Raw genomic sequence first — 72089 nt, 5'->3', positions numbered from 1 at the left:
CGAAAGAAGGATCGACCAATGGAGGGACGGGGGTACAGTCGCAGGGAGAATGCGTCAAGCCAGTAGTGATATTGGGAAAGAGCCCGTCCGCCATAACAAGCAAACTCGAGCCAAACAAGTTGGTAATATCAGGGACTCCACCCACGCCTGCAGTTGTGTTGAAAGGGGTGTACAGGGAACTGGTCACTATAAAGCCTGTAGTCCAGCTGCCGATGATTGATAGCAAGGCTGTGCCTTGGAAATACGAGAAGGCAGTGGTGATGTACAAAGGAAAACAAGTGGAGGAAGTTAGTTGTGAAGCGCAAGGGCTGACTCGATCAGGTCAGTGTTTTGCTCTGGTGGAACTGAGAAGAACCAACCCCGCTACAACCAAGAAACCTGTGTCCGAAGAAGAGGCTGAGGAGTTCTTGAGGAAGATGAAAGTGCAGGACTACTCCGTAGTCGAACAGCTGAGGAAAACACCAGCCCAGATCCATTCTGAGGAGCATCGTCGGGCCCTGATGAAGATATTGAACGAAGCTCATGTGCCCAACGAGATTTCTGTAAACCACCTGGAAACCATTGCCAACAAGATTTTCGAGGTGAACAGGGTAACATTCTCAGATGATGACCTGCCGATGGAAGGTACAGAGCATAATAAAGCTCTCTACCTAACTGTCAAATGTGAAAACTCGGTAGTTACTCGGGTATTGGTGGACAACGGTTCAAGCGCCAATATTTGTCCATTATCCACCCTAAACCAGTTAAAGATCGACCACGGAAGAATCCGCAAGAATAACATCCACGTCCGAGGGTTTGACGGAAACGGAACAGCCACTGTGGGGGATGTTGTGCTTGAATTGACCATCGGTCCAGTCCTGTTCACCATGGAGTTCCAGGTGTTGGATGCCACAGTATCTTATAACCTTCTATTGGGACGACCGTGGATTCATGCAGCCAAAGCAGTGCCCTCCACCCTACATCAGATGGTTAAGTTCGAGTGGGATAGACAAGAGGTCATGTTGCACGGCGAGGACACAACGTGCACCATGGGTGGCGCCATTGTGCCCTTCATAGAGACCGATGATGACAAAGGTCCTTGGGTCTACCAGATTTTCGATACAATGTCGGCAAATAAGATTTCTGAGGGTGAGATCCTTCAGTACCCTAGGGTAGCTTCCGCAACAATCATGATGGTCTCGGAGATGCTGGGCAACGGGTTCGTGACGGGAAAAAGCTTGGGGGTTGAGCTTCAGGGGATTGACCAACCCGTCTCCCTGCCAACAACCTGGAAAACTTCGGTTTGGGGTTCAAACCAACCGCGGCAGATAGGAAGCAAGCGCGAAAAATGAAGAAGAGGGTTTGGTTTTTGCCCAAGCCGGTGCCACGTCTCTCAAGGTCTTTTGTCAGAGCAAGTTCCAAGGGGCCGCCAGTCCCAAAGATTCTAGGACCATTAATTAGTATGGATGGGGACCTGAATTAGAGTTTCAAGAGGCTATTCGCTGATGTCAGTATGGTAGAAGCTGGAGAAGGTTCTAGCAGAGCAGAGATACAGTTCGTGGGGCCTAAGGCCAAAACCAACAATTGGACAGTTACTCCTCTTCCTGTCCGAGGGGAGTCTTGGTAGTAGGCTTCAATTTATGTTTTTGTTTGTTTTGTTTTGTTCGGATTATTCCAGGGTGTAATCCAAATTTTACTTTTGTTTTGTAAAAGTGTGAACCCTTTTATCCCGCAAGTTTAATAAAGTTCTCTTCTTTTGTCTCATTTTAATTTTGTTTTGTTCTTTTTCTTTCTGAACAGTTCTTTTTTACTGGTTCTAATGACATGGCATGCACAACAGATCTTCGACCTAGTCTAATAAATCAATCTGAATCCGACTTAATGATACAAGAGGTCGTTTGTGACGATGACTCTGAATATGACGAAGATGAAGCCTTCGAAGAGATAAACCGAGAACTGTGCCAATTTGAAGAAAAACCCAAACCTAACCTAAATGACATTGAGGCTGTGAATCTAGGAGACGCTGATAATGTCCGAGAAACCAAGATCAGCATCCATATTGAGCCGAATGTCAGGGAAAAATTGATCAAAACCCTCATGGAATTCAAAGATGTTTTTGCATGGTCATATGACGATATGCTGGGATTAAGCACCAATTTAGTGGTTCACAAATTACCCACTGACCCGGCATACCCTCCGGTCAAGCAAAAGTTAAGGAAATTTAAAACAGAAATGAGTGTAAAGATCAAAGAAGAGGTGATTAAACAGTTGCAGGCGAAGGTCATTCGGGTCACTCGATATCCCGAGTGGTTGGCCAATGTGGTACTAGTTCCAAAGAAGGATGGGAAAATCAGGGTGTGCGTCGACTACCGCAACCTCAACAAAGCAAGTCCCAAGGACAATTTTCCATTGCCCAACATCCATATCTTGATCGATAATTGCGTCGGGCGCGAGATTGGATCCTTCGTGGATTGCTATGCGGGTTATCATCAGATCCTAATGGACGAGGAAGATGCGGAAAAGATAGCTTTTATTACGCCATGGGGAACTTACTGCTATCGGGTAATGCCGTTCGGATTGAAGAATGCCGAGGCAACGTACATGTGAGCAATGACTACTGTGTTTCACGACATGATACACAAAGAAATTGAGGTGTACGTAGATGATGTGATCATAAAATCTTGGCATCAGGAAGACCATGTAGCAGACCTAAGGAGATTTTTCCAAAGACTCTGAAGGTATGATATCAAGCTCAACCCGGCCAAATGCGCATTCGGGGTCCCATCAGGAAAGCTGTTAGGATTCATCGTCAGTCGACGGGGGATTGAGTTAGACCCATCCAAGATCGAATCCATCCGAGATTTGCCACCGCCAAAGAACAAAACAGAGGTAATGAGTTTGCTGGGTAGACTCAATTACATCAGCAGGTTCATCGCTCAACTCACAACAACTTGTGATCCCATATTTCGGCTGCTGAAAAAGGATGCTGCGGTAAGTTGGACGGCAGAGTGTCAAGAGGCTTTCGACCAGATCAAAGGGTATCTGTCTAATCCACCCGTGTTGGCCCCGCCTAAGCCAGGGAAGCCCTTAATTCTTTATCTGGCGGTCCTGGAAAATTTGTTTGGTTGTGTACTGGGGCAACATGATGACACAGGAAGGAAGAAGCAGGCCATCTACTATCTTAGCAAGAAATTCACAGTATATGAGGTCAAGTACACTTAACTCGAGAAAACATGCTGCTCCCTAACTTGGGTAGCTCAGAAGTTGAAGCACTACCTGTCCTCGTATACTACTTATCTCATATCTCGTTTGGACCCATTGAAGTATATCTTTCAGAAACCTATGCCCATAGGAAGGTTGGCCAAATGGCAAATTCTGCTCACAGAGTTTGATATCGTCTATGTGACGAGGACAGCCATGAAAGCCCAGGAGTTGGCCGACCATTTGGCAGAGAATCCCGTTGATGAAAAATACGAGCCTTTAAGAACGTATTTTCCCGATGAAGAGGTGATGCATACAAACGAGCTGGAGTTAACCGAGGAACCGGGTTGGAAGCTTTTCTTCGATGGAGCTGCGAACCCGAAAGGGGTTGGAATAGGAGCAGTACTCATTTCTGAAACAGGACGCCATTATCCGTTACGGCTCAGCTGCGCTTCTATTGCACCAATAATATGGCCGAGTATGAAGCTTGCATTTTGGGTCTGCGATTAGCGGCGGACATGGATGTCCAAGACGTTTTGGTCTTGGGAGACTCGGACCTTTTGGTACATCAAATTCAGGGTGAATGGGAAACACGGGATTTGAAACTCATACCATATCGACAATGCTTGCACGATCTGAGCAAGCAATTTCGATCGGTGAAGTTTAAACACATCCCGAGAGTTCATAACGAGGTTGCGGATGCATTGGACACCTTAGCATCAATGTTGTACCACCCTAACAAAATGTACGTTGACCCTCTGCACATCCAGGTTCGTGATCAGCACGCTTATTGCAACGCGGTGGAAGAGGAAGTAGATGGCAAGCCCTGGTTTCATGATATCAAGGAATACCTCAGAATGGGAATATATCCAGAACAGGTCACTGGAGACCAGAAAAGAGCTCTTCGGCGATTGTCGAATGGTTTCTTCCTCAGCGGTAGAGTGTTATACAAAAGAACCCCGGATTTGGGATTGTTGAGATATATAGATGCCAGTCAGTCCACGACGGTTATGGCAGAAGTACATGCTGGAGTTTGTGGGACACATATGAGCTGATACGTGTTGGCAAGGAAGATCCTTAGGGCAGGGTATTACTGGCTCACCATGGAACATGACTGTATCAGTTTCGTGAGGAAATGCCATCAGTGTCAGATACATGGAGATCTGATTCATTCTCCGCCAACAGAGTTACATACGATGTCAGCACTCTGGCCGTTTGTTGCATGGGGCATGGATGTCATTGGGCCTATCGAGCCGGCAGCATCCAACGGCCATAGGTTCATTCTGGTGACCATCGACTACTTCACCAAATGGGTCAAAGCTAAAACCTTCAAATCGGTGACTAAAAAGTCAGTTGTGGATTTTGTTCACTCCCATATCATCTGCAGATTTAGGATCCCAAAAGTGATCATTACGGACAATGGTGCGAATCTTAACAGCAGCTTGATGAAAGAGGTATGCCAACAATTCAAGATTACACACCGCAATTCTACCCCATATCGCCCCAAGGCGAATGGAGCGGTCGAAGCAGCCAATAAGAACATCAAGAAGATACTGCGGAAGATGGTGGAAGGATCTAGACAATGGCACGAGAGATTACCCTTTGCTTTGTTGGGTTATCTCACTACCGTCCGGACTTCCATAGGTGCAACTCCTTATTTGTTGGTGTACGGAACTGAGCCGTAATACCAGCAGAGGTCGAAATTCCGTCCCTCCGGATTGTCGCTGAAGCCGAGATTGATGATAATGAATGGGTCAGAGCTCGATTAGAACAGTTGAGCTTGATAGACGAGAAAAGATTGGCAGCAGTGTGCCATGGTCAGCTGTATCAGAAGAGAATGGCAAGAACATATAATAAGAAGGTACGCCCCAGGATGTTTGAAGTAGGGCAGCAGGTATTAAAGAGGATCCTCCCGCATCAGGTCAAAGCAAAAGGCAAGTTCGCCCCAAATTGGAAAGGGCCTTATATCGTGACCAGAGTGTTGTCCAACGGTGCTTTGTGTTTGACGGATATCGAGGGGAGATGTGTTGACATGGCTATCAATTCAGATGCAGTCAAGAGATATTATGCGTAAATTCTTTGATTATGGCAATAATTGGTTCGTTTGTTTGTACTTGGTACTTATTGGATAATGAAATGACGGAGGCAGTTCTTTCTTCTATCCAAACACTTTTTACCCTTGTTTCCCCCTTTTGAGCCTTAAGTTATTCTTTCATACCCCTCTTTTGGAATCACTAATGGGAAAGATATGAAAAAGAGAAAGAAAAGAAAGGAAATTTTTTTTAAGAGAAAATGAAAAAAAAGAGAAAAAAAGAGAGAGATAAAAATCACAAGAAATACAAAACAGTGGGAACTACGTTTGACCTGATTCCTCAAAGAGGATACGTAGGCGCCTCACGGCTCGGTCATAGTGTGCATAATGTCCATAAGTGTGCATAATAGGCACAGTGTGCGTAACGCACATAGCTCAACATAGAGTAAAAAATAATAAAATCCCCCAAGCAAGAAAACTGGGGGCAGAGGTTATGTTTTAAAAATTCCAACAAAGGTTTGATTCCAAAAGTTGTAGCGGATCACCCATCAAAGTTATTTCATTTTTTGATAGCCTTTCTTTTAGCCCCACACCAAAACCAACATCGACGTCCAAAAGACCTCCCGATCAATATCCAAGAGGTGCCAAGTCAGGCAAATAAAGCCGAGAATAATACGCTGATCCCCGGCAAAGAAGAGGATCATAAAACTGGAAATGAATTGATAGTCCAAAGGAATCTCCAAAGAGAGGGTCATATCGACAGCACTCCGATTCTCCGTTGAAGAAATAAAATGAGAGAGTCTTGGCGGTGAAAACCTTCGCGGGCACCACAAGGCGACAAAAGATGAGAGATATAAAACGAGAGAGTCTTATCGGTGAAAACCTTCACAGGCACTATAAGGCGCCGGGAGCTGAGAGAAAAGAGAGAGTCTCATTAGTGAAAACCCCTCAAGGGCACTATGAGGCGACAGGACAGATCAGCAAAAGGATCCACGTTCACAAAAGAAATGGACGCCCATTTATCCCCATGCAAGTAAGGTCATCAGGCAAGTTGATTGATACAAATAGACTGGGTCGGGAATCTATGGTGCACGTCATGATCACAAGGACCAGTCATGTTATCCAGATAAGTTCTTATCTTTTCCTTTTTCCACCAAGTATTGGTTCAGAAAGATTTTCCTCCTTTTCTATCTTTTTCATTTTTTCTTTCTAAGAATTCGTTTTGGAAAAGATTTTTCAAAGTTTACTACTAGAGGCCGAAGGGGTACGAAAGCAAAATACGAAAAGGGTAGGCCAAGAGTCGAGGCAATAAGACAAAAGGCATCGGCTGCGAAACCAAAGGACGAATTGTGTAGAAAGAAGGGTGACGTAAAGAGAGCGGAAAATGACGGGTGAAGGACTTGTGGACCAAGTTCCGAGAAGGTTTCCCCACAGAACGTTGATAAATCCCGGACCCGAATCCAAAGTGGTCAGACGCCACAAGAAAGGGAAATCAATCCGGTACAAGATATCCCCGGGCAATGCAATTCTATGCCTTACAATTCCGGGAGGAAGTAAACTCCTGAAGGGAGTAGTTTCGGGATTAAAAGCAGACTCCCACAGCATGTCCTGAAAAGAGAAAGCAGAAAGGAGGATAAATGGAAAACCACCCCCAGCAAGCAGCGTCGTCCACCAACCAGTTGTTGGAGCATAGAGCAAGGAGAAGAAAAGGGAAAAATCATCCCCCATCGGAAAGGTCACCGTTGCCCCACCATGATTAAAACTAGCTAAATCCTTTTGTCTGCTGCAGGAAAATAAAGGTTGATGATGGCAGAAGGACGCGATACCAGAAAGATCACCAAAACCGGGGCAGAAAATTTTCTGCCATTGCCAAATATTTTCTCGGAGGAACGAGAAAACAAAATCAAATATGTCTTAGTTTAAATAGGCGCCCACCTGTATAACGAGAGGAATACTTTTCAGTCTTAGTTTAAATAGGCGCCCACCTGTATAACGAGAGGAATAATTTTCAGTCTTAGTTTAAATAGGCGCCCACCTGTATAACGAGAGGAATAATTTTCAGTCTTACTTTAAATAGGCGCCCACCTGTATAACGAGAGGAATAAATTTTCATGTCTTAGTTTAAATAGGCGCCCACCTGTATAAGGAGAGGAATAATTTTCATGTCTTAGTTCAAATAGGCACCCACCTGTATAACGAGAGGAATAAATTTTCATGTCTTAGTTTAAATAGGCGCCCACCTGTATAACGAGAGGAATACTTTTCAGTCTTAGTTTAAATAGGCGCCCACCTGTATAACGAGAGGAATAATTTTCAGTCTTAGTTTAAATAGGCGCCCACCTGTATAACGAGAGGAATAATTTTCAGTCTTAGTTTAAATAGGCGCCCACCTGTATAACGAGAGGAATAATTTTCAGTCTTAGTTTAAATAGGCGCCCACCTGTATAACGAGAGGAATAATTTTCAGTCTTAGTTTAAATAGGCGCCCACCTGTATAACGAGAGGAATAATTTTCATGTCTTAGTTTAAATAGGCGCCCACCTGTATAACGAGAGGAATAATTTTCAGTCTTAGTTTAAATAGGCGCCCACCTGTATAACGAGAGGAATAATTTTCATGTCTTAGTTTAAATAGGCGCCCACCTGTATAACGAGAGGAATAATTTTCAGTCTTAGTTTAAATAGGCGCCCACCTGTATAACGAGAGGAATAATTTTCATGTCTTAGTTTAAATAGGCGCCCACCTGTATAACGAGAGGAATAATTTTCAGTCTTAGTTTAAATAGGCGCCCACCTGTATAACGAGAGGAATAATTTTCATGTCTTAGTTTAAATAGGCGCCCACCTGTATAACGAGAGGAATAATTTTCAGTCTTAGTTTAAATAGGCGCCCACCTGTATAACGAGAGGAATAATTTTCATGTCTTAGTTTAAATAGGCGCCCACCTGTATAACGAGAGGAATAATTTTCAGTCTTAGTTTAAATAGGCGCCCACCTGTATAACGAGAGGAATAATTTTCATGTCTTAGTTTAAATAGGCGCCCACCTGTATAACGAGAGGAATAATTTTCAGTCTTAGTTTAAATAGGCGCCCACCTGTATAACGAGAGGAATAATTTTCATGTCTTAGTTTAAATAGGCGCCCACCTGTATAACGAGAGGAATAATTTTCAGTCTTAGTTTAAATAGGCGCCCACCTGTATAACGAGAGGAATAATTTTCATGTCTTAGTTTAAATAGGCGCCCACCTGTATAACGAGAGGAATAATTTTCAGTCTTAGTTTAAATAGGCGCCCACCTGTATAACGAGAGGAATAATTTTCATGTCTTAGTTTAAATAGGCGCCCACCTGTATAACGAGAGGAATAATTTTCAGTCTTAGTTTAAATAGGCGCCCACCTGTATAACGAGAGGAATAATTTTCATGTCTTAGTTTAAATAGGCGCCCACCTGTATAACGAGAGGAATAATTTTCAGTCTTAGTTTAAATAGGCGCCCACCTGTATAACGAGAGGAATAATTTTCATGTCTTAGTTTAAATAGGCGCCCACCTGTATAACGAGAGGAATAATTTTCAGTCTTAGTTTAAATAGGCGCCCACCTGTATAACGAGAGGAATAATTTTCATGTCTTAGTTTAAATAGGCGCCCACCTGTATAACGAGAGGAATAATTTTCAGTCTTAGTTTAAATAGGCGCCCACCTGTATAACGAGAGGAATAATTTTCATGTCTTAGTTTAAATAGGCGCCCACCTGTATAACGAGAGGAATAATTTTCAGTCTTAGTTTAAATAGGCGCCCACCTGTATAACGAGAGGAATAATTTTCATGTCTTAGTTTAAATAGGCGCCCACCTGTATAACGAGAGGAATAATTTTCAGTCTTAGTTTAAATAGGCGCCCACCTGTATAACGAGAGGAATAATTTTCATGTCTTAGTTTAAATAGGCGCCCACCTGTATAACGAGAGGAATAATTTTCAGTCTTAGTTTAAATAGGCGCCCACCTGTATAACGAGAGGAATAATTTTCATGTCTTAGTTTAAATAGGCGCCCACCTGTATAACGAGAGGAATAATTTTCAGTCTTAGTTTAAATAGGCGCCCACCTGTATAACGAGAGGAATAATTTTCATGTCTTAGTTTAAATAGGCGCCCACCTGTATAACGAGAGGAATAATTTTCAGTCTTAGTTTAAATAGGCGCCCACCTGTATAACGAGAGGAATAATTTTCATGTCTTAGTTTAAATAGGCGCCCACCTGTATAACGAGAGGAATAATTTTCAGTCTTAGTTTAAATAGGCGCCCACCTGTATAACGAGAGGAATAATTTTCATGTCTTAGTTTAAATAGGCGCCCACCTGTATAACGAGAGGAATAATTTTCAGTCTTAGTTTAAATAGGCGCCCACCTGTATAACGAGAGGAATAATTTTCATGTCTTAGTTTAAATAGGCGCCCACCTGTATAACGAGAGGAATAATTTTCAGTCTTAGTTTAAATAGGCGCCCACCTGTATAACGAGAGGAATAATTTTCATGTCTTAGTTTAAATAGGCGCCCACCTGTATAACGAGAGGAATAATTTTCAGTCTTAGTTTAAATAGGCGCCCACCTGTATAACGAGAGGAATAATTTTCATGTCTTAGTTTAAATAGGCGCCCACCTGTATAACGAGAGGAATAATTTTCAGTCTTAGTTTAAATAGGCGCCCACCTGTATAACGAGAGGAATAATTTTCATGTCTTAGTTTCATTCGAAGACCCGAGACCAAACCTAGATCTACACCAAACCACCCCATATTCACCCTAGTCACTCCCCTAACGTCCCTCAGGCCTTAATCAGCTTTGGTTCCGGTCAGATGCAAGCAGAACTTGTCGAATCCCAAACCTGAGTTCAAGAACCCTAAAAAACCAAACCTGTTTCGTTTGAGGTAAGTGTCTGATGTAATCGTCTTTTCTTTCCTCTTGTTTAGGTTTATGCATATGTTTGTGGATTTGTTCTAGATTATTTTTGATTATATTCTATCCATCTTCAAAGACCCTTTTGTTTGGTTGATTTCTTTTCTCAAATGTTAGTTAAGTGTTATAAGATGTTTAGTCACCTCGATTGATGTTGTCGACAAGTTAAGTTTCATAAACTCCATGTTAAATGCCCCGAGTTTGGAAATAAATTGGTGCTTTGTTTAGTCTGTGATGTTTGTCGATTAATTGTTACGTATATTAGTTCGTATAGTCGACCTGAGTAACGTCGTCAAATAATTAAGTGTTGTAAAGTTCCATTGTTGTCCAAAAAGGCCTGAAACACTCAGTTTGTTTCTGTTTTAAGTTTAGTCGATTAGCGACTAATTAGTATACGTTATAACTTGCAAAGTCGACTCGACACATGTTTGATGTTAGTCTCGCAGTATTAAATAACAAACGACCTAACTCTTACTGGCTGATTTTTGTTGAATGGTTGTGTTGGACTGATTATAGGTTGGTTTGTTAGCTGTGGGGGGGGTTCGAACTAGTTCTCAAAGGGTCATAACTGACAGATTCAATAGAATGAAAGGATGGGGCAAAGCAGCAATGATCCAGGGTCTGTTAGGTAACTTTGGGTTGGGGAAAAACTGATTAAATGTGCAGGATTAATGGGCTGTCAATTGTTTAATCAGAAATACTATTAAACTAGTATTAGTGGGGACAAAACATAGGAGCATGGGAATAAAATGAATACTTAAAACCCATGACTCTTGATTAGAGCAATAAGGCCAAGCATGAGGAACCAAATAACTGGCATCAAAAAGATGTTTAGGCAGGGGAAGTGAAGGGTATGGGCAGACCTGGGGGCTGTGAAATTCTAGGCAGACCTTAGGGGTTCTTTTTCAGATTATAAATAGAGGTATTCTTAGCTAAGAAGGGGCTGGACATTTTTTAGTCTTCAGAGAGGTTTTAAGTTGGGAAAAATGAAAGAAAGAAAGATAAAGAAAAATTTCAGAATATTGTAACCAAACATTGTCTGAAAACTACATAAGAGTTCAAGTTGGTCAAGCTGTCTTTGCCAATTGCTGTTGGTTACCTGCCGAGCTGTTTGTGATTGTTGAACTGTTGGTGCTGTTACATTGAATACTCTGTTTTTCTGCTGGATTCACTGTTCTGTTTCTGGGATTGTTTGTTTGTTGCTCGACCACTTGTGAGCTTCATCATTGTTGGTTGGTTGTTGTTGCTGTGTTGTTGCTGTGTATCTGCTGTTGCTGTGTTTGTGGCATACTATTCAACTGATCATTCTCCTTTTTCTTTTGCTTTGCTATTACCAGGTACACGATTAATACACTGTCAATGTAACTTGAAAGTTGAGCATGAATACAGAGGAGAAGAGTTGAAGATGTTTATTTCATACATAGACTGTTATATGGAACATCATTGTAATGCATAATAGTTTACCTTTCTGTTTGGATACTGGCATTAGCCCTCATACTTAGCAAAGATGACAATTGTAGGGTAACTTGATATTTTAGTATGTGTGTAGGTTGATAGATGAAAGGTTTGACAGTATACTAGGTTATAGCTCAGAAACTAGTTATGTCTGTGATTAACATGACCATGAATGCATGAGAGCTGTCAACCATTAGTTAATCTTCTTCCCCTTTGATCAGCTGCCTTGTTATAACTGATAAACTACATCTTAGAACAAAGAACCAGTTCAGGGCCTCAACCTCACGAAGGTCGAGCCCAAGTCGAAACGGGCTAAGCAGGCTTTCACCGGAAATCACTGGCTCAGGCCTGGCGAATCCCGCATAAGCTGGGTTTGGGCCCATGAGGTCTGATTGCTCGCCCATGGGTGTGGCCCTGTTTCTGATTTTTGTTTGAAAAAGCATTTGGAATCCTGCTGTAAATAACTGTAAGCATGCAATTAACTAGGGCTATTTCTGCTTTCAACTGGTAGAGACAAATGCGACAAGAAACATAGCCGCTATAGGATATCCTTTAAAATAAAAAGACGAGATGAGCCTCGACAAATAAAAACGCACAAGCTACGGGGCCCTCGTTAAAGGTACATACCAAAGCACCTAGCTTCCAGGGCGGGCCGTTTAGCAAATCTCACGTTCTTCCCAGAATAATAACGCGCTAGTTGCTTTAGGCGCGCCTTTAATAATGTTATCTCCCTAAACTCGGGTGCACATTTATGTGACCCAAATCCAAATCTCAACGGAGTCGAAATATGTCTTTAGTCACGGGCGCATTGATTGTGGCGTGGCCCGAGATGCATTTCCATGACGTTGTAAATTCCTTTTAATAATAAATGAGACGAGCCTCGACAAACAAAAATGTAGAAGCTGCGGGGCCCTCTAAATGCATATATATTAAAAATACTTAGAATTCGGGACATGCCGTTTAGCAAATTTTACGGCCTTCCCCAAAACAACCATACGTTAGTTGCTTTAGGCGCGTCTTAAATAATTTATTTTTCTTAATTCGGGTGCACATTTATGTGACCCAAATCCAAATCTCAACCGAGTCGAGATATATCAATAACCACGGGTGCATTGATGTAACGTGGTTCGAGATATGTTTTCACGACGTTGCAAGTCCTATAAAAATAACAGTGAATGATAAAAGCGGTTAAAAGATAAAATTGGCACATAAGTTCACATTTGTATAAAATCAGATAATCAAGCCGAATATAACAGTTGAGCGACCGTGCTAGAACCACGGAACTCGGGAATGCCTAACACCTTCTCCCGGGTTAACAGAATTCCTTATCCAGATTTCTGGTACGTAAACTGTAATATGGAGTCATTCTTTTCCTCGATTCGGGATTAAAATTGGTGACTTGGGACACCTTAAATCTCCCAAGTGGCGACTCTGAAATAAATAAACAAATCCCTTTCGATTGTCCTTTAATTGGAAAAAACTCTCTTGTACCCTTGCGGGGTATGTAAAAAGGAGGTGTGACAGAGGTTTGCCCCACCATCTTACGGAGGGAGAGTCAAACTTTGTTTTGGACCAACTTGATACAGTTTGCTAAAAGAATCACACAATATTTAAGAGTATTCACATACTTTATATGTAACTTTTTTTATACTTCAACTATTAACATAGGACTTTATTAACCGAATTCTACGACAAAGAGATTTTAGAAAAGGTAGGCAGAAAGCTTGGAAAACTTCTCAAAATCGATACATGCACCTCAGCGACCCTAAGAGGGGGGTATGCCAGAATCTGCATCCAAGTCCCACTGGAATCACCAGTTGCAATATATGTTACTATAGGAGACCATAAACAGCTGGTTGTCTACGAAGGTGAGAACGTCCTTTGTACAGGATATAGAAGGCTAGGTCACATCCTGAAAGGATGCTCACACAGACAAAAACAAACTCAATCGCCACCACCATAGGACAGCTCAGGCTGCTCCAATTCAAAAACAACTGGTGAATAAGAAGAGGAATAGAAAACTGTTTCCTTTCCAAGAAGGCGCAAACAAGGACCCCCCACCCAGTAATGCCCAACACCAAATCTGAATAGAAAAGGTAAAAAACCGGCCCAACCGGACGACATCCAAGTTCGAATGTTCGACACCATTTCCGATAAGTTTCTCGAAACACAAACTTTTCGCTATGCTTCAAAAACTAACCCTATGCAGGACACAAGCCCAGCCCAGTGCACAAAAGCCATTACTCCATCAATGGAAAATCAACCCACTCACGGGTAGCCCATAAGAGACAGGCCCAACACAAGCATGAAGAGAAAGGCGGGCCCAGAAGCTAATGAACAAATACCCAGTGCGGTGAAGGGGCTTACACCCCAAAGTCAAAACCAAACAGGCCCCTCCCAAAAGCAAAACCAAATAGCCCCCCCCCCCCCAGAAACCCAAAGTCAACTACCCCAAAGGGCCCAAAGAGGAGTCTGACAACGCACCAGATGGAGACCCACTCCACCCCTAAACATATCAACTCCCTAGTAGACCCTAATGATGATCCCTACTGTTCTACGTCTCCCCTACAAACGCACTCTGTGAAAAATCACTCCATGGAAACTCAAGAGCAAAATCTGAGAAAGCCAAAAATTGCAACTGATTTGACACCAACCATCAACTCAACCGAATTTTCCCCTAATCCTACAACCTGTGTATTAGACACAGGTTTCGAAGCATCGAACATGGGTGTCGATCCACTTCCATCATCAGTAAAAATTGTTGATTACCCTAATAACCCCCCATTTAATAATAACCCCAAAAGGGTTAGACAGAAAAAACCCAAAAATGAAATCCCTCCCAATCCCTGAGTCTTCTGACCTCCATTCCACCACCACCGGACCACACGCTGGCGCCCTGGCTGGAGATAGCCCTCCATGACCAGGTGTTGTGCTACAATTTTCAGCTGGGCAATCAGCCCATATCCCTCATCATCCAAAATCCGGCTCATTTAGCTAGAGTAACTGCAGAAGCGCTAAACAAGGGTTTGGGGATGTTTGGTGCTCAACTATGGCAGTCGATGGTGCTTCACAGCAACCTCAATCCCATGCAACAAATCAATGACCCACCCTCAATCCACAACATGATGTAGCAAATCTTCAACTTCATGCCCTTCTTCTCGGATCCGGCAATGACGAACCCCTATGCGACTCCTCAGTTCAAAGTTCTTCCACACTAGACACCCAGGACCCTTCATCTTTAACGCAAGAGAAATGGTACTCACCACCTCTGGAGAATATCTCGAAAGAGATAGTAGGTTCTTTCTTTCTTTCTTCCCTTCCTCTTTTTTCTTCTCTTATTTTTTTGGCTCTGCTTGGAGTAAGCAGTAGAGGTAGAGCAGAGACAGTAGAGTCTCTTTTTAGGCTCTATTTTTTTTTGCTATGTTTTTTCAGTTATAGATTTATAGTCTTATAGAGTAGAATTAATTGCATATAGACTTTAGTTTATGAATCTACTATGACTATCTATTGAGTTTTTAATTTTTGAATATCAAAATCCTTGGAAATCCTGAAGAACCACGAAGCTCTTACGGTGAAGGAAACAACGCCATCAGACAGCCAATCGAGAATAGACTCTCTATGGCTGGAGGCAGTACGAGTGGTGGAGTATAATGTAGACCACAACGAGACCCTAATCCTTCTATGCCCAAAGAGTCTAGCAAGATGTAGACAGAGCATGTCCTCCCATCAAAGCCAAGGTGTTCTGAACACTAACTCTAGTGATGAGATCCCAACCATCTCAACCCAGGGGAAGAGATGCGATGCCAACCTAGGGAAGGGACAAAGTATCGATGAGCAACCCCCCACATACCCCCACCCCCACCCCCCCCCCCCATCCACTAATAAATTTCATCATATGGAATGTTAGGGGGCAAACAGTGCTGAGTTCAAAAGGCATTGCTCAGAGATGGTGAAAATGCACAAACCTGCTATGCTAGTGTTGTTGGAAACGAAGATGGAGATCATAAAAAGCTCACAGAGGAACTGCAATATGACCTGCATATTCAGTTCCCAGCAGTAGGCCACTCAGGAGATATAGTAATCATGTGGAAAGAATCCTCCCTCTAGGTAGATGAAGTAGTAGTAACATCACAAGGCATTCATACAATGGTCAAGGTGCTCACTTCAAACCCTCCTTGGTTAATTTCTACAGTCTATGCTAGTAATTATATTGAGGTTAGAAAGACTGTGGGATAACTTGATCGATATTTCCAAGAATTTTAAGGGTAGTTGGTTTGTGGGTGGGGACTTCAATAAAGTCTTGAAAGCTAGGGACAAATTTGGGGGCAACCCCATCAACACAAATATGAGCAACTTATTTTGGAATTGTATTAACAATTGCCAACTTGTAGACCTAGGATTCAAAGGAAGCAAGTACACTTGGTCGAACAAGCATTACAAGAATAGGTCATGCCGCAAATATTACTCACTTTGATAGGACCCACTCTGACCACTGCCTCATGCTAGTCAAACTAAACAATAACACTCAAATAGTCTCCACCAAGCCCTTTAGGTTCGAATCCATGTGGTGCAGCCACCCTATGTTCCAAGCTCTCATCAGAGATTCCTTCCCACTCCAATCCACCTTAATCCCTTCCACCATAAGATTCAAAGAAAATGCAATCAATTGGAACAAACTCACCTTTGGCAATATTTTCCCAAAAAAAGAGACTGCTTGCCAGGATAGCTGGGATACAAAAATGCCCTAGCTATCAATCTAGCAATTTCCACTAAACCCTTGAAAACACTCTTATTTAGGAACTAGAATCAATCCTAAAAAATGAAGAAGATTTCTGGAAGCTAAAATCTAGAATAAACTGGCTCTCAAATGGTAATGCCAACACTAGATTCTTCCATACATCCACCCTTAACAGAAGAAGGAGAAACAGAGTCCTCTCCCTCAAGGATGATTCAAGGCCTGACAGTATGATCCCCAGGAAATCAAAGCTTCAACAGCCAAGTTTTTCCAAGAGCTCTACTCCACATCCCACTCTCAATCTCAAAGGTACACTATCACACATAGTTCTCATGGGCCCTCCCTTTTTGACATTCAAAAATCCACCATTGCAATGCTTCTCAGGGATAGTGAGATCAAAAGTGTCATCTTCTCCTTTAAGCCCTTCAAAGCTCCAGGCCCTGATGGCATGCACCCTTTCTTCTATCAGAAATACTGGGACATAGTGGGGAAGAATTTGATTCAATTCTGCAAAAAATGCTTTTAACAACAACAATGCACCCACTGATGAATAAGACACTCCTGTTCTTAATTCTAAAATGTCCCCAAGCATCCATGATTAAAAACTACATGTCCATAGGTTTATGCAACACTATTTACAAAACTGTGACCAAAATCCTAGTAAACAGTATTAAAACTTACATGTCCCACATCATTGGCCCTAGCTAAGTCAGTTTCCATTTCAACAGGAGAGCTTCAGACAATGTTATCATAGTCCAAGAATACATCACCCATTTTGAAAGATGAAAGGCAAATCACCTAACATGATCCTTAAGATAGACCTGAAAAAGGCCTTTGACATACTAGAATGGTCCTTCATTAAAGAGACCCTACATGTCTTCAACTTTCTCAATGTCACCATCAATCTTATTATGTCATGTGTCAGCTCATCCTCCATCTCCGTCCTTGTAATGGGGAACAAACAAATTCCTTTAAGCCCACCAGAGGCATCAGGCAGGGTGACCCTTTGTCACCCTACTTCTTCATTCTGTGTATGGAAAGACTCTCCAAGGCCATTAAAAAAATATCCAACAAAAGGAATGGTCCCCCATTAACATTAGCAGAACTGGCCCTAAGATATCCCATCTTTTCTTTGTTGATGATCTAACACTGTTTGCTACAGCTAACCAGAGTAACTACAATACAATCCTCAGTACACTCAATTCCTTCAATCATGCTTCAGGGCAGAAGATCAACCTTAGTAAGTCCAAAGTCTTTTTCAGTGCCAACTGCCAACCCCACCAAATGGAAACCATCTCCAACACCCTTGCCATCTAGGCATCAGCCAGCTTTAGCAAATGCCTTAGATTCTCAATTTTCCACAAAAGGCCCACCCACAATGATTTCCAATCATCATAGGCAATCTCCACACAAAGTTGCCTGGGTGGAAAATAAACATGCTTAATATGACTGGAAGGACTACCCTAGTAAAAGTCTCTCTTAACGTCATCCCCAACTATGTCATGCAATACATCAAACTCCCCTCCAAAACATCCAAAGAGATTGACAAATTCCAAAGGAATTTCATCTAGGGTACCACCACTGTCAAAAAGAAGAAGCACCTTGTTTTTCTGGGATACAATCACAAAATCTAAGGCACAAGGTGGCCTTGGAATCCAAAAGGTTGACTTGAAAAATAGAGCCATCCACTCAGGATTGGCATGGAGGCTCTACCAAAACCTATCCTCCCTCTAGGAAAAAACCTCTTATAGCCAAGCATTGTAATTGGAGACACCCTCCAAAAAATCAAAGTCAAGCACCTAGCAATGCATACTCAAAGGGTGGAAAACATGCATACAAGCCAAGAGATGGGTTGTCCACTCAAGGAACAGAGTCAGCTTCATCAATGACCCTTGGATCCCAAATCTCCCCTCAATCAGATCTATAATTAAAGGCCCTCTTACACAGGAGGACCTGGCCATAACAGTGGCATCAGTTTGCAACAATGGGAATTGGAATTTTTCTTCTATCTCCCTAAGCATCCCCCAAGCATCAAAATAACCATCATAAACACATTCATACCATCCAATCCTATAAAAGAGGACAAAATAGTCTGAGGAATCACCACCAATGGCATCTTCACCTCAAAGTCAACATACTCTCTACTGGATAATCTTGCCCAACATAAATGTGCAGACACAAGTAACAACTACTTGTGGATCTGGAAACTAAAAGTTCCAAACAAGATCAAGTCCTTCTTTTGGCTTCTCTTCCATGATAGGTTCCCCACTGGAGCCTTCCTCCACCATATTGGGATTCATCTAGATCCTAAATGCACTTCTGCAACCGGATAATTGAAACATCTACACACATCTTCTTTGATTGCCCCAATACAAAACTATTCTGGACAAACCTTGTCTCAGAGATAGGCCAACCACATAGGCCTTCCTAAAAAATAAACCCTTCAACAACATTATTAATTGGGAAGACCTACTCCCCTTCTACTTCTGGTAAAATTGGCTTTCAAGAAATAATAATCTCTTCAACAATAGGAAGGATATGGTTAATACAAAAGCTGCTCTGGCAAAAACAACAGAGTATATAACCATATTGATCAACAGAAAACCTACAAAAGAGATATCTGGGTCAAATGGACACCCCCTCTAACCAACACATACAAGCTTGGGAATCCTGGAAAGGAAGGAGTGGGAGTAGTCTTCAGAAATGAAAGTGAAAACTGGGTGCTGGGCTACATGGGAAGTATTCAACACACTACCAACACACAGGCGGAGATGCTCGCAATACTGAAAGGCCTGCAAATCGCTGAAGAAAGGTAGCTAACGCCCTTGGAAATAAACACAGACTCCACAGAGGTAATTAGAATGCTTAACAATGGAAACCTTGTCTTTGACTCAATTATCTTTGAATGCAGGTCAATCATCCAAAGACTAGGAGACGTGGTGGTGAAACAGGCTACAGGGAGACGAACAAAGTTGCTGACTTACTAGCAAAAGAGGGTGCCAAGATAGATTTTTTTGATACTATTCTTGTAACAGCAGTTCCTCCGGCGTTTGCTACATATGTTTTTTGGGACGACATCGCAGGAACTGATTTCTCAAGACAAGCTTTGGAATGTAATATTGATAACTATGGCCGCATAGAGGGGGAATTAGTATATCCCCCTGCTAACAATGCAAATGTTTTATGCCCTAATGGGTAGTATTTTTAATGAATTGCACCCTTTAACCCAAAAAAAAAGACATTCCCACCTTTGCATTTATACGTTTTGATTAATTTCCCTCTCTCACACACAAGATGTACAGGGAAGAATTTTCTACATGATGTGTTTAAAGTCGTGCCTTTATGTCCATATATATATGGTCATGATCAACAATATTATCTTTTATATTAATCTATAGTTAATTTGTAACCTTTCAACTAATAATTTTATAGTTTTACTCCCTTTGATTCACAATAAGTAACTAATTTGCCTTTTTATTTTGGTCCAAAATTAGTGTCCATTTATATAATCACAAAAAATTCAATTTGTTTTTTCAAAATTACCCTTATGTACGTATCCCTAAAAAATCTTTTACTCCTCACATTAAATTATGCTGCAATATTTAATTAAAAGTAGTTTAGTCACACTAACTATTTTTGTCTAGAATTTAATATTTCTTTAATAGGTGAGTAACAAATAGTAGAGGAGCATACGCTCAATCTTGAAAAATTTATACATGCAACTATGGGAATTTATAGACAAAGATAAGATCCACTTGTCCAAAATTTGATGTGAAATTAGAACTAAAATACTCCCTCTGTTCACTTTTAATTGTCAAGTATTTTAAAAATAAATTTTTATTTTACTTATCACTTTTTGCATATCAAGAGAAAAATAAATTATTTTTTGTTTTGCCCTTAGCATTAATTATTCATTCCAAATTCATTAAAACTATACACCAATTAATATGGATATTGATCACGCCCAACTCTAGTCCTAAAAAGGATAAGCGGTCGCTGCAAATATAATCCGGTCTAAAAGTCCGGAGTCGAATCCCACAGAGAACTAAGGCTTAGCTATATCTGTTTAATATCACTAAAAAGACAAGTTTGAACAATTTTCTAAATTATAAAAATTGAGATTTATATTTCTAACTAATTAACTAGCAAATACTAGAAAACGGTAAAATTATCAACTAACGAGACAAAGGGTTGGAGACTAAATTAAGGAGGTCTAGAGTTATGATTTTTCCAATTGTTGGAATCCTTCTAGCTATGTTCCCTACAATTTTTCCAATGTATTCTCTACTGATCGTGAGCACTTTAGGTGTCGTAATTCTCTTTCGAGCAACTACAACAATTTACTAGACATATTCTCTCGAACTACGCTAGTTGGCTTTACCTAACCGCTCATTATGACTACGTCAAGGCTTTGTTATTTCTAAACCTACCTTTAAACCCGCTGTATTGAATTCTCACATACGTTAGGAGTGACGTTGTTCAACAATCACCTAAATATGTATCCTTTCTTAAGCAACACATAATAAATAGGCACAGTCAATCGATGGTCATTCAATCATCAATAATAAACACGTAGTTGAACAAGTAGAGAAATCTAACGGCTCAATTATATAAAAACATAACAAGAATTTATCCTACAAAAGGTTCTATCAAAACCCTAGATAACAATTTAGCTATTCATAATAGTATGTAAAACTACAATACTAAAAATCATAACCAACAATGAAAAATAGGAAGAGGAAGGAAAAACTCGTTGAAGAATTCCCCGCCTTGCTTCTATTGTGTTCTTGACTCCTTAGGTCGAATCATCAGTCTCCTTAGCCTTCTTAGGTCTAATATTTATGTCAAAAGTGTGTCCAACTCCTAAAATACCGTTTTTCCATGTATATATACGCCCAGACAATTATACTTTCTTCTATGCGAAAAAGGACAATATTTCACGTCTGGACTGCCGTGGCCGCGGTCAACCGCGGTACGAGCGCGGTACATTGCAAGGCTACTATTTCTGCCGCGTCAGGTCCGCGATCGCGGTTTCGAGCGCATTTTTCACCCTGTTATATTTGGAATTTGGAAAAATGTAAAACATAAAAGCTGTAGCACTTTGAGCTAGCTTTCCAACTACATATTGTGGGGCTTAAATTGAGTTCTGAAAAAAAGTTATGTGCATTTTACTAGACAGTGCGCAATATGCCTACTCGATTCTTCGTTTTGTTGCTCTATCATCCGTTGATCCCCGAATATGATCCCGGTTTAATTCCTTGGGTTTTTACTCAGACTTCAAAGCTCCAAATCACTTAAATTCATTCCATAACATCTACATAGCTCGGAATCAATCCTACAAGGCATAAAACACACAATTAGTGCAAGACATTAGCGATTAAAGCTCAAACTCAATTAAAGTGCAGTAAATTTGAGTGTAATAAGCGACTAAAATACGCAATTATAGCCTATCATCAACACCCCACACTTAAACTATTGCTTGTCCTCGAGCAATCAAACTGCACTTTTTTTGTAGACACGACATTTTTAAACAATTCTCCTAACTCATCACACCAAGAGTATTTAAAATAGACTAAGCACAAAAACGTAACATCTTCACCTCAAGATTTGACTCACAAGTACCATGAATTATTCACAACTCACCCACTTACTCTAACATAGAGGTCACTGACATTACCTTTCCTTCATGAATCAAGTGCCCTCACACAACAAAAGAGAGTAGTTCCACACAATAAAATTTAAGAACACTTAGGAAGTCAAGATAGAAAGAATTCACTCACTCTCAGAAATAACATTCATATGCCACAAAAGATGCACCATAAGCTTGCCCGTAATGTACTACTCTACTAATCGAGCTCATTCAATCTAGGATCAATTAGGACTTTATTTGGTTGTAATGTAGGCTACGGGAGGGGTAAAGTACATTTAAATATAAGAGTGACTACACATCCCTAGGCGCTTTAATACATATATTTTAACATTCAAACCACATACTTATGTCAAACCAAAACTCCACCTTCACATCAATGTATATTACCCCATTATTCTTTAAGCACATTTACATAAAGAGCCACCACTTATCAAGGAATTATTTTTTTCACAACAATGCAACTATTTTTTTTTAATTCAAGTGGCTTTTACTTTTTTTTCAAAATAGTGCATCTTTCTCCTTATTTCATTAGTTCCACTCAAAAGCCAAACTAACACCCCACACTTTAACTTTTACACAATTCATAATAATTCAAGTGCTCATGAGAGGTTAAAAGGTTCAAATAGATGATTAATTCAAACAAATGGGTAAGGCTTGTAATGTGGTTGCCAAAGAAACAAGATTACAGGCTCAAAGGGGTTAACTACGATACATAACAATTAAGTGGGTAAAATATATATATCTGGCTCAACAAAGAAACGCCTATATCACTTCCAAGACTGAACAAAACTACTATTTTGCTTTGCAAACACACAGGGCAAGTTCTAGGCATCAAATGCAATGCACAGAATATAACAAATACTTACACACACATGACACATAACTCAATCAGGATTGGTTTCATCAAGACACTCTAGTCAAAGCAGTTAAGAAAGGTTAAGATCATACAATTTAAGGTACTTATACAAGAGTCCAAAACTGAGCTTAAGCGTCACAACCAAAGTACTCACTATTCTCAAGGCATAACAAAGTCAAGAGATATTGCTTCATTTCAAAACACAACACAATAGTCCTATTCCTAAAAAAAACTAACTACACCTGGTTCAAATAAAACACTTGGAAAAGAACCGTGGTTTAAAGAAAAACCAAGGGATTGCTACACTAACTAACAAAAGAATTTTTTTTTGTTTTTTTTTTCTTTAGACTTAAATCCCTTAAGAAAATTGTCTAATAGATCCATTGTCCCCAATGCACACCATACTAATAAGAGGGTAAAAGAAACTTCCTAGTAGGCCAAAGGCCGAAGCACTAGCAGCTCATATGGTACTTAGATTTCTCCCAAGTTTGGTCCTTCGTGCGGGTACCTCACACTTAGTTCCAACCATTTGGTTTGTTGTTGCATCCTTCCAATACCTTTGCTTTCCATGCTCCTAGAAAATAAAAAATTGACACTACAAAAATAATATAATAAAAAAAATTAAAAAAAAGCAATAAAGTTGGGTTGCCTCCCAACAAGCACTTGATTTAACGTCGCGGCACGACGCAAAGCACTTTTTGCCTCCACCTCGAGCTTATGAATTGAACCCCCAATTTGGCATCAAGTTTTCGGCTATGTTCCAGGGGTGGAGCAACAAATCTAATTGGCCCAAGCAACCATTGTACTATTCTACACTTCTTGGCTTTTAGATGAGGTATGTAGTCTTGACTTTCTGGCAAGAAGAATTCCAGACTGTAGGCACCTTGTTCCTCATTCCTTGACTCCTCAATCGGCTCAGATGACTCTATTTCCATATCATCATCCAAGCCCAATGTGGAAAAATGTTTGGAGTGAGGACCAATGCGCTCAAACACATGAACTTTAGGACTTTCAACATCCTCAACATCAATAATACTAGAATCAACAAAATTTGTATCCTCAAAGTCCTTGGCTGACTCTAGTCTCACTTCTTAAACATCGACATCCTCAAATTGTAGTTGGCTAGGTTGTTGATGTTCTACTCTGACCTCCTTAATTAACACCTCAAATTCATACTCTTCTTGGCTACTATCCCCAATATTGGCTTGTTGAGCATTAATATCTCCAACAACTTGACTCAATTGAGCCTCCAAATTGCGAATAGTTGCCTCCTGCCTCTCTATCTGCAGTTGTTTCTCATTATTTTGTGCCAAAAGGCACTTTAACATATCTTTGATCTCCTTTAGGCCAGCATCCCCAGGTTCTTTGTTCCTGTTAACTTCACAAGAAAAGGTAGAACCATCATAATAAGGGGTTGGGGAAAGATAAGAAATATAAGCACAACCATAAAAGTGACCATTTTTACCACCACACACATCACACACATTCCACAAATAAGATTGAGTTGGTGCACATAACTCGCTCTCAGGAACATTTGGAAAATTTTGTCACGGGTGATTTCCTTTACAATATGTATGGAGATCAATAGTAAAATTATCTACACCTAAATTTCCATAATTCCAAGATGTCATGTTTCTCAAATCAATATCTATAAAAAATATAGAAAAACAAAACAAAATAAAAGTTCAAACTCGAAACCTAGCAATATGTACAGTTACAACTACACCGTTAGTTCCCCGGCAACGACGCCAAAATTTGATCACGCCCAACTCTAGTCCTAAAAAGGATAAGCGGTCGCTGCAAATATAATCCGGTCTAAAAGTCCGGAGTCGAATCCCACAGAGAACTAAGGCTTAGCTATATCTGTTTTAATATCACTAAAAAGACAAGTTTGAACAATTTTCTAAATTACAAAGATTGAGATTTATATTTCTAACTAATTAACTAGCAAATACTAGAAAACGGTAAAATTATCAACTAACGAGACAAAGGGTTGGAGACTAAATTAAGGAGGTCTAGAGTTATGATTTTCCCAATTGTCGGAATCTTTCTAGCTATGTTCCCTACAATTTTTCCAATGTATTCTCTACTGATCGTGAGCACTTTAGGTGTCGTAATTCTCTTTCGAGCAACTACAACAATTTACTAGACATATTCTCTCGAACTACGCTAGTTGGCTTTATCTAACCGCTCATTATGACCACGTCAAGGCTTTGTTATTTCTAAACCTACCTTTAAACCCGCTGTATTGAATTCTCACATACGTTAGGAGTGACGTTGTTCAACAATCACCTAAATATGTATCCTTTCTCAAGCAACACATAATAAATAGGCACAGTCAATCGATGATCATTCAATCAACAACAATAAACACGTAGTTGAACAAGTAGAGAAATCCAACGGCTCAATTATATAAAAACATAACAAGAATTTATCCTACAAAAGGTTCTATCAAAACCCTAGATAACAATTTAGCTATTCATAATAGTATGTAAAACTACAATACTAAAAATCATAACCAACAATGAAAAAGAGGAAGAGGAAGGAAAAACTCGTTAAAGAATTCCTCGCCTTGCTCCTATTATGTTCTTGACTCCTCAGGTCGAATCCTTAGTCTCCTTAGCCTCCTTAGGTCTAATTTTTATGTCAAAAGTGTGTCCAACTCCTAAAATACCGTTTTTCCATGTATATATACCAAGTAGAGTCGGGCCCAAACAATTATACCTTCTCCTACGCGAAAAAGGACAATATTTCACGTCTGGACCGCCGCGGTCGCGGTCAACCACTGTACGGGCGCGGTACATTGCAAGGCTACTGTTTCTGCCGCGTCAGGTCCGCGGTCGCGGTTTCGACTGTGTTTTTCACCCTGTTCTGTTTGGAATTTGGAAAAATGTAAACATTAAAGTTGTAGCTCTTTGAGCTAGCTTTCCAACCATATATTGTGGGGGCTCAAATGGAGTTCTGAGCAAAAAGTTATGTGCATTTTACTAGACAGTGCGCAATATGCCTACTCGATTCTTCGTTTTGTTGCTCTATCATCCGTTGATCCCCGAATACGATCCCGGTTTAATTCCTTGGGATTTTACTCAGACTTCAAAGCTCCAAATCACTTAAATTCATTCCATAACATCTACATAGCTCGGAATCAATCCTACAAGGCATAAAACATATAATTAGTGCAAGACACTAACGATTAAAGCTCAAACTCAATTAAAGTGCAGTAAATTTGAGTGTAATAAGCGACTAAAATACGCAATTATAGCCTATCATCAGATATCATGGTAAATTATGCACTTTATATATTATTTTTTAAAGGGCGTGTAAAGTCCAAAGTGGACAAGTAAAAGTGAATGGAGGGAGTAATTTAGAAGTTGAAATTTATCCAATTGTAGAGCATAAATTTAAAGAGTTTAACTTTTGAAAAGGAGTGAACATTGATTTCAGGTGACATTAGAATTATCACTTAGGTGCAGCAGAGTTTCTATCCTACCAAAAGGTCGTTAAAAAGTGGACAACAGTTATTATGACTGAATTTTAGAGATAATTCTATATTAAAGAAAAACGAGAAGGGGGTTCAAAAAAAAAATATTGCACGGAATTGAACCCATGACCTTAAGTAAATTTTGAACCCCTTTGACCACTAAACTACACTTTTGGATTATGTTAAGGGGGTTCAAAACTTAATATATAGAGGTAAAAAATAGATTTTGCTTATATATACAATGTAATTTTTCGGCGAAGGATGAACTCCTTGCGCCCCTAAATCCACCCCGGGAACTAACTACATATATAATTCTTAATAATCAAATGAATTTCTCATATAAGAACATTATTGACATGATTGGTTTGACTTCTGTTTGATAAATCATAAAATAAAAGAGAAACAACGTACTTAATTCTAACAATTAAACAATTAGTGAAAGACTAAAAAATATTGGGAGGGAATGAATTGATACCCACACCACCAAGGCGTTGAATTAAACATCAATATAGACCTCATCTTTTTTTCTCTCTAGAATCTTTACTTTTATATAAAGTTTCATGGTCTGAATTTCTTCTCTCCACTATAAATGGATGAGTTTCTTGGATTCCTTGTCCACCTTTTACCTTAATATATTTTGTTTCTTGTCTTTTATTGATCATAGAAGAGATCTAAAGACGTGTAGTTAGACATAGAGGTGACCAACGAGGGTCGTGGTGAAGGTGTAAGTACTCCTTCATTCTAAACCAGAAGTTTCAGGTTCGAGTTTTGTGTATGGAGTCGCCTTTGTTAGGAGCGCTTTATCCCCAATGTGTGATTTTCCCGCACGAATCCGGATTTAGTCGGGCCCAATGCGAGTAACTGACACCAGACATCGGATGGAAACTAAAAAAAAAAAAAGACATAGAGGCGGATTGGTCGATTTGTCCCTGGTAATTTCAAAAAAATATATGTATATATATTTTAATGACATTTATATATTTTGATTGACATCAAAAGACTCAAAGTTTAGGCAGTTGCATTAGTCGATTTGGTGAGACACAATTTGACTTTTAGTGCATTGTCTAGGTTCGACTTTCACTTCAGTATTTCCTCAAATTCTTATTTGATAGTGGTGTCCCCACCAATTTTAAATCCTGGGTCCATCTCTAATTATACACGTATTCCTAAATAAGTTTCTGAAAGTAAACGACAAGTTTTAAATCTTAACGCAAGCAAGATATATTTTGTTGAATTAATCTTTTTTGCTATTATCAAAACGAATTGAGAAGATTCATGTAACTATTCCAAACCATCTAATATTGGTTAGGGATTAAGGTATAGTGATTGCATTCTTTTTGTGGAAGAAAAGTAAATTGTAACAATCTAATGGGCCTAAGTGGGAAATAATATAGTAGTTGTTTTTAGGGAAAATGACATTGTATAGTTGCTCTCAAAATAATAGCCGAAAAATATATATTTTCTGTATATCTTTACATTATGTATGTTATATACAAAAATTATACAAATTTTATATATTTTTTCGATTACTAAATATAAATAATTTCTGGCGCGGGATAAAAGTGAAAAATCCCTTATTTTTACTTATATGCATTTGTATCGGTTTCTCCATATTTACTGAAAAACAGAACGAGAGAATCCTATTCTAACACAGTTTTTAAATAGAAAAATTAACTAAATTTGGAAAGTTAAATTGTATTTGGCAGAACCTGTTCTTTCTCTTTAAGAAGAAAGTAAATTGGACCTTTTACCCAGCTAAGTACTACTTACTTAAAATACCAACGAGGGTTATTCAGAGATTATAATTTTGAGATTATTATTTCACATTTAATGTGAATAGTTAATATCATCATTTTGATATAAAATTTATATTGATATTAGTTAATATTTATAACTAATCATGAGATAAATACAATTTTATTTTTTATTCCGAAATTATAATCATAATCTCGGTGACCAAAGTTCAAACAGCCTCTAACCAAGTTTAGTCTTAATAAGAATGATTAAGTTTAGGGTGTGAAACTTCAATATTTATAAAGAAAATGAAAAAACACGAGAAACTTTCATTATCGCTCCTTTGAAAGGATAATATTGATACTTTATATATATTTAACTTATATATATATATATATATATATATATATATATATATATATATTGTTTATTAAACTTCCTGCCAAGTGAAACACATTCATAAAATGATAGGGAAAGAACAATTATCGATAAACTCTATTAGTTTTACACGGATAATATATAGTACTAGATAAGATTATTAGATATGTACTTCCTTCGATCCAAAATAAGTGATTTTTTATCTGTTTTTATAGAGATTAAGAAATTCACCTTTTAACATTAATTAGCAATAAAATTGACCATATTAACCTTTGCTACTCTTCACATAAATATTCCTAACACTTACTCCAACACTATTTATTTCAAGAGAAAAAATAATTAATTTATTCTTGAAATCTGGAAAAATCACTTATTTTGGACACAAAAAAGACCAAAAAATTATTTATTTTGGACCGGTAGGAGTAAATATTATTATGTTTTTATTTTTCACCAAATATCCGATACACACATTAAAACTTTAATTAATTTGGATTTGCGTCGCGTAGAATTTATAAAAGAAAAAACTCTTCCTATCAAAGAAGAATTTTCATCTCGAATTCGAGAAATCTGGTTAGTGATGGATTAATTTAATCAATCTAATCAACAACAACAACAACAACCCAGTATAATCCCACTTAGTGGGGTCTGGGGAGGGTAGTGTGTACGCAGACCTTACCCCTACCCCGGGGTAGAGAGGCTGTTTCCAAATAGACCCCCGGCATCCTTCCCTCCAAGAACTTCCCACCTTGCTCTTGGGAGACTCGAACTCACAACCTCTTGGTTGGAAGTGGAGGTTGCTCTTGGTTAATCAATCTAATCATATAACATATATCTGGTAATGGATAATTAGTTACTAATGATAATCTTAATTGATTTTAGACTATCCTAAAACAAATAAAAAACTAAAAAACAAAAAATGCTCCAGAGTATGAGGAGAGTATTTGCAAACTACCAAACAAAACAACCCTCCAATAAATACTCTTCAAATCTTCTCTTTCTCTCTCTACGAAGCTTCCTCGAAGCTTACTATGGATTCCTACTCTTCCCTCCATTTAACCTCCGCTCCTTCCTCTTTCTTTCCTCGCACCAACTCTCTTTTCTCTCTGCAAATTATTAACAATGAAGCTCATCAAAAACTTGCCCAAAAAGTTTTTCAAGTCCAAAAAAAACCGCTCCATTTCCCGATCCGATGATCCGTCTTTCAGCTCTGGTACAACAACGTCGGAAAATTCTCTTGACAAGCCGTACACCGGCATCTCTACACCTACGAGCGTCCTGCCGACGACGTTATCCAACGAGATCTCCGCTGACGATTGGTCGTCGGAGGAGATTTCTAACTCAGGCGTCTACTCTGACCTAGTCCAAGCATTTTCACTCATCGACGGCGATGGCGATGGTAAAATAAGGAAGGAACAGCTCGAGGCTATTTTGAGTCGAGTTGGCGGTAAATCGCCGCCGAGTGAGGAGGAGCTGATATCGTTGCTGAATGAAGTGGATAAGAACGGTGATGGATGTATAAGTCTCGAGGATTTTGGGATTATTAGCTCGGCGTTTGAGCTGCCGGAGGAGATGACGGCGGAAGATGGCGGAGATGAGATGAGAGATGCGTTTGATTTTTTTGATGCTGATCACGACGGGAAAATAACTGCCGAGGAATTGTTCAACGTGTTTAGAATGATCGGAGATGCGCGGTGCACGTTAGAGGATTGTAGGCGCATGATAAGAAGCGTGGATAAAAATGGAGATGGGTTCGTGTGCTTCGAGGACTTTTGCCTTATGATGGAACAGCAGAGATGAAAAGAAAAGAGTCATTTTTTTTTGTTTTATTTGGGAAAATGCGTTTGTGTTTAATCAAGGGTTGGGATCAATTAAGACTCTTGATTGGGTTAATCTAACGGCTAGGATTGATCTATATTTGGAAGTTTTATCGAGCTGTCTATATTATTATATATAAAATGAGAACAAATTCCATCCTTTTTAACCCATGATATATTAAGCATTGGATGCTATATATCTCCTTCCATTATATAATTACTAGCATAATATTGTTCCTTTTTGGGATCTTTTCTTATTTCGATATAATTTATAAATATATTTGTGTGGCCGGAAAATATTTAAATTAGATTATTTTTTAATATAATACTTTTTTTGATACAAAGTAACAAGAAAATAGTATTAAATAAATTGATATATATATATATATATATATATATATATATATCATGCTATATTATAAGTATGAAGCCACAATCTAAAGATTGAAAGTGTTACAATATATATGTCTCTTGTAATCCTGATCATTTAATTTGTATACACCGAGAGTTAAAATTTTGTACACTATCAAGTTAAAGGAACCGCAACAATAAATAATTATGCTTAGTAAGTATAATTTATTTATTTGAAAAGTAATGTAAATAATATATTATAACAATATACATATAACTTAGATATGAGTTGAGCTTAATAAAAGAAGTGATAATTTATATAATGAATTTAATTTGTTCGGGATGAGGCACAATTATTATTGTAATACTGAAGGCTTAAAGGTTCTTCATATTTAAGGTCAATTGTTTACCGTGATTTATTTTATAATTCGGATATAGAAATTCTTAGTTGGATTTATATAATCTTCGATATAAAGAATACCAAAATTGTTTTAATATCATAACTGTAAGTCAGCCTACTAGTGATATTGTCCGCTCTGAGCCTAGGCCCTCGTGAATTTAAACGCATCACTAAAATCTAAGGCTTGTTAACTTATATACCAGCATTCCTCTTGTTTTTGTCGATATAGAACTCTATCTAAAGTCTGGGACGTTACAATAATTCTAATATTGTTTTATACTGAATTCTATATGAGATACTAATATCAGTATTAGCAATATTTGGATATATAACATCAGTAAAAAGAATATTAGCACGTACTTAACAATTCTAGGATTATTAATCTTAATATTACAATATGACCCTGACATAACTTTAACTAAGAGCCAAACGAATATATAATTTAAATTCTAAGTCTAAAGGATAGATCATTAGATTTGTGAATTTCCTTTTCAAAGTAAGATGAGTGGTTAAATCTGTCGGGAAAACGATAAGATCAAAGAAAATTGTCATATCATATGCTTATCTTTTACTATCCACATGTAACTATATACTAACTCATTATCTCAAACAATGTTTGGGAAATTTACGTATTGTTCAATCACAAGACATTACATACTTTTAATATTGGTGTATGTACGTAGAATTTTGCGCAAGCGATGTCAGCATATTTGATATTTAGTTTCTATTATTTTGCGCTAAATAATGGCGTGCATAGTCCAACCACAAATTTATTGGGTCTGTTCGATCAAAGCAAATAATACGTGCTATAGCCTTGAGCTGCAACAGAAACATATTGTCCACTTTGATCCAACAGATCTCACGTATCATGCCAAAATGATACGTGTGTTGTGAACTTATACTACTATGTCTTGCATAGTGCTTCAATTTTCTTTCGTCTAGTCTTTACGATGTACTCCCTCCGTTTCAAATTAGATGGGGTACTTTTTTTTTAGTATGTTCCAAAATAAATGACACATTTCTAAATTTGAAAATAATTCAACTTTAAACTCTTCATTTTACCATTTTACCCTTAATGATAAGCTTTTATAACCACATAAATGTCATGGCCCCACAAAGTTTTTACCCCTTAAGCTTTTAAGACCACAAGTTTTAAAAGTATTTTTTTTAAACTCCGTACCGAGTCAAACTATCTCATCTAAATTGAAATGGAGGGAATAGGATTCACAGACGATATTATATGGGCCGCTTCTTTCAAAATTTGCCAATCTAGAAATATGTCAGTTCTTTATTTTGACCCGCCCTTTGTCAAGGATGTCATATATAGGGGCGGATGCAGTGTGTTTATGACGTGTTCAATTGAACTCATAACTTTCAACGTATAGTACAAATTTATATATAAAAATTTATTAAAATAGCAAAAAGTAGATATGAACCTATAACTTTAAAATATTGTGAATTCAATGTAAGATAATTAATCCACACCCATAGCAGAGATTAAAATACAAGCATAAACATAATCTTGGGTTAGAGTCTAAGGAAGCGTACCATTAAATTCCATGGATTCAGCAGCGACACTAAACGGCGATTAAGTCTGAGACCAACTTCCACAATCCACTAGTTACGCTCTCTCACAACCCGGAGAACTTGACTGATGGGACATCTACCGTTACCACGTATTCAAGAGGCAGAATACGCTAGGGTTTTCTAATAGCTAGGGAAAGGGGGGTTGGCCTCTATTTATAAAGAGTGTCTACCCATCACAGACCAATAGTTATTAGGCCCCACTTATCCACACACACAATATTTAATATTAGGACTTTTATTTATCCACCACTTGGGCCAAGTCACTATCCTTCCTTTCAGGCTATAACCAATTAGCGTTAGTCCAAATTCCAACATTCTCCAACTTAGACGCCAACGTTAATTGAGGACAAGAATACAATTTTAAATATTTGAGTTTTTAAGAAAGCCATTTTGAAAAAGGATTTTAGACTCAAACTGTGGCCACACTACTCACATAGCCAAGGATAGAATGACCCATATAACAATCCATTCACTCTCAATAGAAAAGGCTAACAATGAATCGTAGCAGACATCGCACCATTTTAAGGTATGAATTCTATCTACGACCACATATGCTAGAATTTTCATCAACATGGATCAAACATGTGTGCTAAGCATTTTATCTTTCTAATCAAGGTGAATAGATTCACACCTCTTAGAAAGAAATAATCCTCCAAGTGATATTATAACCATATCACCTCAGGAGACTCCAAGTGACACAAAATTATATCACCTCAGGAGGATTCCCTTGTGCCTTACCCAGGATAATCAAGGCAACAAGCAGCAAGACTCAGTGATATCATGAGTTTATGCAATGTCCAATTGGAAATAAAAATAAATAAATAAATTATCATGTTAGTCATAAGCATAACATATATCAAATAACACAAGCTTGCATAAAAATAGAATTTATTGAAAGCAATATCCTAGTCAGCAATTACAAAGTAACTCCCACTGACTAAAGCACATCAAAAGACTCTAAAACACTCATATTTTCAGCATGTTCATTAAACACTACAGGCCTAAGACCTTTAGTCAAAGGATCAGCCAACATAGATTCTGTGCTAATATGCTCAATGCATATATCACCTTATTTTACCATGTCTCTAACCTTAAGAAACTTAAGGCTAATATGCTTAGAGCCTCTTGTTCTCTTGTTATTCTTGGAGAAGAACACAGTTGCACTATTGTCACAGAAAATAGTCAATGACTTAGATATAAAATCCACAATTTGCAATTTAGTAAGAAAATTCTTCATCCAGACAACATGTGAAGCAGTCTCAAAACAAGCAATAAACTCAACTTCCATTGTAGATGTTGCAGTGATGCTTTGCTTCTCACTTTTCCAAGAAATAGCACCTCCACCCAACATAAAAATATACCCAGAAGTTGATTTCATAGTGTCTTGACAACCTGCAAAATCAGAATCTGAATATACTAGAAGATCCAGGTCATCAACCTTTTTGTACACAAGCATGAAGTCTTTGGTACGTTGTAGATATTTCATCACTTTCTTTGCAGCCACCCAATGTGCCCACCCAGTATTAGAAGAAAATCTTCCCAACATGTTAACAGCAAATGCATTATCAGGCCTTGTACAAACCTGTATGTACATCAAACAACCAACAACACTTGCATATGGCACATCTTTCATTGTTCTCATTTCAACTTCATTTTTCGGACATTGATCTTTACTAAGTTTATTCCCTTTTACAAGTGCAACACCAGGTCTACAGTCTTGCATATTGAAAGTTTTAAGAACACTCTCAATATAGGAACGCTGTGATAAACCCAATAAACCATGTGACCTATCTCTCTTAATTTCTATCCCAAGAACAAAAGAGACTTCACCAAGATCTTTCATATCAAAAGACCTAGACAAAAACTGTTTGGTCTCATTCAACAAGCCCAAATCATTTGTGTCAAGCAGAATGTCATCAACATAGAGAACCATGATAATGAAATTATCAGTAGCTATTTTAAAATAAACACATTCATCAAGCTTATTCTCCACAAATCTAAATTTTGTAATAATTTCATCAAATTTCAAGTACCACTGTCTGGAGGCTTGTTTAAGCCCATATATGGATTTGTTAAGCTTACACACTAGATGTTCTTTACCAGCTTCTTTAAACCCTTCAGGTTGAATCATGTAAACTTCTTCAAGTAGACTCCCATTCAGGAAAGCAGTTTTAACATCCATCTGGTGCAATTCTAAATCAAAATGAGCCACAATAGCCATCACAATTCTAAATGCATTCTTGGATGAAACAGGAGAAAATGTTTCTTTATAATGAATACCTTCTTTCTGAGTGTAACTCTTAGCAACCAACCTTGCTTTATAACGGTATATATTTCCCTTAGAGTCTCTTTTAGTTTTAAACACCCATTTGCAATCAATAGGTCTAAAACCTTCAGGCAATTCAACTAACTCCCACACTCCATTGTGTTCCATGGAGCGCATTTCATCTTTCATTGCCTCACGCCATTTATCAACAAATGGAGAGGAAATAGCTTGAGCATATGATAAAGGATCAGTCAGCTCTCCAGTATCACTAAGATTTTCAGTCACATACACTATAAAATCATCAGAGATGGCAGACCTTCTTTCTCTTTGTGACCTGCTGAGTGGTTCATTGTGTACATTTTATTCAGGAACTATGGGATCTACGTCGTTGTTCCCTTGATTCTCCCCCTCATGAATAGGTTGGTTTACCACCTTTTTCATGCATAACATGTACAGGGACAATGACTTCCTTCTCTTTCAATACAATTTCCTTGCCACATGAACAATCACAATCACAAACATCATGCTTAGCAAGATCGTTGTTTAATCTTGAGTTTATATATATGAACTGCCATTCGTTTTGACACTGGATCATGGATGCAATTTTCATGACACCCGTAAGATAATTAATCCACACCATAACAGAGATTAAAACACAAGCATAAATATAATCTTGGGTTAGAGTCTAAGGAAGCGTACCATTAAACTCCATGGATTCAGCAGCGCCTGAGACCAACTTCCACAATCCACTAGCTACGCGCTCTCACAGTCCGGAGAACTCGACTGATGGGACGTCTACCGTTACCACGTATTCAAGAGGCAGAATACACTAGGGTTTTCTAATAGCTAGGGAAAGGGGGGTTGGCCTCTATTTATAAAGAGTGTCTACCCATCACAGGCCAACAGTTATAGGGCCTCACTTATCCACATACACAATATTTAATATGAGGCCTTTTATTTATCCACCACTTGGGCCACGCCACTATCCTTTCAAGCTATAACCAATTAACGTAAGTTCAAATTCTAACATTCAATGCTAAAACCTTGAAAGCTAAACCCATAAAATTTAAATTCTGAATCCGCTTCCGGTCATATATGATCTCAAATTTAGGTATAAGTTGATGTTTGTGTATAATAAGAGTCCTATTTCTTGACAAAAAGAACTTGAAGCCACATGGTCAAATGGACTAACCAGGAATATAAATGCTCCTAGATTTATCCATGTCACATGCTGGCATGTTCTGCAATTAGCAAAAAGACTTGATAATTGGCCAAGCAAATATCTAGGAACAACTGCAATGATCTTGGAGATTTCATTTAGGGTCGTAAATAAACAATATAATAATGATAATTTGACCTAACCTCGAAACGGTAAGGTTTTTTTTCCACAAATTGAGATGCAAAAAGCTTTAAAGTTTTATTTAAGTTGTATGCGCAATCAGTAACAATAACAATAAATTCAGTATAATTTTATGAGTGGAGTCCGATAATAATAGTGTATATACAAACCTTATTCCTATTTTGAAAAGACATAGAAGTTATTTTGGGTAGACCTCCAGCTCAAAGAATATATGCACCGATAACATAATAAATATTTTACAACATCAATGTAAATTATGTTATATATATGTTACTATTTACTACTTTACTTATGTTAGGTTACCGATCAATATTATTAAATATAGTTATCTTTTATCGTTAAAGTAACCTGAAGTTAAACTCAATTTCCAATTATTTCCCATAAGGATTTTACGTACCTAATCAATTTGTTTATAGGTTCACATCTTCTTAATTACGTTACTTCTAATTGAACAGTTGAAAATATTTTATTAGCATGACTGAACATGCTGCCCCCATACGCAACTGTGATAATATAATAACATGGTTTAATATTTTCATAATGCTGATAATTAAGAGGTCGTACGAATGAATGAGAGAATGTCTAAGAATAATTTGTAGTTGAATTAAATAATAAGATATATTTTTTTTTGGTAATTATATATTTATATTTCATCAAAAACTCAATTTACAACCATCACAGCACTTCCGAAATAACAACAGTTTGGACATTAGTCCCAAACTTACTGGCGCTCACTACACAAATTCCTCTTATATACTGATCTACTGACTATGGATAGAAGTTTAGTGATTGCATACAGTTTTCCAATCTTTTAATTCTACGAGCTCTCACATGTATTTCTTTTATCAGCTGCTTTGTCTTTGAGCCTTGAAGATTCTTGCATTCATTTCCTGCCACAAATGATATACTCCACCAGCTAGTACCATCCTGTATAGTTCCTGTTGAGCAACTTTTCCTTTTGCATTCTCAATTACCCATGTTACTTCATGCTTCCAGTTCCCCACATCCCTTTTTATGCATTGCCATACTAGCAGTTTAGACCACAGTTGTTCAACTTTGCATATTCGCACTCAAACAGTAAGTGATCAATATCTTCATTCTCTTTTTCACGTAATACACATTCCATATCCTCCATATTTGCCCAGCATGCAATCATCTCCTTTGTTTGTAGTCTCCTATGAAGTGCCAAGAATAGGATGAATATCCATTTAGGTAGCCCTGCATTGTTGCAAACCAGCCTTCTCCATGGAACTTTCTGAAATTTCCCTCGACAGATTCCATATATTTTCTTTATTGAGTATTGTCTCATAGCTTCCACATCTGTCTCAGTCAGACCTATTTGTTCAAACAATGCATTTGCTTTGATGATCTTTTGTACAACCCATGAGGCTTGAGTAGTCCTAGTATCCCATACTGTCCCTTTCTTGATATAGTATGAATGAATCCATTCCACCCACAAATAGTTGTCACACCTCTTTTTTCATCTATGCCCGCAAGGGGCGTAAAGGGAGTTTTTTCATTTAAAGGACAATCGAAACAGGATTTGTTCATTTAATTCAGAGTTGCCACTTGGGAGATTTATGGTGTCCCAAGTCACCGGTTGAATCCCAAATCGAGGAAAAGAAATGACTCTGTATTACAGTCCGCGAACCAGAAATCCGGATAAGGAATTCTGTTAACCCGGGAGAAGGTGTTAGGCATTCCCGAGTTCCGTGATTCTAGCACGGTCGCTCAAATGTCATACTCGGTTTATTTATCTGATTTTAATACATGTTGAACATATGTGCAAATTTTAACTTTTTACCGCTTTTATTATTATTATTTTTAATGAGAATTGCAACGCCGTGAAAACACATCTCGAACCACGTCACATCAATGAACCCGTGGTTATTGACATATTCCGACTCCGTTGAGATTTGGATTTGGGTCACATAAATGCGCACCCGAGTTTAGGGAGGTAATATTATTAAAATACGCGCCTAAAGAGACTAACGCGTTATTATTTGGGGAAGGCCGGGAAATTTGCTAAACGGTCCGCCCCAAAATCTAAGTATTTTAATATATACAATTATCGGGGGCCTCGCAGTCTAGGTGCTTTATTTGGCGATGCTCATCTCGTTCATTATTTAAAGGGCAAACCTAAGAGCAACTATGATTCTCTACTTTATTTGTCTCTAAAATAAAAGAAAAAGTCCTAATAAGTCATGTATTGAATTATAATACGTTGAACTATGAATTTGAACTCTTCCTGCCAAATCCGAATAATGAATTTGCTTGTGCACGATTGCAGCAACCCGGCGTTTCAGCCACCAGCGCTTGGGCTCAAAGTCGTGGATCAGTTCTAGAGCCCAACGTTCTTTTAATCTCCCCTAGGAGACCTTTCTGTGGGTTGGAGATCTTTAGGTTTGTTTGCCACGCATCCAAGCCCAATCTCTATAGTTCAAAATTTTCAGACTTTAACCAAACGAACTTACACTAATACCTCAATCCTTTCCTTCAATATGCAATCAGTAGGCGAATCGTAATAACTCAATATCGTAGCTAGAAGAGATGCAACTTCCGAATTATGACTACATGACAATCCAGGATAGGGTTATTGACACTAAACTATGAAGTATAAACCATTTCTACTATCTGTTATACACGAAATTACTGATACGAACATAGACCTTCTTCCTAACCTTTTAGGCTCCATCATAATCTAGTTTTAACACTTTATAGAACAGGGTGCCATACTTGGATTATACTAAAATTGAACCATACTAAAGTCGATTCTATTGAAGAGAATAGGCGTAAGTTAATAGTCCATATACACAGCATCTCAAGTATTCAATTAATCTTTACATACCACAAATAATCAGATAAGAAAGAAAGAGCAACATGGTTCCCAGAATACGCTACTTATACTAGGATGGAACAGACTAAACTAACTACTTTCACATTATGCTACTGGATTCCAAGCAAGTTGTTATTGAAGACTGAAGGCCAAAGATCATTCATTCATCAAGCTTCATGTAATTACAGCTTTACATATTGGCAAGGTTACAGCTATGTACCTGGAAGTTGAAGTATAAACCAAGAAAAATAAGGGGGTCAGTCAAACAGCAACAACAAATGACCAATCCAGCAGGGTCCAACAACGACAATAGGAGAATTTTTCAGAAAATAAATGACACCAGATAATCCAAGAATCGGCCCAGCAATCAATAAACCCAAGCAGATAGCCAATCAATTCAGTCGAACAAACCAGATTCAACTTGAAATCTTATTCTTGGACCTTTCAAGCTTCAATTACTGAACAATACCAAGAAAACTTAAGCTATTTTAATTCTAAATGAACTAGAATCAGAAAACTTCCTCAATGGAATATATTTTTTTTATTTTTTTGTCTGTTTCTCTTCCTCTATCTTTTTTCTCTCTTTTCAGATTGCCCTCCCTTTTTTCATTCTTTCAAACTGATCCCGGACTCCTCCCTTTATACCCAAACACTTACCCTGCCAGCCCGTAAGAGCACTAGGCAGATTTAAGAAACTAATTCTGCCCATGATACCTTTAGTACTCCACTAGAGTATGTTTTGTTCCCCATTAACCCTTTTCTTTATTTAAAGTTCAAGCAGGTATGAGCAACATATTTTAATCAATCCCTTTTAAGCCTCCCCCTACCATTATGTTTTGTTCCCCATTAGCACTAAACAAATGCATTAATTTAATGCTACCTTAGCACTTACTGGACAGAACACTTAAACCAACCACTTTTAAACTTTTAAGTCCCAAATTATCCCCTTAAACCCCTGTGATTACTGTCCTACCCCGATCACTTTAAACCTGTATGAAACCTCAGCTATAGCCAATTTAAGCCTATCAATTGACTAATTAGATACATGAAACTAACTCCCAATCAACAACATTAGGACAATTTCAACAAGGTTAGATTCATATCAGAACAAGCTTAACAGAACAAACAAGTAGATTCGAATCATTAAACTTAATAATCAATTGAACTTAAATCAAATCCAACAACATTTCAACCAAGATGGGGATTCAATGATTCAGGACAATAGTCAGACTGAACTATTAAGGTCAAGAAATTGATTCATACAGATGCATGAGAGTAAACTATCTATATTGGGAACAAATACAACTCTAAATTAACCTCAAACAAAATGCTGGAACAACAAGTATACTGGCTATGAGCCCTGAGGCTGAAAATACCAAGGTCGGAAGATAAAACAACAACCAATAACTTAAGGAGAACAACTGAACTATATACATGAACGGGTCAATCGACGATACCATTTAATTGATTCAACATATGCCAATCGACCAAGATGAGAAAACTGGACCAGAAAAAGGTTCAAAAGAGGAGGAGGATTAGTTGACAAACATAGCAATGAAACCTAATTAGGCAAACAACAAACAACAATAAAAAAAAAAGGAAAAAAGGAGAAATACCTCAAAAAATCAAAAACCCAAATGAACTCCGTTCTCATTGACACTTCGTCTTGAAATTTTGAAGCCAAAACGGACCTTAATCGAGTGTTCTCGACTGAGAACACTCGACTAAAGTCGGTTAAGACCTCAAACCTTTAACTTAGTACACAGTCTGAAGTTGGTTCCTCTAGGGTTTGCCTTCGATTTGAAATTCGAAAGGCTCTAACAAGATTTGTACAGAACAGGGGTGGGATTTGGGATGAGGGTAGCTATGTGGTTCAATGGTGTAACTTTGGGACTGATTGGGTAGGTTTGAGGTTTGAGGTCTTGCCTTCGATCTGAGATTCGAAGCAATCAGTCACGATTCGAGGGTGATGGTTAGAGGGGTTAGGTTGGGGAGGTCGAGGGAAAGCTGGGGTGTGAACTTGGTGGCCATTGGACGGATTAGGGTTTGGTTCGATTCTTCGATCTAAGATTCAAAACATCTGGTACTGATTCGAGGAAAACTGATTCAGGATTTGGAAAGAGGACGTCGTGGGGAGGCTGTGGTGTAATTTTGGGGCTGTTTGGACCACCGGAACCGCCGTGAGGCGATTTCCGGTGGGCGGGGGCGGTGGTTGAAGGCGGAGGGTGTTGGGCCTATCTCTAGGTTGGAGACGAAGGCGAATGGGGGGGTAAGGCTTAGGGGGCGTGGGTGAGGATTTTAGGAATATATAGTGGGGTGGGGATTTGATCTTGGCCGTTGGATCATTCACGATCAACGGCCTTGATCACTTCACTAAGGAGGAACGATGTCGTTTGGTTTTGTGAGGGGATCGGGTTAGACCGGGTATAGGGAATGGGTCGAAAACGGGTTATGGGAGGGGTGATATGGACCGTTCGATCAAAACAAATCAATGGCCCAGGTTGGGCATCAGAGAACGGTGTCGTTTTGGTCGTCTCTGAGACCAGCCAGTCTGGGCCTGGGCTGGGGTGTGACATTGGGCCTGAACCTTTTTTTTAAAACTAGCCCAGTCCGATTTTTTAACTCTTCTTCTCTTGTTTCTTCTCTTTCTTTTATTTTCTTTTTGATTCCTAATTACCAAAATTCAAAATTAACTTAGAAAATACTAATCCACCCTTAATAATAATTATCACACAAAATTAAATACAAATATAATCACACAATTTGACATTAAACCCTAAAATGTGAAGTACGTTATTTTTCGATTTTTCATTTTCATAAAACAAATTACTTTTTAATTGGTCCTAAATTGTAAATGCAAATGCAACACATATATTTTTGTATTTTTCTTAATTAATGTAAAAAATGAACATGCATAGACAAGTAAAAATAAATCACAAGCAACGCAAAACTATTTTATTTTGAATTTTTTGGGAGTAGTTCTTGTAGGGCAAAAATCATGTGCTCACAGCTGCCCCTCTTTGTCCGAAAACACGAAGAGTTTTCGTGCAAAGATAAAGTGAGCAAATACGAGCGATTTTTGCCCGTCAGGCTACTCCGTGTGAAGCATTTTTGAAAGATTTGACCGAACCTCTACTTCAAAGGTTTCCTACATATCCCTGGTCAAAAGGGAATCAGGTCAATGTAGTTCGGGAAGTTTTGGTAGTTGGGACTACCATAGAGCTGTAATTTTGCTGTTACTGCTATTGCTGCTGCTGCTACCGCTTACTGACCTCCTTATTACACCGTGCTAAAAGAAACAAGAAGCTAGACTAAACTTACGAATTACAAAATCTTATCTAGATCTTCAGTCGTGCTCTTGTGTCTCGTGTTGCTTTGATGTCTTGTTGACTGGTGTTTCCTCTGACGTTTCTTTCTTTCTGTCTTGACTCGTAGTCTTCTCTTGATTGTCGAATTTGAACTGTTTATTTCCTTCTTGTGAGCTTCGAATTATTTTTCCTTCGAAGCTTGAACTGCCTTCTTCTGACTAGTGGTGCCTTCCTTCCGACTTCTGAACTTTAATTTATGCTGGGGATCTTTGTTGCAACCCTCCGCTCTCCGGGAGGGCTCCTGACTTCTGCTATGACTTAACAAGATAATACCTCCATTCTCCAGGCGGGATCCTGATTTCAATAAACCTTAAAATATAACACCTCCATTCTTCAGGCGGACTCCTGACCTCAACAACTTCTTAAAAATATAACACCTTCATTCTCCAAGCGGGCTCCTGACTTCAATAAACCTTAAAATATAACACCTCCATTCTCCAGGCGGTCTCCTGACTTCAACAACTTCTTAAAAATATAACACCTCCATTCTCCAGGCGGGCTCCTGACTTCAACTACTTCTTAAGAATATAACACCTCCATTCTCCAGGCGGGCTCCTGACTTCGACAATTTCTTAAAAATATAACACCTCTATTCTCCAGGCGGGCTCCTGACTTCAATAAACCTTAAAATATAACACTTCCATTCTCCAGGCGGGCTCCTGACTTCAACTATTTCTTAAAATATAACACCTCCATTCTCCAGGCGGGCTCCTGACTCAACAACTTTAAAAATGCACTCTATTGTCGTTGTTCCTTCCTCCCTCTTGAACCATTTTCCTTCTAACTTGAATTATCTTCTTTCAGAACTGCTTCCCTCAAAACTGGTGTTTCATTCCTCTGAAAACTGCTGGGGATAACACCGGTGTTTCATTCGAAAATATGTTATTTTCCTCCTTCAAAGACTACTTCCCTTAATGCTGGTGTTTTCCTTCCTCTGGAACTACTTCTCTTAAGACTTGTGTTATCTTCCTCCCAAAATTGCTTTCTTTAAAACTTGTTTTGTCTTCTGATGGGGATACCACTTTTCTCCAAACTTGTGTTATCTTACTTCCTCCCCAAGTGGGTCCCTAACTTCCAGAAAATTTTATACCCCAGTTTGACAATTTTTCTTGTGGCATGTCTTTCTTTCATCAATAATATTTCTTGTCCCTGCTTAAAATCAAAGAGAATTTGTTAGTTTAAAACGTAGAGGATGTTCCTGCTGGGGACGGTTTTCCCTTTCGCTCTTTTCCATGTTCTGCGTTGTTCGACCATCTTGCAACTTGGCTGATAACTTCCGACCTTCTTGATGATTCTGTATTCACCAACTTCTCCACCGCTGTTTTCCACCTTTGCTCCATACCGTCCTGAAATCTTAGACCAATCCATCATTTGGCCTTATAATGACGTCTTCCTTGTCCCGTCACATTATCTTTGGCCTATCCTATGCACATTTTACTTTGCACCATATTGGAACTGGTAGTAAGCTCCGAAAATCCCTCTCAAAAACAAACTACTATAAAAAATCAATACTCATAAGGGCTTGATATACTTCATCATGAGTAACATGTGTTATCAGTTGCAGTTGTTGTTGTTGTTGCCTATTAAGCACATTCCCACGCTTCATGATCTCAGGATTTATTGCTGGTAGTTGATCAGCAGCACTGTCTAGGAGCTTTTTATAGAAACTAGTCACCTCTTCTACTATGTTTTCTGGTTGTTGAAGGATATCACCATTAGAATCAATAAGGCTTTTGATCCTGTTTTGAGCCTGTCTACTCTTCAAACTAGCAAAAAAAATAAGCATTGTTATCATCTCCTAGTTCCAGCCATTAGTTTATTGATTTCTTTTTAAGAATACTTTCCTCCACTAGGTTCCATTTCTCTAGTTCAAACTTCGACTTCTTTTTCTTCTGCAGACAACACATCTGGCTGAGTATGGCTTCCCATTTGTGTTTGAATATCATGCAACTTCTGCCTATAGAACTCAGTTTTCTCCCCTACATTTCTGAATTCTTTTTGGTTCGGTTATTTCAACTCTCTCTTCATTGCTTTTAGTTTTCACCATATGTCTGCTATGTGATTCTTTTCTGTTGTCCTACACCAAGTATTTGCCACCACATTTAGAAAGTCTTTGTGCTCTGCTAGGCAGTTAAGAAATCTGAAGGGCTTTGAACTCCCCTTCACATCATCCTTAAGTTGGATACTTAGTGGAGTGTGATATGAAATCTCAGGGTTTAAAACTATCACTTCAGTAACAGTTACTGTCAATAACCATTCAGCATTCACAAGAGCTCTGTCTATTGTACTACAAATTTGTCCATTTGACCATGTGTATCTTCTCCCTATTGCACGTAATTCAGTCATGCCACTGGCTTGCAGGAAGTCATTGAAATCCTTTATCTCATTTGTTGCCAAACTGTCTGTCATCTATGTCAGTTATAACATTGAAATCTCCAATAGCTAATCCTGGTCTTTGAACAGAATTATTGACACTCCTCAATTATTCCCATAGATCCTTCTTTGTCTCAATAGTATGCATTCCATAAACTATTGTCAAGTTAAGTTTTAGGTGCAAATGAAAGATGCTAAGAATACCATGAATGGCCTGAGCACTCATGCTAGTTGCTTCAAATTCCACTCTGTTTGGATCCCAAATAATCCATATTCTGCCTTTAGAGCTATGTGAGTAATTTGCACATCATCTCCAGTTTGCTCCAATCTTATTTATCACACTACTAGAATTCTCCTCCTTTACTCTATTCTCCAGTATAGCTATCAGTTCTACATTATTATTTATAATAAACTTCTTTACTTCTTTTTGCTTATAAACTTTATTTACACCCCTCACATTCCAAGCTATAAATCTCATTTACTTGTTTGCTTTGATTTTGGATCTCCAGTATCACCTTGGTAACTACATTGGCCTTTCTCCACAGTTATATCAACTATCTCATAGCTGAGTAGACTAAAGTCATTCACAATATTGATGCCAGTATCTCTTCTTATGTTAGCTAGTCCATTTTTTGCTGCAGACTTCCTCTTAGCTAGTTCCCATTCTGGTACTTTCTCATTCCCATCAGTTGTCTTGGTTGTCTGTATTATACTATTAGTTTGACATTTTCACCCTTCTCAGCCTTATCTGCTTCTCGTCTTCTCCTCCACTTCATCCTTGGTTTTGGTTACTTTTGTTTACCCTCAGGTACTGTCTGTGCTGCCCTGCAACTGTGGCCAACCTGAAGACAGGTGTGGTAATATTCTGGTACCCAATCATAAGCAATCTGTTGCTCAAAAACTTTGCCTATAGGATCCATAACCTTTATGACATTAGGCAGCTCCTTTGTAACATCCATTTATACCAATAGCCTTGCATAAGAAATCCGCTCAGTTTTAGATGTACATTCATCTGTATATAGTGGTACTCCTAAGCCACTCCCAATCCTAGTGAATGAATCCTTACTCCAGCAATTTAATGGCAAATTAGGCAGTTTCACCCATATCAGAATTGTCTGCAGAACTTCCTTACTAAAGTTGAAATTAGGCGATCATGCTTTGACAATTATAGGTTTATTTCTTATAGTATAAGGCCCTGACATCAGCACAACATCCCTATCATCCACACTATTAAATTTTACCACAAAATAGCCGTCATTATGGAATAGATTTTTGGTTTGTTGACAAAATTCCACTGCACTACAATAAATCGATCCAAAACACCTATTGAGGGAGAATCACCTACAACATATAGTACAATTGTAATTTCCATTTCATTGTTTCACGCTCAACCTCAGCATTATCTAGCTTGACTATTTTTGACCATCAGAGCAATGAATTTGAGATTCATACCTCTAGCCACTAAATTGTTCCCAGTAAATTGGTTCACCCATTCCTTTTTGTTTATTTGCGGCTCCTCATCTAGCTTTTTGTGAATTTGAACTTCATGCTCTGTAATTTGCTTCGTTGCTTCCATCTGTTGTATCACCTTCTCTGGATCGCCTTTTCAACCTCAATTTTCTCTGTATTTGGATTCTGCACCAGTGTCTTTACAGTTTGGCTATGTTCTGATCTAGCTGAATTCACTCCATGCAAAGGCGGCCATGTCTCGTTTGAGCTCTGCAACTATTTCATTGAGCTTTGCAATTTCTGCATGTCTTCAATTCTCCTCAATTGTTCCTTCCCATCAACTTTTATCAAACTTGCTGGCTCCTTACTTGAATTTGTGATCTGAATCACTCTCTTTGGTCTCCCTCTACCCATGCTGGCAGAGGCGCACATTAGCTCACCATCAATGCGCTTCAGTCCTCGATGATTTTAGAGAGAGAAAGTTAGAGAGAAGTCAGAGTTTTTTTGTCAAAATTAGGCAATAATAAGATGCATTACGAAAGACTTTCTTTTTGATTGATTATAGGTTTTTTTTTTGGGTTTCTCATTCAGTATTCGATACCTGCTTAGAGCCCGACTAATTTGACTTTACGCTGCATAATACTAATTAAAGGGAAAATACTTATTCAATTGTGGCAACCATATCAAAAACAAATAATTTAACACATAATTATAGTCATAAAAAGGATATTATCGGGAAGTCTTGTTTGGACAAACAGATCCGAAAATCAAAGACTATTTTCCAAGAAACGGAGTGCTTTTTTCCAAGGCTGGTACTACCTTGCTTCTAGTAATTTTACATTATTATTTAAAGTTATTATAATATTTTTTTATAATAAAAAAGTCAATCAATTTTGGTTAAATATCTCGGAAAGAAAACTTCTTTTTTTTTAAAGAAAAAAAAAGAGTCACTCAACTTTACCTATATATTATGCAAATTATCTCATTTTTTTCCCTAACGACTTTTCGAATATTTAAGAAAAGTCGAGTAATTTTTCGGTTATAATAAATAATTTAGTAACTCTTATGCTATTTGGGTCAAATTAAGTGATTGTTTTATTATAAAAATAATCTTTAATTATAATAAAATAAAAATTGAGTAGATCATACATGAAACTAACTCGTTGATTGAGAAATTTTGTGATGTTTCTTGTTTTTGGATCAGTCTTTAGCTTCCATGTAACTTCGTAGGAAATTACTAAATCTTAATTGTATAGCAAAAAGACAAAAAATATGGCCTAGACTTTTCTTCACCGGCTTGGAATTAAAAGATAAAAGATGTGACAGCTAGTTGTGTGTTTTTTGGACTTTAGGGGAATCAAAATTTCCATGGAAATTAATTGCTTTCTGTTTTAGGTGCAAAAATGTAATACATGTTTCTTTTTATTGATAAGATCTAAGTTGCGATCGAGGGGTCTGGATGGATAGGATTCTTCTATCCTTATTGTTACGAGACTTAAGGTTTGAGTCCTTAGCTCGAGGGAAACTTTAGAGCAACGATAAGTTATCTCCGTATAATATATAGGTTACGGGTTCGAATCGTAGAATTGGTCACGGATACTTGCATCAAGGTAAGCTGCTTATATTTTTCTTGAGGTTCGATCCTTCCCCGAACCCTGCATGAACGCGAGATACTTTGTTACTGCTGCCCTTTTTTACTCATAGAGTTTTATCCTGCGCTAATCCAAGTTAATCTAGCAGATGAGTTCAAATGCTAAATGCCAAAAAGAAAGGAGGGGCCTTTTTGAATTGGTTTTTTCTATGGTACAATTGAAATAGTTGGCAACGTTATCAACTAAGGTACTCCTAGTTTAAAGTCTTTGGCCAACATGATAAAAAAATGACAACAAATGTGAACTAAAACCAAACCTCTCAATTTTCATATGTATGTTGTTTGTTTTTTTTATTAGTGGTGTCCGAGTCACCTTATGCGCGCTTCAACTTATTCTACAAGATACTTGTTGCCTCCCACCAGCAATAATTAGAAAGTCCACTCAAACTTGCCAATTTGGTAAAAATATATATAAGGTGCAATTTAAAGAACCAAAAAGGACTTAATAATGACAAAAATGGTCCCTTATATTTGAGGACAGGTTTAAGGTAGTACCTTAAGTATGTACTGAGCAGTTTTGGTCTTTTAAGTTTGTTAAAAATTAACATTTTTAGTCTCCCTCAAATATTTAATGAACTTTGTTTGTTAGTTTTGACGGGAACTTGTCAAAAGAAAGAAAATTAGCGATAACTTACATTTAAAGATAAATTTTTTGTAGTTTTTACTAGTTTCTTAAATCTATTTCTAGAGTTAATGCTGCTATTTTTGGTACTTTTTGGTGTCTAGTACAGTTCCTATCAAATCTAACAGACAGAGTTCTTAAATATTTGACGTAGACCAAAAATATTAATTTTTGACAAACTTAAAGGACCAAAATTGCCCATTTCATACTTAAAGGGGACTACTTTGAACCTAATGTAACATAAGAGATCATTTTTGTCATTTTCCCTTTCAACTCAAAATGTTTGCTATCACCAAAGGATGTGGTGCAGTAAATGTGACTGTTTTTCCCTTAACTAGAGGTCTCGAGTTCAAGCCCTGGGTATGAAAAAATTCTTGATAGGGAGCGCTTCCCCCCGAATGAAACTCTACGCGGTGCGAATCCGAATATAATCGGGCTCCAATACAGATACCGGACACATGGTGAAAACCCCAAAAATAAAATGTTGCTATAAAAGATGGTTTCTTCGGCATTCAGGATTGTTGGGTTCTATGAAAAAATAAATACAATGAGTTTCTTTTTCTTATTTCTCTTTTTTTTTAATGTCAAATATTGTTTGATTAGATCAACCACGATGCTGGTGACTGGCCTTATGATTGCTTCTTGGTAGGAACAATACTTGCACAAATTCCTCCGTTCCAGAAGGATTCGGAGTACGAGGATCAAAGCACCTATATTTTTATGTGAATTCGAGCATAGGTTTGTCAAGTCTATATCAAATAATACTCTCTCCGTTTCATATTAGATGAGGTAGTTTAATTCGACACAGAGTTTAAAAAAAAACAAGATTTTTAAAATTTAAGGTCTTAAAAGCTAAGGGGTAAAAAATTTGTGGAGCCATGACATTTGTGTGACTATAAAAACTTGTCATTAAGGATAAAATGAAAGCGTTTAAAATTGAATTATTTCCAAATTTAGAATCGTGTCATTTGTTTTGGAACAGACTAAAAAGGAAAGTACCTCATCTAGTATGAAACGGAGGGAGTAACATTTATTTTTGTAATAGTTTGGGAGCCAAGTAAAACTTAAGATATACTTGGAGAACAATAATTTGCTTGCTGGTAAAAAGTTTCCCCTACATTTTTTCTATAACTGCGGTGTCCGGCCCAGCTTGCGAGCACTTCGATTAATTCCACAAGATACCTACTAGCTCTCACCAGCAATAGGTATCGGGTAACTGATCATGCCCAACTATGCCTTATAAAAAGGACTAAGCGGTCGTTGCAAATATAATCCGGTTTACAAGTCCGGAATCGAATCCACAGAGAAGTAAGGTCTAGCTACAGTTGTTCACTATCACCAAGAAGACAAGCTTGGACAATTCTTAACTTATAAATATTAATATTCTTGTGTTTAACTAATTAACTAACAAATTAAAATAGTAAATTAACAACTAAAGATACTAAGGGTTAGTGACAAGATTAAGGAGGTCTAGAGTTATGATTTCTACTATTGTCGAAATCCTCCCGCTACGTTTTCTATAAATTCGCCTAAGTATTCTCTACCGATCATGAGCGCTATGACTTTCGTAACTCTCTCCCGAGTAATTACCACAATTTACTAGACATATTCACCTGAATTACGCTAGCTGGCATTAAGTACAGCTCACTCGGATCGCACCCAAGGTTTCGTTATCCCTAATCCCACCTTTAAACCCTTCGTATTGATCCCTCATATATGTTAAGAGTGATGTTGTTCAACAACTACCTAAATATGCATTCTCTCCGGCGTAATACACACTAAATAGGCACAGTCGATTGAGAGGTCTTCAACCAACCACAATATAAACGTAGTTGAACAAATGGAGAAAATACTACGGCAAATCTATATCAACGTAACAGGAAAATCATCATTCAATAGGTTCCATCAAAACCCTAGATAACAAGTTAGCTATTCATAATAGTATGCAACACTACAATACTAGATTTCATAACCAATAATGAAAAATAAGAAGAAGGAAGCGAAAAACTCGTAGAAGAATTCTCCGCCTTACTCCTAGTGTGTCCTTGTCTCCTTAGGTCGAATCCCCAGTTTTCTTAGACTCCTTAGGTCTAAATTATGTCAAAAGTGTGTCAAAAGTCCTCAAAATATTGTTCTTCCATGTATATATACTAAGTAGGGTTGGGCCCAAACAATTATACCTTCTCCTACGCGAAAAGGGACAATTTTCCCTGGCAGACGTGTGCGGCCGCGGTTGGACCGCGCATATCCACTTTTATTCTGCCTGACGAGCGCGGCCGCGCACTTGACGCGCACTTTTCACCATGTTCTGTTGGGAATTTGGAAAAATGTAAAACATAAAAGTTGTATCCCTTTGAGTTAGCTTTCCAACCATATATTGTGGAGCCCAAATGGAGTTCTAAGCGAAAAGTTATGTACATTTTACTAGATAGTACGCAATATGCCTACTCGATTCTTCGTTCGTTCTTACTATCATCCGTTGATCCTCGAACACTATCCCGGCTTAATTCCTTGCACCTTTACTTAGAATTCAAAGCTCCAAATCACTTGAATTCATTCCATAACATCTACATAGCTCGAAATCACTCATACAAGGCATAAAATACACCATTAGTGCAAAACACTAGCGATTAAAGCTCAAACTCAATTAAAGTGCAGGAGATTGGAATGTAATAATCGACTAAAATACGTAATTATAGTCTATCATCGATAACTCTATCCACCAAGGGTTCGGACATAAGGGAAGTCACCGAGTGTATTTTGTCTACGCTGGGGATTGAACCTAGGATCTCATGGTTTTAAACCCAATTTTATTGATCACTAGGCCCCACCCTTAAGCGCAAAAAAAAAGTTTCACCTACATTCACAAGGCACACACTAGACACATACACAGAGATACACTCCATAAGAATATGTGATTACAAGATACTTCAATATGAAGTGAAAACACAGAGACATAGTAAGAGGAATAGAAAGAGTATGGGACTCACTCTTTTTCTTCTATCATAGAGCATAAGATCAACTCAAGATCCAAAAGCAAGGCAGAGAGGGAGGGTCCTTATCGACGCTGACTTGCAAACTAAATGCAACTCGAATTGCAGTTCAGATGATCAGGTATTACCACGCCATGTATCGTTCCCTCTTTCCATAGATGAGAGAGAGAAAAAACATGAGAGACACAATAACCGTGGCGTATATGAGATATCCACAAAGGGCACTAAGGATGATCATGATCAATATACTCTTTCAGCCTGCATTTACAAGTTAAATGTGATACTTGTAGACCTCAAAAGATTCTCAACTTAAGTTAAATGTGATACTTCCTAAAATAAAATTTGTCGCTAGTCTATCTATATAAACTATTGATCATCTAAAGAACATTGCATTACTGAGACATATCTCTCGATCCATCAAGGTAAATTTGAAGGACATGAAAGTAATATTACCAGCAAGAGGAGGGTGCTTTGAAAGCTAATTTCCAAATATGTCATACTGGAGAAGAGGCTTTGCATCCAAACTTCAAATATGTCATATTTTCACAATACTGACCCATCTAACTCTAAATAAAAGATGAAAGAAATAAAGATGTACCTACACAAAAGTAACTTAAAACAGAACTTTTTATTCTAAGATCATTAACAAATAGAAACACCAGAAGACCAGATTTAACATGAAGATTCAAACAAAAAAGAAAAGAGTTAAGCCTTGAAATTCAAATTCCAAGATAGCTATCACATCTTCAGAACCACACCTCCTCATCAACTGAGTTACTGACAAAATAGAACGAAAATGTTTTTCTTTTCATCAACTCCTAATCACTGAACAGTCATTGTCCTTCTATCACAGAAATAGAGCAGAGATAAGATAAATAGTCGAACTTTGTCTAATCAATGAATGGATCAAAGGCTGTAAATCTGTAAGTACCAGCTCACATCATCTTGACATTTCTTTTAGTAGGAAGATATGCTTGTGTTGACGTATAGCTGGAATCATGTTTTCGAAATTATGCTTTCTTATCAAGCCAATTACGAGAACATTGTTATTACAAGCCACCACATGTTTCTTTTTATATAGAACAAGTGATTATATTTATAGCAAATATTTAGTGTTTCAAATTCTGAGTGCAAGAAGCATAATCAAGCCATTTCCTTCTTTACCGATGAACAGTTAACTATGTACTCAACTCTTGAAGAAAAACCTCAATGATGTGACTGATACCTAAGCACCTATGGTACCTGTATAGTGGTGACTTCTTTTTATATTCAAAATTTCTTCCAACTTTAAAGCATGATTAACAAGATTGAGCAGATTAGGTAGATAACAAACTTATCATCACGGAAATATATGAAGTAAAACATGTAATCAACCATACCTCTTTGACTTAGTGGGTGTATTCTCATTGTATGAAAATTGTAGTTTACAGCATTCTTGATGCCACTCCGGCAATAATGTCGGACATCAGCTAATCCACATGCAATAGAGAAGTATAATCAGTGTCTTGCAAAGTTAGTCTACCTAAGTACAAGTCACTAATATGGTTAGAGCATAAAGGGATGCATCTCTTGTTCAAACTCTCATGTATAGCACCCATTCCTGGAACCCACTTACTTCTATCCGATGGATCCAAATTAAGAAGATTCTGAAGTAACCTAATCCGGTAAACAATTGTATCTCTTCTGTCGCAAAAATGAGCAGCACATCGGTAAGAGGGCTCATCAGAAGCTAATCTAATCAATGCCATCCCCAGAGAAACATCAACAGGCTTTGGATCAATAAGATCATTATCTCCCATCATTTTGACTTCCCTTTCTGTCGGAAAATACACTTCTTCAACCCCATTAATATTTGAAACTTTCAGATCTTTGGTGTAATGTCTGATTGCCTCCCGCTTCGTGGATTCATGCTTCTCTGCTAAAGTCAAGATGCACGAGAATCTCAAATGATAAGATACTACAATCTTCAACTTTTTGAAGTTGTGGCAGCAGCAAAAGAAATCAAGCCACCTTCTCCCTATACCGGCATACCACTTGATAATATCAATATCTTCAAGTGCCATAAGTAAACTAATCGGCCTAGGACGGCCCATATGATTTGTGAATCCGACCAGCTTGACTGCTTTCCTAACAATTTCTAATGGTGCCTCAACTTTTATGCATAACTTTGTCAGATCTGCAACCGTCTGATCAGAGTATTTCCTTTCCTCTTCTTCCTCTGCTTTCTTTACTTGTTCCTCTAATACCCTTTTTGCTTTGACAGGATTTACATACCTGTCAACTTGCTCTTGAAAGTTGTCATAAGAATCCACTAGTTCTCGCGGCAGCTGATCTCTGATTCTTTTCAAAGAGAGGAAGTCACCAGCTGAGAGCATCCGGTGCCATTCCCAACGCTCATCGACAGATTCCAAAAAGTCTTGTATGACCTCTTCAGCCCAAGAATCAAAAATTTGGTTCACTTCATTCTCAATCGGGAAATCAGATTTGAAACCATTACCACGCTTCAACTTCTTAAATACATGACTGAATATCTTCATTCCCAATTTCTTCCTATTAGTCTCTTTAGCATTTCTCAACTCCATAGCTCTAACTTCTTTCTGTCGGAGGTACTTCTTCCTCGCCCTAATCGCCTTTTGTGACATCGGTGGGTGCAACACAGACGGTGTAACTGCCCGAAGCTCCATTCCCAAAAATTCTATCTTCTCAGAAGTAGCACTATGAATAACAGTTCTAACCTTATCAATACCGAATTCCATATCTTTCTCAAGAACCTGAACAAGCCTACTCTTCAAATCCATAGTCATCATCTTCGTTCCCGACGTGATAACCAATATCTCATCCAAATATCTAACCGTATATATCTTCAACGGCTTATAAAAAGCATGCCCCCGATATCCCTCATCAAGTTCATTAGCATCAACTCTCGGATTCTCCCTACTCGTTTTAAGCCTCAAATCTTGAATCTCCTTATCAAAACTATCAAAGTAAATGTTAATCAAAATTGAACTCAACCCACATTCTTGAGGAAACCCTCTACCTAAATAACAGCCACCCAATCGAATACTCACTATTTCACATTCAAACAACCTTTTTATCAAATAAATCAAAGCATCATCATCGATTTTCTCTTCCATAACCCTACACAACCTAACAACATGCTTACTTTCAAACTTTGCAGGATTCAAATTAACAGTAAACCACCAAGTGGGGTTCTCAACAGAGTTCTTAAGGTAACGAATGGCGGTGTGTCGGCCCATATTAACACGTCCACCATAACAGAAAGTCACAAACCTATCATCATATATAACTTCAAGAACCATTCTAATAGCTTCAATAACTACTTTAAGCTTTAAATTAGGAAGCACAAGTGATTTACCTATGATAAAGCTGCAATCTTTGATGTCAAATTGGTTTGTAGAGAGCTGAAAAGAGAGTTCTTGAAGTGAGAAAAAATGGGTTGAAACAGAATCAAGAGTGAGTTGAGGGGTAGTATTGTAATTATCATTTGGGGGTTTGAGATTATGGCAAGCTGAGAGGAGGAAAGAGGGTAAAGAGATGATGTTTTTGAGGAGGTTGTGAAATTTTCCATGGTTATAATTGGAGAAAATGAGGTTCTTGATTTCTGATTGTGAAAGGGTTGAAAGGCGGAGTTTTGGAAGTGAAAAAGGTTTAATCTTGGAAGCAAAGTGCAGAGTGAAGTTGGGTTTGGTTCTTCTGAGAGTTAAGAGCATTGAAGCTTTGAGGGTGCAGGTGAAATTACAATTTAATTTATCACTTAATTTAATTTTGAATTGAACATTAGGTGAAGGTGAAAGAGTTGAAAGGTGGAGTCTTGGAAGTTGGAAGTGAGAAAAATGTAATTTTGGAAGTAAAGTTCAGTGTGAAGGTGGGTTTTGTTCTTCCGAGCTTTGCGGGTAAAATTCTGATGACTCTGATTTTTCTGTTCCAGTTTGAGGTTTTTAGCTTGATGGAATCGAGTCTATGAGTAGAGGTCTGTTAATTCTAAGAATAAGAAAGTAAATTTTGGGGTCACAATTGAACCTATACCCACTTTGCAAAAATATTTGCAAGCCTGCCCATTTTATGATCAACTTCTGAAGTTAAAAAAATTAGTCTAAAGTAAGAAATTGCACTTCGGATGCACTTAAGGCCAAATAGGTATGAAATGCAACCAATGGTTCCATGCACTTAAGGTCAATTAGTCTGAAGTGAAAAATTGCATGCACTTAAGGCCAAATAGGTCTGAAGTGCAACCAATGATTTCATGCACTTAAAGATCAATAAGTCTGAAGCGAAAAATTACACTTCAGATGCACTTAAGGCCAAAAGGTCTGAAGTGTAACAAAAGTTTTCCTACACTTAAGGCCAAAAGGTTTGAAGTGCAACCTAATCTAAAGGAGAAAAACAAGAGAAAGAAAAAGGCACATGGGTTGCCTCCCTAGAAGCGCCTGATTTAACATCACGGCATAACGCAGATTACCAATCACTGGAAATGGAGAACCGCCATGATGTGGCCATCATCAACCTTTCCAAGATAGTGTTTAACCCGGTGCCCATCGACTCTAAACACCTCATCATTCTTATTTTTCAGATCTAGAGCACTGAAGGGGATTACATTTACCACTTCAAATGGCCCACTCCATTTTGATTTCAACTTTCCGGAAACATCCGTAACGGGGAATTAAACAATAGCACAAGATCACCTTCTTTAAATTCCTTATTATGGATGTACTTGTCACGGAGGCACTTCATCTTCTCCTTGTAAAGGGACGAACTTGTGTAGGCATGGTACCGGAATTTAGCAAGCTCATTCAATTGTGACAACCTTTAGGTTTGCTACGACATCCTACTCAAGGTTCAACTTTTTCAAAGCCTACATGGCCTTATTCTCGAGTTCTACTGGAAGATGGCATGCCTTCCCAAACACCAATCAATATGGAGACACCCCAATGGGCGTCTTGTAGGCCGTCCTATAAGACCAAAGAGCATCATCAAGTTTTCTTGACCAATACGTCCGGTTGGCATTGACTATCTTTGACAAAATACTCTTGATCTCCCGGTTAGAGACTTCAAAAATGACCTAAGGAATAATAATCACTGCATCGCTGATGTCGCCCAAACTCACACTACAAATATAGATAGTGTGGCGGTTGAAGCAATAATAAAACCCAACGCGAGTCGGGGTCGAATCCTCAGGGAGTTAGAAATGGGATTAGGTATACACCTAGTGTAATTGTATAATGTTCCTCAATCTGGGGATTAGGTATCTCCCATCTGGGGAAGATTTTGAGTGTAACTCCGTGCAAGCACAGCCGGAAGCCCAATCACAACAAATCCCAGGTAGATTCCACTTGGTGGATGAGTTATCTTCTGCTGCCAATTCGTCTGAAGGTTCGGAAGAGGGTAGTCAAGATCTGAGCCCTCTTCCTCCTGCTCCAATTAATGTGGACGATGATGATGATGTCCTGAACGATGGTAGAGGGGGTGATAGAATAGTGGGAGGTTTAGAGAGATCAAGGAGGCCGAAGATATGGGAAGACAGATTCATCAGTACCAATGCCTTTGTAAAGTTTAAAGAATGGTGGCCACAAAGTTTGCTCACTCTTCGAGCGATAATTCTTGATGGAGGATATGAACAAGCACAACCCTAATGTACTTAGACAATTCCAGGAGCGAAAAGGATGGAAATGGTTCACCAACAGCGTCCTAGATGCAAATGAGCACCTGGTCAAGGAATTCTACGCAAATATAGCTCACATCAAAAAGGGTACTAAGGTGACAAAAGTGCCAAATCTAAAAATCCACTTTGACTCCTCTGCACTGAACAAATATGTGGGGTTTGAAGAAGTAGAAGCAGTGCAATACTTGGAAAAGCTAGCTATGGGTGATGTAGTTTGTTCGTGGTAAGCTGAGATTCTGGTAATCCGAGGGTCAACACCTCCGTAGCTCACAGCAAGGGTTCCAATAGTCCGAGTCACCCTAAACTTTGAAGCAAAAAGGTGGCAAACATTGATCCTTGCCTCAAAGAGAACAACCTCCCATTTTCCCGTGCAATTTTGGTGGCATCCATTATGGCTGGGTATCCGATTAATGTTGGTGCCATCATGTCCACCAACATCACTTTAGCTGTCCAGAAGGGTGAAAGATCCTATCCGTACCCGAACTTCCTCACAGAATACTTTAAGGATCAAGGGGTGGAGCCGAGGCATTATGATACCGAAGAAAGGCAAAGAAACCTTTCTCATGGTACCACCTTCAAGGAGCTGACAACCCGAAATTCAAAGGTAAAGCTACTACCCCCACTGGACAGTCTGAGGAGCCAGCGGTAGTGGTTACTGATTCGGCTGTTGAGCCTTCATCATCTACATTACCTCCCACAGCAGCCGACCCTTCCATCGGGACAGCGGACATGCCACCATATTCCTTTGCCAGATTATCAGTGCCAGTCTCATCTACATATCATCAGACTGCATTGCGAGTCTCCCAGACATTAGCGAGTCTCAACAAATGGATGCAGGCAGCCACTACAAAGTTGACTGACATATCCAGTGTTGTTGCAGCATAGTCCTCCGGCCCAATAGTCTCAGTTATGGATGTCCAATGAGATGGGTCGTCCCATCCCACGTCCTGGCCCAGCCCGTCCTGGCCCACTTCATTCTAAACGGGATGTGCCCATGTTAAACGTGACACGGGGTGGGACGGGATGGCTATTTCGTCCCGTTTTGCCCCGCCCCGCCTGTCTCGCGTAATTTTTTTTTGAATTCTAGCCATTGGGCAAAGGCTTCAATTGCAAAAATAGTCGTTCCCAACGGCCAAAAATGGCTATAATTGGGAGAAATATACATGGCAGAGCACTTCTTAAAAAATATTTTAAAAAATATTAGCAATCTTTATTTATTACATATAGAGAAGTTCTTTTTGCACTAATGGCATATTGTAAAAATAAGCAAATAATTAATGAATAGCGAAAAAGGCACAAATCATGGGATAGTTGCAAAGCACTCTCTCTCTCATCGTCTTTTTCAAAAGAACCCAGAGTTTCTCCTCTCTCTTCGTATTTTCTCAATCTCTTGTCTTATTTTCTCCGATCACTCGATTTAGCAGCGGGATTCCATTACAGTTACTGAGATTTCGCTCAATCATTCCACAATATTCGAAACATATGGAATGGGATTCGGAGACGCCAATATAATTTTCCTCCGAGGGATCTTTGGCTGAATATCAAGCACAACATTAGCATATTGAGTAAATTTATAAACATAATACACATTCCAGAGAAAATTGATACATGTAGAATGTGTATAATAAGTTATACATAACATGAAAAGTGAAAAATGCGTACTCATAAAAAATATATAACACGAATATAATGTGTAGTCAAAATTATACATGGAGGTATAAAAATATACCCAAGTAATACTACATATATGGAAAGATTTAAGGAATAAAACATAGGGATATTTATGACATATTTACTGAAATGATATAATATATCAAGCATACTTACCAGCTATTGCAGGGTTTGTATATTTAACGATTTGCGATTTGGGGACGTCAATATAATATTCTTCCATGGGATCTTTTGCTGAATCTGCAATGCCAACATCAGCATTTTGATAGACTTTGCGTATATCAAGATATATTAAATTATTATACCAATAATGTATAGTAGTAAAAAAAAGTAGGCAAATAAGTGAAATACTAACTTAAATGATAAGCATGTCAGCAATTAAGTTCCATTTATTTATACCTGACATAAACTTATACTAGGAATATATCATTGATCTGCATATGTCAAACACCCTAAATGCAAAAATATATGGTATAATTGTAAATTATATGCAGTATAAACCTCATTACATTAAAATATACTTGATATAAAAAGAAAAACATATCTAAATATGCAACCAATATATATCATAAGACAGAGAAAAAATAACATTGATTATCACAAAGTCCAGTGTAACTGAAAGTCTGTTTACTTGGCAGCTCATGCCACTCAAACTGCAAAAAAGGATTACGGCCGTTACAAATATCAATTTCCTGACGCTAAGGAGGTTAGTCATCTTAATTAACGCTAAGGATGTTAACTAGTGTAACTGAAAGTCTGTTTACTTGGATGCGTGAATTAAGGTATAGGGTTTAAAGGATTTTGGCTAGGAATATAATTATTTTGTGGCCTTATGTGCAAAATACATAATGGTGCTACATCAGTGGAAATTTTCCTATTTGTTTGCCTACTTATGTTTTTTGCTCAGCCCCCCCCCCCTCCTAAAACACTCATACCCCCCAAACTTTTAATATAACTCCTAAGTTTATTAAATTTCACTTTGGCCCTATTTTCAATTATAAATACCCCCATCCTTCTTCATTTTTTCCCACAAAAAAATCAATCATTCTCTCTCAAATCTCTTACATTCTATCTATATTATTCTCTCAATTTTCTCACTATCAAATGATGACTTTCAAATATTTGGACAAATTTTTGTAGCAACTTTCAAGCTTCAAATTAATTCGTCAAGTATTTGGAGCAATATTTTGGGCAATTTCTTCAAGTTTCAATATTTAATCACGGTGCACTCGTTTCATCTCCTAATTTTAATATATAAATTTTGCGTATCATTTTAGTGCTTAATTTTTGTGTTTACTTTACGTGTTCTATTTTCGTATTTCATTTGTGTGTTTAATTTTTGTGTTAATTTTTAAATTTAATTTTGTATTTAAATTATGGCACTTAAAAATGTATTTGGCTTATTTAAAAAAAGTAATAAAAAATAGTAAAGGTGAAAGCAGTAGTAATCCTAATCCTAGTCCTAATCCTTACACTTCTCCTAGAATTAGAAAACATATAGATGAAATGACTCATGTTGATGAAACTTCATTTTTCTAACCCCCGCATGTTATAATATTAATTTCGGAGAACAACTAGATCATGAAACTTTACAAAGACAATATGGCAATGATATGTTTTTGAGGAAGAAGAATTAGATGAAATACCCACTAGTCCCGCAATACAAGCTCCAACTCAGATTCAATCTCGGTCTGGAGCTTTACCCCTTGTACCTCTTGTAAGGGGTAAGCCTAAGGCTGAACGTCCCAAAACATCACTTGTATGGAAACTTTTTAAACATGATAAAGTCAATCATCGTGATATTAGTGAAAAATGTAAGCAACAATTTGCACACACAAAAAGTGGTGGGACGGGGGGTTTAACCATACACTTACTTAAGGAGCACAAATCTTTATGGATACAAGCTAACATAGAAGTCGGAAAAATTATGGATCCTAGCATCGGTACTGACACTCCTAGTGGATCAGTGGGGGTTCTAATTTTGTATAACAACAGTTTAACCCTGCTTCTGGTACTGTTTAACAAAAATAGAGATCATGAGAACTTAGCAAAAATGGTGGCTGTCAGTGGCTTACCTTTTACTTTTCCTTCTCATCCTGCTTTTGTGCATTATATAGAAGAAACTTATAATCTTGCTTTTCAAGGTTTTTCTAAGACCACGGTTATAAATGTTGTTTTTAAATTTCAAACTGAATATCTTCAGTATATTCATTGTGTATATTTTTCACTTAGATTGTAAAGTGTCTATCACATCTGATATAGGTCGTAGTCCTAATGGTTGTAATTATTTAACTGTTATATGCCATTGGGTTGATCATCACTGGAACATGCAAAAACGTATTATTGATTATAAATTTGTTGATTCAAAACACAATGTAGTATATATTGCAACTACTGTTCTACAAATACTTGATTTTTATGGACTCATTGATAAAGTTTTAGCTATCACCTTAGATAATGCTTCTGCTAACACAACTGCAGCAACTAACTTAAAAACTAGACTTTGTCCAATTAGTCCAGCAATTTTTCATGTTAGATGTGCATGCCATATTTTTAACTTGGTTGTAAAAGATGGTATTAATTTATTTTCTGATGCTTGTAGTAAAATAAAACATGTTTGCGGCTATATTTTTCGTGCTAATAAAGAGAGTAGAATTCGTGAATTTGCTCAACAATGTGCTAGTACTAACCTTCCATTTAAAAAAATTTCCAAAAGATGTTTGTACTAAGTGGAATTCTACTTATGAAATGCTTAAAGTTGCTTATGATTATCGGGTGCCTATATAAAAAGTATTTAATATGCATAATGGTATCCCCACTGATCAAATTGTTGTTTCTAATTGGGATGAGATCAAAGAGCTTACTAAATTTTTAGAATTTTTTTATTATGATACAAAATAATTTTCTGGTGTATATTATCCTACTGTTACACAAATATTATGGTATATTTGTGGAATTTCTATTGTATTTGGTAAGTATAAAACAAATCCAACGTATGCATCGAACATTAATGAAATGATTTCAAAAGTTAAAACTAAGAGGTGCAAAGGGACTTGTTCGTAAAATTTATGAGAATTTAGCAATTCAAGAAAATGAACAACCATCTCTTGAAGACTGTCAAGCTAGCATATATTCTTATGCTAGATCAATGTTTGATAAATATAAATCTATGGAAACAACAGATGGTGAAACTGCTCCTTCTACTTCTAAGTCTAGAGCAGAAGTTTTATCGGAAGATAAGAATGATATAACAAGTTTTGATTCCTCTATTGATGAGGAACTTGATTCTTATCTTAATCAAGGATTGGAAAGTATTAAAGAGAAGAAGGCAACGAGCAACTTTTGGTATGGTGGAGGGAGCGTGACAAGGCTTTTCCAATACTTTCAATAATGACCCGAGATATCTTGGCTATTCAAGCATCATTAGTAGCATCGGAGAGTGCTTTTAGCGCGGCAAGATTTCAAATTGGAGATCATAGACATTCATTAGCGGAGGACAGTCTATATATTTCTGTATTATTCAGAGGTTGGATTAATTTAGAAAAAAGAAATCTTAGTTTTGAAAAATTAACCACTAAGAAAGAAGAAGAATACAATGAGATACTTAGCACTAGGAGCGATGACAACATGGAGCTCATGGAACATCAATCAGTATTGCCAATTCCAAAATAATGTCCAAGAGAAATTATAGATAAGTTACAAAGAAGCTATACAGGAGCTTACAAATATTAGTATGATAATTTGTAATTGGATACTAAGAGACCTAGTTCAAATAGAACCCTTCGTAGAAGGTGGCTGCGTAGATAGGTGCTCTTCAAAAGAATTATATTTGTATGTGAAATTTGAAAGTTCTATTAATAAAATAAAAGGTTCTAAGCGTTGATTTTTTTTATGAATTGTCTCGGTTACTTAATAGTTTAAAATTATATTAAATAAATTATAACTCTATTATAATTACTAGAATATTTCATTACAGGTCTTTTGTTTTAATATTTTATAATTCTTTACTTAGTTTTCTAATTTTCGTTTCAACGTTAGTTTTATTAAATAAGTCAAAAAACTAGCCATTGCAAACTTTAAAAACTTAGTCATTGTCAAAAAATTAGATGTTGCATAACTTAGTGCTTAAATAATTGTTTTTAAAAAAAAACTGCATTTAAGGCCCGCGAACCTATGCCGTCCCGTTCCATCCCGTCCCATCCTGTTCGTTAGTGGAACGGGATGGGCCTATCATTTCGTCTTGTTTGTCCCGTATCGTTTTGTTTCGTCCCAGCTAAATGCCGTCCCGTCCCGTTGGACAGCCATAGTCCCAGCAGAGCCACAAGTACCTCCGTCAGTGGAGGAAATATTAAAGAAGATTCTGGACAACCAGAAGACCATTTTGGATACTCTAGAGACGTATAAAGGTAATTAAGGATTTGGGCAAACATGTCAAGAAGATGCGGAGGCCTCAGGCATCAAAGAAGTTGGTGGAGGAGTTGAACAAAGAGATTGAAAAGATTGCATATAGTCGAGATCTACCACTGGATTTACTTATGGAGGGTGACCCAGCAACACAGACAGCACCAGGAGCAGTACCCGAGGCAGTAAACGGCCAGTCTAAAGAGCTGGTTGCGACTGCACACACTGCTGAGGAGATGATCCAGTTGCTCAGCAACCCAGTTGTCCCTTAGCTAGGAGATGATGAGATTCAGCTAGAGGAGCCCGAGGATGTTGTGGATGCCATGGAGACTGAGACTACATAGGGAGTTTTCTTCACTATCTACCCTTCCCTGTTCTTATTTTTTTAAGCATTGGGGACAATGCTTATTTTCATTTGTGGGGTGGTCTATTTTGATTGATTTACATTGACATTTGGCATGTAATAACTATTACACTATTTTTTCTTTTATCTTTATTTTCCCTTTGGCATGTATATATTCGTCCCTTTAGAATTGATGTATATATTCATTTCCTTTTGGTTTGTATATTCATTTATATCGCTTTTCGTAGTTTATGTCATAGCTTCTTTAATTTGTTTTTCCTTAGTAATATAACTTCTTATTTATTTTAGTAGCTTCTTTTTAATTTGTTAGCTTCTTTTTACATTTTGAGTGAACAATAAGCCTTTGGTTTTCTTTATGTCACAATTCTTTTCAAAGGTGGATTTTATGTGAACCGGGTGACTCTTCCCAAAGATGGATGGCGTGACAACCTTCTTAAGGGATTGAGTCCATTTTCTTTTATGTTTTGGCAAATATAGTAGGAAATAATAAAAGGAGTCTCAAGCATGCTTCACTTTGTACAACACATTACCTATAGCCTTATGGTTAAAAATAAGTTGTTGGCAGAAAATAACTCTAGTTGTGACCCTTTTGACTCTTGTGTTGACTTAAGCAGTCATTGAGTGGTTCAAATCGAGACATTTGTGATTCTCAATCTTAGTTAGGGTTGTTGTGGGACCTTGACTCCGTTATCTTTAGCAATCCAGAAGCGTGAGAGGTGAGATGTTTAGTTACAAGTTTAAGTACCCGTGCTAATGGTTTAGAACTTGCCCGGGATGTGTTTCTAGGTGAAATTCTAAGCGTAGCTTGGCTTAAGAAATGATTGTAGGCTTTCCTTGATCCAATTTGAAATTTGAAATCTTCCATAACCTATCAATGTGATCTCCCTAGTCAACCTCTTTGAGCCGAAGCCCTTTTTCTTTAATAACCACGTACAAGCCTTCCACTAGAAAAAGGATATTTCAGCTAGCCTAAAGTGAATCAATTACACATCAATTAGGACCAATAATTACCCACAACACATATGAATTATCAACAACGCAATGATTTAACTTTTTGAGTACAATAGTTCTAATGTGACACTAGAGCATCAAGAGTTGACTCTATTCATCAGGAAGCTCGCTCTTTCATATAGGTCATTGTGGATCCCAAACTCCTCCTCATTTACTCCTCCTCATTTTTGTCAGATATTTTCATCAAGAGTTGACTCTATTCATCAAGGAAGCTCGCTCTTTCATGTAGGTCATTCTTGAGAAACAATTGGCAAAACATAAGTTTGGGGGAGAGACAAGGAGTTTGAAAGTGATAAAAGGTACAAAGAAGAGAAATAAATGAATAAAAGGGAAGGCAAAGAAAAGAAATAAAGAACAAAAAGAAAAATTCCAAAAAGAAAGCGAATAAGGTAGAAAGTTGAAGGGATTCAAAGAAAACAATGGTGAAAGGCATGGAGTAAATATAAAAGGAGAAAAATGAATGTCATGATCAAAAAAGAGTGACGTTACGTCTCTCTAGTTCCCCCGAGGAAGAAGAAAATAACTCAAAGAGTCAAGAAAGTATGAGCCGAAAAGAGAAAATGGAGTGGTTAAGGAAAGATGAAACCATTCTATTCCAACAAGTCCTACCTTGGTCCAAAAGCCTTCATTACATCTCGCAAAAGTGCTACATGATTTCAAGTTGAGTGAGCATACATTAGTGGTGATTTACATAAGGGGCAAGCTTATGGTACTTAAAGCTAGACTTGTGACGTTCTTTTGAGAGAGATAAGCGAACTTTTCGCAATCCTTGCTTCGAGTGTTACATTCTAAAGTGAGATTTGCTAATGGATAGTAAATGAGGAGGAGTTTGGAATCCACAATGACCTACATGAAAGAGCGAGCTTCCTTGATGAGTAGAGTCAACTCTTGATGCTCTAGTGTCACATTAGAACTATTGTACTCAAAAAGTCAAATCATTGCGTTGTTGATAATTCATATGTGTTGTGGGTAATTATTGGTCCCAATTTATGTGTAATTGATTCACTTTAGGCTAGCTGAAATATCTCTTTTTCTAGTGGAAGAGGAAATTGCCTTATTTGCTTGAGGACAAGCAAAAGCTTAAGTTTGGGGGAGTTGATAAGTAGGGATTTTGACCGCTTATTTGCTCTTTTTTACTTGCGTTTTAGCTCAAAAATGCTTAAAGGTATTCCCAAGAACTAATGAAATCTGCTTTTGTACATGAATATTGGGAAACAAGCCAAAGAAGTCAAAATAAACTCATAAAGGAGTTAAAAGTGAACAAGAACAAAAACAGGGCAAAAAGGCCAACAGTGCGGACTGCACAATTCTAGTGCGACCGCAGCAGAGGAGATTCAGAGAGTTAGTCTTTGGGCCATCTGAAGGCATGAAGAGCGCACCAAAATTGTGCGGCAGCAGGATGTCAAGTGTGGCCGCACTCATTATTATGCGGTCCGCAGAAGCGAAGAATCAGAGAGCTGGGTTCAAGTTCAAAGTCAAGGAGTGCGGACCACATTCATTTTTATGCAGACCGCAGAAGCCCCAAAGTACCAAGCCCAAGTTCCAGGAATGCGGACCGCACTATAATTGTGCGGCCGCAGAAGCTCATTGTGCGGACCGCATACATAATTATATGACCGCACAACCTTCGTAGGGGCATTTTTGTCAGATATTTTCAGCTTAGTATAAATAGAACTTTTTATCATTTTTAGGTTAAGTTTTGTATTGGGAGAGTACCTAAGCCATTCTTTTTTACTGTTTTGAGTAATTTTATACTAGATTAACTTCTAAACATTAGATTTTCTTTCTCTAATCAATTATTATGCATTCTATCTTAATTTCTTCTTTTATTTCTTTATTTTTCATGAGTAGCTAAATTTCTAGCTACGGTTGTGGCCCAACCTTAATGTGGATACTTAATGGGTGTTTGATTTAGGGCTTGTTTGTGATTGGTTTAGTAATATTTAGTCTTGTTCATGCTTGTATTCATGAATTAATAGTTGCAAACATTGATTCATGCCTATTTGACTTAGTTTCTACTTTAGAAAGAGAGACTAAGTCTAGGAAAACTTGGCTAACAAGAAACTGGGGTGAACTCAAGATTTTGATAGCCCCAATTAAAGGGTCAAATCTAAAGATAGTAAGACCCGACTTGAGCACATATCACGTGTTTGGTGCAATACCCATTTGGACTTAAGAAAGCCAAATTGGGCAAAATCACTCAAACTACTGAGAGGTATGGAGTAGGTAATTGCATGTGATTGCTATATTACGACCCCGACTAATCAAACTTGTCCTAGAGTTTACAACCCGTTAGGTAACCACCTAGGTGGAAGTCACGACCCTAGATCCTTTATCATTTGAAAAACAACCAAAACCAAAAACATTATCTTCTAGTTTATTATTTACAGTCAATAGCTTTAAGTAGAAATAGAAGCAACAAACAAGAATGTGGAAGTGCAATTTGAGGCACATTATACAATTACACTAGGTGTATACCTAATTCCGTTTTTAACTCCCTGAGGATTCGACCCCGACTCGCATTGGATTCTATTATTGCTTCGACTGCCTCACAACATATAATTGTGGTGTGAGTTTGGGCGATATCAGCGATGCAATAACTATTGTTCTTTAGGTCAATTTTGATGGATCGGAAAAAATTTAGGCGATCCGGGTCTGGTGACCCGGGCCCCACTAGATGGCGTGGTCTATAGCACAAGAAAATTTGAGAATCGGGCGAATTCCAATTTTATGGCCCCAAAACGCTAGAAAATGAAGAATGATCATGGAAAAAATTCCAAGGTCGTGTTTGATGGTCCGACAATATTTTAGGTGATCCGGGTCCGGTGGCTCAGCCCCAACTATGGCGTGATCTATAACACACAAAAATTTGGGAATCAGACAGAATTCAAATTTTGTGCCCCTAAAATACCAAAAAACAAGGAACGATAATAGCGAGGTAGTGACTATTGTTCCTAAGGTCGTTTTTTATGGTCTGGCAAAATTTGGCAATCTGGGTCCGATGTCTTGGGTCCCACCCGATAGCGTAGGCTATAGCACATGAAAATTTGTGAATCGGGCGAAATTTAAGTTTTATGGCCTTAAAAGGCCAAAAAACTTAGGAACGGTCATGGCGAGGCAGTGACATTGTTCTTTAAGCCGTTTTTGATGATTCGGCAAAATTTTAGGTGATCCGGATTCGGTGGCCTGGGCCCCAGCGTGGGCGATAACACATAAAAATCTAGGAATCAGACGGAATTCTAGTTTTATGACCCTAAAATGCCGAAAAATAAGAAACGTTTATGGCTAGGCGGTGAATATTGTTCCTAAGGTTGTTTTTGATGGTCCGGAAAATTTTTAGGTGATCCGAGGCCCGGGCCCCAACTGATGGCGTGGGCTGTAGCACACGAAAATCTGAGAATCGGGAGGAATCCAAATTTTGTGACTCTAAAACGCCAAAAATGAGGAACGACAATGGCGTGGCGATGACTATTATTCCTAAGGTCATTTTTTATTCGGCAAAATTATAGGCGACCCATGTCTGGTGGCCCAGGCCTCACCTGATGGCGTCGGCCATAACATATGAAAATTTTGAAATCGGGCGGAATTCCAGTTTTATGACCCTAAAATACTAAAAAATGAGGAACGGTTAAGGAAAGGCGGTGAATATTGTTCCTTAGGTCATTTTTGATGGGCCGACAAAATTTTAGGTGATCTGAGTCCGGTGGCTTGGGCCCCACATGGTGGCATGAGCTATAACATATGAAAATCTGGGAATGAGGCGAAATTCTAGTTTTATGACCCTAAAACGCCGAAAAACGAGGAACGATCATGGATAAGCGGTGACTATTGTTCATTAGGTTGTTTAGATGGGCCGTCAAAATTTTAGGCGATCCGAGTCCCGTGGCTCGGGCTCCACCAGATGGCATGGGCTATAACACATGAAAATTTTAAAATCAGACGAAATTCCAGTATTATGTCTATAAAATTCCAAAACATAAGGATTGGTCATGGCGAGACGGTGACTATTGTTCTCTAGGTCATTTTTGATAGGCCGGAAAAATTTAAGACAATTCGGGTCTGGTGGCCCGGCCCCATCCAATGGCGTGGGTATAGCACATGAAATTTTGGAAATCGAGCGGATTTCTAGTTTTATGGCCCTAAAACACCTAAAAATGAGAAACGATCATGGTGAGGCAGTGACTATTGTACCTAAGGTCATTTTTAATGGTCCAAAAACTTTTTAGGCAATCCGGGTTCGTTGGCCCAGGCCTCACCAGATGGCGTGGTCTATAGCACACGAAAATCTAGGAATCAGGCAAAATTTAAATTTTATGGCCCTAAAACGCCAAAAAACGAGGAACGCTAATGGCGAGGCGGTGACTATTGTTCCTAAGGTCGTTTTTTATGGTCTGGCAAAATTTTAGGCGATCCGGGTCCGGTGGTCCAGGACCTACCCGTTGGCGTGGGCTATAACATATGAAAATTTGGGAATCGGGCGGAATTCTAGTTTTATGGCCATAAAACACCAAAAAAAAAAAGGAACGGCCAAGGCGAGGCAGTGATTATTGTTCCTTAGGTCATTTGTGATGGTTCGTTAATATTTTAGGCGATCCAAGTTCGATGGCCCGGCCCCCACCAGATGGCATGGGCTATAACATACAAAAATCTGGGAAATAGGCGAAATTCCAGTTTTATGGCCCAAAAACGCTAAAATTTGTGGAACGGTCACGCGAGGCAGTGACTATTATTCCTTAGGTCATTTTTATGATCCGAATTTTTTTTAGGCGATCCACATATGGTGGACCAGGCCCCACCAGGTGGCGTATGTTATAACACACAAAAATCTAGGTATCGGGCGGAATTCCAGTTTTATGGCCCTAAAACGCCAAAAAATGAGGAACGGTTATAGCGAGGTAGTGACTATTCTTTCTTAGGTCGTTTTTTATGGGCTGGAAAATTTTTAGGCAATTCAATTCAGGTGGCCCGGGCCCCACCAGATGGCGTAGGATATAACACACGAAAATCTAGGAATCAAGTGGAATTTTTTATTTTATGGCCCTAAAATTCCAAAAAAACGAGGAACTGTCATGGCGAGGCAGTGACTATTGTTCCTTAGGTCATCTTTTATAGGCCGGCAAAATTTTAGGCGATCCGAGTCCAGTGGCTCGGGCCCCACTTGGTGGCATGGGCTATAACACACGAAAATCTAGGAATTAGGCGGAATTCCAATTTTATGGCCCTAAAACATGGAAAAATGAGGAACGATCATGGCGAGATGGTGACTATTATTCCTTAGGCCATTTAGATGGGCCGAATTTTTTTTAGGCGATCCTAGTCCTATGGCCCGGGCACCACCAGATGGCATGGGCTATAACACACGAAAATTTGGAAATCAGGCGAAATTCCACTTTTATGGTCGTAAAATGCTAAAAAATGAGGAACGGTCATGGCGAGGCAGTGACTATTGTTCCTTAGATCATTTTTGATAGGCCGGTAAAATTTTATACGATTTGGGTCCGGTGGCTCGGGGCCCATCCGATGGCATGGGTATAACACATAAAAATCTGGGAATCGGGCGAAATTCTAGTTTTATGGCCCTAAAATGCAAAAAATGAGAAACGATCATGGCGAGGCGGTGACTATTGTTCCTAAGGTCATTTTTGATGGTTCAAAAATTTTAGGCGATTCGGGGTGTGGTCTATATCACACGAAAATCTTGGAATCGGGCGGAATTCAAATTTTGCGTCTCTAAAACGCCAAAAAATAAGGAACGATAATAGCAAGGTGGTGACTATTGTTCTTAAGATCATTTTTGATGGTCCGAAAAAAATTTAGGCGATCTGGGTCCGATGGTCTGGGCCCACCTGATGGCGTGGGCTATAACAAACAAAAATTTGAGAATTGGGGGGAATTCCAATTTTATGGCCCTAAAATGCCAAAAAATGAGGAACAGTCTTCGCGAGGCGGTGACTATTAAATTTTGATGATTCAGAAAATTTTTAGGCGATCCGGATCAAGGGCTCGGGCCCCACCAGATGGCGTGGGCGATAGCATACGAAAATCTAGGAATCGGGCGAAATTCCACTTTTATGGCCATAAAATGCCAAAATATGAGAAATAGTCATGGTGAGGCAATGACTATTGTTCCTAAGGTCGTATTTTATGATCCAGCAAAATTTTAGGCGATACGAATACCGTGGCCCGGGCCCCAACCGATGGAGTGGGCTATAACACACAAAAATCTAGGAATCAGGAAAAATTCAAATTTTATGACCCTAAAACGCTAAAAATGAGGAACGGTAATGATGAGGCGGTGACTATTGTTCCAAAAGTCATTTTGATGGTCCGGCAAAATTTTAGGCGATCCGTACCTGGTGGCCCGGTCCATCAAAATGACCTAAGGAACAATAGTTCCTGCCGCGTAGGGTCATAAAACTAGAATTTTGTCTGATTCCCATATTTACATTTGCTATAGCCTACGCCATCTGGTGGGGCCTGGGCCACCGGACCTGAATCGCCTAAAATTTTCCGGACCATAAAAAACGATCTAAGGAACAATAGTTACCTCCTCTCCATCACCATTTCTCGTTGTTTGGCATTTTAGGGCCATAAAAGTAGAATTCTTCCCGGTTCCTAGATTTTTGTATTCTATGACCCACGCCATCTGGTGGGGCCCGGGCCACCGGACCCGGATCGTCTAAAATTTTTTCGGCCCATCAAAAATGACCTAAGGAACATTAATCATCGCCTCTCCATGATCGTTCCTCATTTTTATGCGTTTTAGGGCCATAAAATAGGAATTTAGTATGATTTCCGTTTTTTCGTGCGCTAGTGTCTATGCCATCTTCATGAATTCGAGCGATCGGTCCCGATTCGCCTAAAAATTTGTGGGCCAATCCAAAATAATCTAATGAACAATATTCATTGCTTCTCCATGACCGTTTCTTATTGTTTGGCATTTAGGGCCATAAACAGGAATTTGACATGATTTTCGATTTTTCATGTGCTAATTTTCACACCATCTTCATGAATTCGAACGACTTACCCAGAATCACCTACAAGTTTGTGATCTTATCAGAAACGACCTAATGAATAATAGTCATTGCTTCTCCATGCGTGTTCCTCATTTTTTGGCATTTTAGAGCCATAGAATGGGAATTCAGCACGTTTTTTGATTTTTCATGTGCTAATATCCACGCCATCCTCATGAATTCGGGATACCGACCCAGAATTGCCTAATATTTTGTGGTCCCACCAGAAATGGCCTAATAAACAATAGTCATTTTCTCTCTATGATCGTTCCTCTTTTTTTGTCGTTTTAAGGCTATAAAACAGGAATTCAACACGATTTTCGATTTTTCGTGTGCTAATATTCATGTCATCTTCATGATTCGAGCGACTATCCTCGAATTGCCTAAAATTTTAGTTCGTCATGCCATCTTCATGAATTCG

At 38.2% G+C, this 72089-nt stretch overlaps 3 protein-coding genes across 10 annotated transcripts; 2 read left to right on the top strand and 1 right to left on the bottom strand.

Moving 5' to 3' along the window:
• Positions 1–3923: 3923 nt before the first annotated feature.
• Positions 3924–4235, top strand: LOC138889100 (uncharacterized). Its single transcript, XM_070171660.1, has one exon. The coding sequence runs from the start codon at positions 3924–3926 to the stop codon at positions 4233–4235; it is 312 nt and encodes a 103-aa protein (XP_070027761.1).
• Positions 4236–29471: 25236 nt separating this feature from the next.
• LOC104215717 (probable calcium-binding protein CML36) lies at positions 29472–30439 on the top strand. Its single transcript, XM_009765577.2, has one exon. The coding sequence runs from the start codon at positions 29578–29580 to the stop codon at positions 30253–30255; it is 678 nt and encodes a 225-aa protein (XP_009763879.1). The 5' UTR covers positions 29472–29577; the 3' UTR covers positions 30256–30439.
• Positions 30440–39177: 8738 nt separating this feature from the next.
• Positions 39178–55467, bottom strand: LOC104215716 (nuclear intron maturase 3, mitochondrial). 8 transcript variants are annotated; one of them, XR_011406664.1, is made up of 3 exons: positions 53144–55467; positions 51526–52997; positions 39178–39292 (listed from the first exon to the last, which is right to left on the bottom strand). XR_011406664.1 is itself a non-coding variant. In XM_070171702.1 (3 exons), exons 1-3 carry the CDS (start codon positions 55257–55259, stop codon positions 52362–52364), a joined length of 2217 nt encoding a protein of 738 aa, XP_070027803.1. In that variant the 5' UTR covers positions 55260–55467; the 3' UTR covers positions 51206–52361. The 8 variants fall into 8 exon arrangements, 3 of the variants coding, with proteins under 3 accessions (XP_070027803.1, XP_070027804.1, XP_070027802.1); XR_011406665.1 differs by lacking the exon at positions 39178–39292 and adding an exon at positions 46106–46720; XR_011406663.1 differs by lacking the exon at positions 39178–39292 and adding an exon at positions 46106–46712.
• Between the last annotated feature and the right edge of the window lie 16622 nt (positions 55468–72089).

This window comes from Nicotiana sylvestris, chromosome 4 (assembly GCF_000393655.2).
Source record: "Nicotiana sylvestris chromosome 4, ASM39365v2, whole genome shotgun sequence".
Classification (NCBI taxonomy): domain Eukaryota; kingdom Viridiplantae; phylum Streptophyta; class Magnoliopsida; order Solanales; family Solanaceae; genus Nicotiana; species Nicotiana sylvestris.
The sequence above is the reverse complement of the archived record's forward strand: the minus strand, read 5'-3'. Positions and strand labels throughout refer to the sequence as shown.

Excerpts from the sequence above, each read along its gene's own strand:
- LOC138889100 (XM_070171660.1), top strand. The coding sequence starts at position 3,924 with ATGTACGTTGACCCTCTGCACATCCAGGTTCGTGATCAGCACGCTTAT.
- LOC104215717 (XM_009765577.2), top strand. The coding sequence starts at position 29,578 with ATGAAGCTCATCAAAAACTTGCCCAAAAAGTTTTTCAAGTCCAAAAAA.
- LOC104215716 (XM_070171701.1), bottom strand. The coding sequence starts at position 55,259 with ATGCTCTTAACTCTCAGAAGAACCAAACCCAACTTCACTCTGCACTTT. Across the intron at positions 52,998-53,143 it reads TTTGGATCCATCGGATAGAA|CTGATGTCCGACATTATTGC; the intron begins GTAAGTGGGTTC and ends CATGTGGATTAG.